Raw genomic sequence first — 72,089 nt, forward strand, 5'->3', positions numbered from 1 at the left:
ATACTGAACCATCATTCAGACCCGCGTCAAAACAGACAGATATAGATAGATAGATGGATAGATAGATAGTATTTTTCCTTGAAATATTTATTATGTGCAGTTGATTTAGTTTACTCTATGTAATGTAATTTAACACTAGAAGACCCCTGTGAGTAAAAAGAAAATTCTATCTTTGCACTTGATCAAATTTCAGGACCCTCCTTTCAGGACTTTTCCTAGATATGTGCGTTCTACCACCCAGTATCCTTACATTTTCAAAATCACATCAGGCTAAGATAGTATAAAGCTGTTTTGCAGTTTTTCTGTGTAGGAGGCAGGCTAAAAAAAGAAGCGCCCTCTAGTGATCTCTGTGTGTAAATAGCAGATTTACATTCTAAAAAGGGGGTCTATTTGACCCCCAAGGCGGCTCTACTAGTAGGTAAAATAGGCACGGCTGTTGTAGTGTTAAATAACCCTCCCATCCATGGCATCAAATAATCTGTAGGGCTGCCTCTGGAATCAGCTTCGAAGCCTTTTCCAAATCCCAGCCTTAACCTGTGGAAAAAAAACACAACATTGACCTATTTCCGACCTTAACCTGGAGATAAACAAGACTGACCTATTCTCAACCTTAACCTGGAGATAAACCACAAGACTGACCTATTCTCAACCTTAACCTGGAGATAAACCACAAGACTGACCTATTCTCAACCTCAACCTGGAGATAAACCACAAGACTGACCTATTCTCAACCTCAACCCGGGGAGATAAACCACAAGCCTGAGCCACCTTCACCTTGCAGGAGACCCCCCCTTCAGAAGGCTGTCCAGACCCTGCGGTGCTGTCTCTGGCAGATCAAGCTCAGCAGATAGAGATTCATACTTCGGGGGCAATGTTCCCATTTGCACTGTTTGCAAACACTGCACGAGTCACACAAACCTAGAAGAGAAAGTACACTCTAGTGAACAAATAGAGAGATCTCACAGCGAATTCTCCTTGGATCAGCTGTGACAATGCTACCGTGGCCCTCGCCAGGGTGTATTCATCTGAGGGGGCGGGGGGGGGGGGGGCTGAGAAAGAGACAGAGAGAGAGAGAGGGACTGAGAGAGAGAGAGGGACTGAGAGAGAGAGAGAGGGGGGGGGGGGACTGAGAAAGAGACAGAGAGAGAGAGAGGGGGACTGAGAGAGAGAGAGGGGGGGGGACTGAGAGAGAGAGAGAGAGGGGGACAGAGAGCGAGAGACTGAAAGAGAGAGACTGAGAGAGAGAGAGCTGAATAACAAAGTACTTGTGCTGCCAAAATAGTGGTCGAGTATCTCAAACGGGATCATTTCTACTTTGTATGTGATAAATACCTGCAAATGTATTCATGAACGGCACCTTTTCATACAAGCTTATATAGCGGCTAAAGAAACGTCCGGCATCAGCAGCCTGGCTCTGCTGTGGTATCAGTGAGTTGGGAATCTCAGCTCCAAACCTTTCAAACGGGGAAGGTGGGTTGCAGAGATAAGCGGGACCCCAAAGTGATTATATTATAAAAGCTCATAGTGTATTCATATTCATTCTCCAACTTATTTTTCCACACTATAAGTGCTCCACTTTCAGGCCCTTTATGGACCTATATGGAGATCAGGGGGAGGCTGGCGGAGGTGTTTGATATACCATTCCTTGTTCCAGTCCATGCATTACAATCTCAGTAGCTGGCGGTCCCCGTCAAAAAGTGAAAATCATATTCAGATCATATTCAGAGGTTGACTGTAAGGGTTTTCTGGTATGGAGGGTTTTCCTATGAGAGGTACAGTACACTATGACAGGTTTGGCAGGGGAGGCTGTGGCTCAGGAGGTAGAGCCGGCGTCTAATGATCGCAATGTCGGCGGTTCAGCGGTTCGATCCCCGTCTGGCCACGTGTCAAGGAAAGGGACAAGACACTGAACAAGACACAGAAAGTAGAGGATTGGAATCAGCCATGTGGCCCAATAGCACCATACTGTGTGCATACAATGGGAATGATAATGGTATTAATGATAATGATAAGTAACTTAAGTAACAAGTCATAAGTAACAAACAGAAGTTTGTGAAGTTTTACCTGGTAACATTTAAAAAATAAATAAAAATAATGTAACTCTCTGCGCTAAAGCTGGCCACCTTATTCTGCAACGTCATGTCAACGTCTCTTTATAAATGGCTAAATGTCTGTTTACATTTTAGCTATTGTATTTTTTATTTTACTTTGCATACATGTAGTATAGATGATGGATTGTATTATATATACAGTATATATTGATATTGTATTTATAATAATTTTTGTTTAGTTTTTTCAATTTCTGCATTATCTATCTACAATGGGACCCTTCCACATAGGAATCCAATCAGTACTACATTGCACACCATTCTGTAGAGAGAGATATCAAAACTGAAACAGCAAGGTGGAAACATAGCCGCCATACAATTGACGCAGGGGAGGCCAGTGGAGGTAGGAATCGGAGGACGGGCTAATTGTAATGCATGGAACAGAATTTGGAATGGTATCTAAAACAAACCCCATTCCTGATTCCATGCCTTACCCATGAGCCTCTCCTCCGACTTCTACCTCCACCAGCCTCCAGTGATGTGATGGAGAACCAGCAGGTGGTCCAATGTCTGCCATATTCACACTGCTCTCTGTCAAGCTGCTTGATAACTGCACGGTTATAATCATATTAGTTACAGCGCCACCAGCTGGCCACTTGGCACTGTGTGTGTTGATTTGATGTGATGTGGCATCAACTGTCGATCCGCCATTGTGTCTAACAATGTTGCATCGTGCAGTTCAGTCAACCACCGTGGCAGCGTTGGCCATTTTGGCACCAGAATTAATGTAGGGATGTGTTGGACCCGGGGTAGATACACTGTATTGCTTAATTTAAGGACGAGGTTTGTCCTTCGCAATCAAGTAAAATGTCCTGTCGAGGATTCAGTGCACCACATTTGAGCCGATGACTACACAACCTGGAAAAAACCCACGACAAACATGTCTGAGTTCTCATTCTAACAAACAATGTTGCAAATGTCAAGCAACATTTATGAATGCCAATACCTCCTCTCCTCTCCTCTCCTCTCCTCTCCTCCTACCATGAGCTCATTTGAAATTCTCCTTTTTTTTTCTATCTGGCTGTCAGACGTTCAGATAAAGCTATTTTAGAAGACGTTTCACAGTGTAGCCTAGCTCTGCAATGCAGTGCAGTGCTGATGATGCTGTTTTTATCTCTATGCGGAGATAGGCTGACTGAATTCCGTATGAATGTTCAAGGTTCAGCTTCTACTCAACTGGGGAGTGGTGTGGAAATACGACAACGCTGTAGCCGGGTAGTTGTAGTTATGGGCAGATGTTTTATGAAACATTTGCATGTCTGAAACTCTTTCTTATTATCTTTTCTCTTGCAAACCAGCAGCAAATTGAACTACTGGCTAAGACCGGGTCAAGGACACTGTTTACAGTACCTATTTCAATGTTTTTTATTATCTTTATTATCTTTATTATTTTTTATTTATATTATATTATTGATATCATTTATATATATACCGTATTTTCCGGACTATAAGTCGCGGTTTTTTTCATACTTTGGCTGGTCCTGCGACTTATAGTCAGGTGCGACTTATATATCAATAATTCATAATCTCTGACTGACATGAACTGACATACGGTAATCTCTGACTGACATGAACCAAGGAGTAAATCCGCTAGCGCCTCATACACGATAGAATAGCCATTATACTTGACAATGTGGACATTAAACACGACAATGTGGACATTAAACATGATGTTATGGACCTTATACACAATGTTATGGACGTTAGAAACGATATTAAAGTCATTTATTCCTTCCAGAGGCTGTTTAACGTTGCAATGTTGTACCCGCGAGTAGCATTTTGCTACTTCCGGTAGCGCTTCATACGCGATAGAATAGCCATTATACTCGACAATGTGGACATTAAACACGACAATGTGGACATTAAACATGATGTTATGGACCTTATACACAATGTTATGGACGTTAGAAACGATATTAAAGTCATTTATTCCTTCCAGAGGCTGTTTAACGTTGCAATGTTGTACCCGCGAGTAGCATTTTGCTACTTCCGGTAGCGCTTCATACGCGATAGAATAGCCATTATACTCGACAATGTGGACATTAAACACGACAATGTGGACATTAAACATGATGTTATGGACCTTATACACAATGTTATGGACGTTAGAAACGATATTAAAGTCATTTATTCCTTCCAGAGGCTGTTTAACGTTGCAATGTTGTACCCGCGAGTAGCATTTTGCTACTTCCGGTAGCGCTTCATACGCGATAGAATAGCCATTATACTCGACAATGTGGACATTAAACACGACAATGTGGACATTAAACATGATGTTATGGACCTTATACACAATGTTATGGACATTAGAAACGATATTAAAGTCATTTATTACCTTTTAGAGGCTGTTCAAAGTTTCATTTTTCCTCCGCGACGCCATGTTGTTAGCCCCGCGCTAGCTAGCGGACTTTACACTCGATAATACAAGTATTCCTTAACCTTTCAGAAGAAGTTTCAACGTGAATTATGTCCTTCCTGGGCTTACAAATCCTCTCATGTCTCTTCACAGTGCCAGACTAGAGTCAAGCTCAACAGGGTCTTCTTTCCCCGCTGATTCCGCCAAGCCCGTTCCCTTGAACCATGCGACTTATAGTCCAGTGCGACTTATATGTGGTTTTTTCCTCTTCATGGCCCATTTTTGGCCTGCTGCGACTTATACTCGGGTGCGACTTATAGTCCGGAAAATACGGTACTCACCGGCCACTTTATTAGGCACACCTTGCTAGTACTGGGTCCCCCTCTTTTGCCTTCAGAACTGCCTTAATTCTTCATGGCGTAGATTCAACAAGGTGCTGGAAACATTGCTCAGAGATTTTGGTCCATATTGACATTACAGCATCACGCAGTTGCTGAAGATTTGTGCCAAGAAAATATCTCCCACACCATTACACCACCGCCACCATTTTCACCCAGAGAACTGCCGCTCACTGGATATCTTCTTTTTCTGACCATTCTCTGTTACCCCTAAGGGTGGTTGTGTGGGAAAATCTGTCTGTCTGGCACCAACACTCATGCCCCGTTCAAAGTCACTTCAATCACCTTTCTTTCCCATTCCCATGCTTGGTTTGAACTTCAGCAGATCGTCTTGACCATGTCTACATGCCTCATTGAGTTGCTGCCACATGATTGGCTGATTAGATATTTACATTGTAGTTTTTCTCTAATGCTTTAACACGTGTTCTGAAAGCATGGCTCATTTTCTCGTAATTCTAAACACAAATCCAAAACCTCACACACAAACCCCTAAAATCCGCAAATCTCTTGCAAAAGCAAACACTGTATTAAAATAATGCTATATCAAATGAATAGACACTTGTAAGAACCAATTGAACACTGATGTGCTCAATGGAAAACAGTACTATGATAACATTAGCAGTAGGCCTTATGCATTTTCAGTGTTACACTACATACGTACACTAGCCTGTAACTGTTTGGTTTCATACTCAAATATAAAACACAGAAATACTTATTCACAATTGTATTTATTCTGAAATACTGTACACATCTCAGCTATGACAGTTGGATTCGTAAAGTGTTCTTCATACAGAAGAAACAATAGAAAAAAGAAAATTAGCCTTCTGCATATACTCTAGTCTACACAAAGGCCACAAGACCTCGTCGACATCACACATAATGTTCTCCCTGGCCAAGCAGAGGGGAAAGTATCGCCTGGCATGACAAATCCAGCCCTGATGTACTTCAGATATAATTTCAACACCGGAGAGCTCACCTTTGGCCCTTTTATTGCTAAAGCTATGACTGCTAATTGAAAAGCAATAGGTGTTTGCCCATATGGGAAGTGTTATTGTGTGATTGGTGGTTTAAGTTTAGCATTCTGAAAGGTAGTGTTTTCCATGTGAACACAAGAGATTCTATCAAGGAAGATTGTGCCAAATGTAGAGAATTGTGTTTGGTGTTTTGTTAACTGTGTGGTTTAGAGTTGCAAAATGAGTGATAAGCAAGAAATGGGTTTGTCATTGAGAAGAATTGGTGTGAGATAAAATACACCAGTTTCAGGTTTTGGTCATTGTGTTTGAGTTTCCGATGTTAGGGTTAAAGCGATAGAGAAAAACTGTAGCGTGGAGTTGAAAAGGTGTACCTAATAAAGTGGCTGGTGAGAGTACAGTACAGGCCAAAAGTTTGGACACACCTTCTCATTCAATGTGTTTCCTTTATTTTCATGACTATTTACATTGTAGATTCTCACTGAAGGCATCAAAACTATGAATGAACACATGTGGAATGATGTACTTTCAAAAAAGTGTGAAATAACTCTAAATATGTCTTATATTTTAGATTCCTCAAAGTAGCCACCCTTTGCTTTTTTGTTGTTAATAAAATAAAAATGTTTTGTTGTTAATAAAATATATAATAATAATATTATATATATATATATATATATATATATAATAGCATATTATTATTAACACATTATATTTAATATTATTATTATAGATTTTATTAACAACAAAAACGCAAAGGGTGGCTACTTTGAGGAATCTAAAATATAAGACATATTTAGAGTTATTTCACACTTTATTGTTAAATACATAATTCCTATGTGTTCATTCATAGTTTTGATGCCTTCAGTGAGAATCTACAATGTACCAAATAGTTATGAAAATAAAGGAAACGCATTGAATGAGAAGGTGTGTCCAAACTTTTGGCCTGTACTGTATATTTGAATGCAGTTTAAAGGTGCACTTTGTTACAAATCTGGACCTAATCTCATTTAAGGTCAGTTAAGAAGACTATGATTTTGAAAAAACTGGAGGTCTGATTCTAACAGAGTTTATGAAACCAGCAACCCAAACGCAGATGGAGCCTCTGACTTATAGCTCCAGAGTTCCCCTGAACAAAGTTATAATTAGGCAACTATGTAACGTAATGAGGCGATAACTCATAATTATGGGGCTTCTAAGCTAATTGCAAGCTCTTCTTTAGCATGTCTCTGCCCTCCCCGATGGGAATGAATACAGTGAGCCCCAGTTCACAGCACCAGGAACAGAAGCACAGCACGGTATGATTGTATTTCCAAAAAACTAAAAGCAAAATACACTCCGTGACGTTAGAATTATACATTTCTATCTCCATTTTTGGTCAACATTTTTTACATAATCTGATCCATTAGGTGTTTATTAATGCCTGTGTGGTGTTATTTTTAAAATGTTGACATTTTTGAGTTAGTAATTCATAAAATACAAAGGTTCCATCTCACAAAACATAATGGAATGTAAAAACTTTGACGCTCAATATCTCTGAACTACCCTAAACGGAGATAGAACCTTATAATTCTAAGCTCACGACTCACTGAAGACTTTATTAGGAAATCCTGTCCACAGCTGGTGGAGGTGGTATAATGGTGTGGGGAATATTTTCTTGCCAAACTTTGGGCCCGTTCATACCAATCAATCATCGCTTGAATGCCACAGCCCATTTGAGTATTGTTGCTGAACATGTACATCCCTTCATGGCCACAATGCACCAGGCCACCATCTTCTAATGGCATACTTCCAGCATGATAATGCACCATGTCACAAAGCAAAAAAGTCATCTCAAACTGGTTTCATGAACATGACAATGAGTTCAGTGTTCTTCAGTGGTCTTCCCAGTCACCGGATCTGAATCTCTTTTAGAACATCTTTGGGATGTGATAGAACGGGAGAGATTCGTAGCTTGAAAGTGCACCTGATTGCATGATGCAATCATGTCATCATGCACCAGAATCACAACCAACATCTTGTGGAATCAACGCCACGAAGAGTTGAGAGCAAAGGAGCTGTTTTGAGAGCAAAGGGAGGCCCTATGCAGTATTAGTATAGTGTTCCTAATAACGTGATGTATTAAGAGAGGTTAACATAGAGCGAGGGGGAGAGAGAGAAAGGAAATCAAAAACCATTCAGCTGTTTGAGGACCTGTCATAGTCCTCAGCTGGCCTTGCGGTAACACATATCTGAGCCTTGTTTTCTCTACAGCCATAAAAACGCCTGTGGATGTTTCTGGAGAGCTTGATATCGGGAGAAAATTTACTGTTATTATTATTTATTATATTTCCCTCTGCCTCTCAGGCACCCCGCTTGCCTGTCTGAAAAGGTCAGCTCTGAAGGGGAAACGAGAGCAAATCTGGCTTTTATTGTGATCAATAACCTTCGTCTGAGTCAACAGGAAGAGGTCTCACAGCACTTCCTGTGGGAGAGGATCACTGTATTTATGACCTCGTCTGCTAATAATACATATTAATTGGCACACCTGTAGGGAAATAATGGTAGGTTGATGAGAGAAGAAGAGTAGAATTGAAGTTGAACTACCACAGCAATAATCAACGAGTCAGCTATTTTATACTGTACCTGTAGGTTGTTTACTGGTTTCATCAAGCCTATTGTGGGTATTTCTAAAAGGTTATCATAAAACAATTACCCCTCTTCAGTTCAGTGGGTTTAATAAAGCCATAGAGAGGAAACACACAGGGGCGCTCCATCTTTCTCTCTACTGACCACTTTCTCTCGGCGCTCATTTTCACTTCTTCCCTTAAAACGTGCACTTCTTTCATTCCCTTCACTTCGCTTTTCCTCCAATCACTTGTTTTCAATCCTCCAACCCCACCTGCCACCTCTACAGGCACAACCACATTGCAGGTTCACTCAAAATGATACACAGCACTTTCACTGGTTGTTAGTCGCAGTGTCAAGCTGTGTTTGCCTTTATCTTCAATCGTTCGCCTTTGTCTGCAATGGATTGAATTGGGGCGACAGTTGGGAGATAATAACTACTGTGACTTCCGAGCGCCAAGCAAGAAGAAAAAAGAAGGGATCTCTACAGTCATGATGTGGTAACAAAAGTCTAGACTTTACTCAGAACACTCTTATTCAACAAACCCCTCGCCCCCCATCCAATCTGAATCACATATCTCTTGCATGTGTCTTTTTCTAAATGCTATTATCTCTGGAGACAGATGTGAAAACACAAAAGAGCAGACAGACTGAAGTTAAGATTTCTCTCTATCTCTCTTTGCATTTTTCCCCAAAGTAAATGAAACAAAGTGGTGGCAGACCAAAAGAGTCATCTTTAAAAGGACAATACAAATTTAATCTCACAATAAATCACACAAAAATCGATAGGATTTGGAAGCTGATTCCAACAAAACTGACGGGGCACCAATAGTCAATAGAATGTCATCAGGGTGTTTGGATATACACGTCATATCATACAAATGTTTCCCCAATATATTTATTTTCAACTCATTGTTTTTCCGGTATCAACATGTACACCGGTTGATGACTCATAACAGGTAAGGTGAGTGATTGCTTAATGGACTATGAGATGCTTTCCTTTACAGGACAATTTACAGTCCATTTGGAGGGTGTCCTTGTGCTTTAAGGAGTCTTTATTGTGAACTGAGAGACACTCAAACTCAACTTGGTGTAGGCGTGGATGATAGAACGGCATCTTCTAGGGATGTGTTAAAGCTTGATGAAAAGCTACTACATGTGTTGAAGCTACAGTAGATAGAAAAGCTATTCAGAGGGGGTTGGACCATTACAGTGGAGTTGACAGAGTGACTGAGAAACAATAATAATATATGAATCCGTCTGTGTTTAGTTTTTTCCAGTGTAAACATATTTAAGTACAGTAATCAGCGTACAGTACATACCAGATGTAGACCTACCAAACCCCAAATCTGTCTTGTCCAGAAACAATCCATAGCCCCTTCCCTACACATAGGGCTTTTAACAGCGTAAAAAAAACTGTCTTAGCACAAATGCAGCCGTTGGCGAGGGGGTACTGGCGGTGGTACTATGGGATGTGTCTGAAATGTTAGTGCTATTTTCAAGGCCCGAATTTCAGCGCACCTGATGGCATGACCTGATGTCATGAACACACCTGTATTACCTCTACTCCACCCAACTAGTGCTCGAGTGCTGCGGTACTTTCACCAGTGACCGCCCCCCACACAAAATGCATTACATGCCTGCATTTGGACTCGTGTCTGTTTTGTGCGCAGGCTACAAAATAGAGCCCTTATACGGTATCTGAAAGCATGAGATGAGTTTAAGCAAGATGGGCGGGAAAATTAAGTAAGATGCGGACATTTCACCAAGCCTATCAGAGGGCGAGGTGGACCTTCTATCATGTTTCTACTGTAATACTTTCAGGCCATCAGAAGTGTCTCCAAGGTACCGTACAGTCGGGGCTAGCTGATGTTTCTGGACAGGACCAGGGTGTACAACGTGGGTGAAGAATGGGAGTAGAAATCGTTTGATTGTTTGTTAGTGTCTTTCGAGGGATCAGTTCAGTATAAGGCAGACGACATACAGTAACTGTTCATGATTGTTATCGTTGACATATCAAAGTAGACAGGACAGAGATGGACTGGCATAGTGCAAGAAGTGTCACTATTTGGGGGGGGGGGCGGGGGTAGTTGGGGGGGGGGGGCTTCTTGTTTTTAAAGATACACAAAAGTACTGTGGAATGCCCCCACCGTCAAAGTTCAAGACAACCTCTTTTATTGCAGCCGAGGAGTTTCAAATGAAACATCTCTCTTTAGAAAAGTGATCTTTTTTTTCATTAGTTTGTCCGTTTTGTCCATTGGATCTTCAGGAGGAGTTGAGAGTGATAGGTCAGTAAAATCCATTTGGCAGTAGTTCAGTTCTGTGTCGGGTGAGGCAGAATGCCGCAGTGCAACATTTTTTTTCAGCCATTTTCTTTCTTTCTCTCTCTCTCTCTCCCTCTCTCTCTCTCCTCTCTTTCTTACTCTCCCACTCTTACTTTTTTCTTTTTCTTTCCTCATTATGGTGGGGTCCTGACAAAGGAAGTGCTGCCCTGTCACATGCCTGTGGTGCTCAGACTCATGCCTGCCGCCTGGCTCATACACGGGAGAGTCTGTGCCCCTTTGGGGTAGTCGTGGGCGACCACACGCCCGTTCTCCCCTCCGCTTCCTGTCCGCGTCATCCTACTGAGGGTGGAGCTTAGCATGGCCGCGTCGATGATTTGCTGGAAAAGACAAGACAAAGAAAGGGGACTTCACTACAACGGTCTGGTCTGTGTGTAACTACAGTACCTAATTGTGGTGTGCATTTTAAGAAGGGGAGGGGCTAGTGGAGGTAAGAGATCAAAAGTAAATCTAAGAAGGTAATCATCAAGTAATCATCACGCATTGAACAATCACACCACAAAATCGCTTGATGTGATAATTGAGGTTCATTTAAGTCAGACATGATCTCCCGATAATGTTTTAATAGAAAGCATAATAAGCCTATAATGTACTTAAATGATCCATTAAGTCACCCTTGTTCTCGTCTCTTCACATTAGGCAGGGATCTGCACTTACAGACAGACACGGCCCCTCTGCCCTCTGAGTCACTGAGATGCTGTCATGCCTCTGTCAGTGGAGTGATCTATGGGACATAGATCTCATTCTCTGTGCTTAGCTATTCCCTGTATATGATGTCTCTGTCTCTCTCTCTCCTCTCCCCTCCGTCTCTCTCTGCATTAGTTTAACATAATGGAAAGCCTGTAGGGCTGAAACAGGAGCTAATGATGTGGATGCTAGTGTGTATATCCTCTATGTATAAATGATTCACATCCAACACACTTCAATGGATCCAGGGGATTACGCCTCTCCTAGGCTGAAACCGCAGGCTAATTGGTCTATTCACCCGGCGCCGCTGCAGCGATTTATGTGGCTGTGATACTTTAAACACAGGCACTTACTGTGAATGTCACCCGGCTGTCCGTCTGTCTGTCTGTCTGTCTGTCTGTCTGTCTACTGTACATGACAAGTTCGCTGCTTCGACAGTATGGCTTGTTTAGTGTAGGTTTCAGGAGTTGCTTGAGAACTTTCGTTGAAAACCATGCAGGCGTGCATCAAACCACACAGTAAACACTCATCATTTAAAGTCTAATTTCTCGGTGCACTTTATTGGGTCGGATATTGTTATTCTGTAACAACTTTCTAAAAATAAGATAAGATTCAACTTTATTGTCATTGGACAGAGCGCAAGTACTGAGAGAAGGACATACACACGTGTCCCCACCAGGGAGAACAGGGCTTGGGGCTCAGTCTGGACACAGGGTCAGCTATCTTTGGTGCCAATTGAGGAGGTAGTTAGAGGTTAAATGCCTTGCTCAAGGGCACAACAGCATTGCTAGGCACCTTGGATATGACGACAGCAGCCCTCCAGCTCACATACGGCTTCCTTGGAGCGACCTACTGATTTCTGGCCCACCTCTCTAACCTCTAGGCTGGTGTTTCTCAACTGGCGGGTCGTGGACTCGTTCTGAATGGGTCACGGAGTGTGTGGTAAAAAAAAAAAAACTTCTATTTTAACACTAGAAAAGCCAAAAATAGTTATAGTGTTTAGCTTTCTGATGACAGACTTTTATTTTGACAGACGTGCGTGAAAGACATGCAGTAGTCTAACTGTTGCCATGTTCACGTCAAAATGTTATTGACTAAGTGAACATAGCCTGTCACCTGTCATTTGAGCAGTAGCTAAATATGGAGAAGCGCAAATATGTCCCAGAGTATGCAAAATATGGATTCATGTACATTGACGATAGAAATGTTGTCATGCTTTTACAAACTTACAACAGAAATCACAGCCTTTCTTTCAGAGAATAACTCCCCTTATACTGAGCTGTTTGACAAACGCAATCTGGCTCGCACGAGTTGCGTATCTTGCTGATGTGTTCGAGCAGCTCAAAAGGTCATGATGACATTTTGTAAGTGTTTACTAGGCCATTTTTTAGAAATACATTTGGTTGGTTTGAATTCTATAAAAGTGGCTACCTGCTGCCCCGAATAAATAAATACTGCACAAAAATACCGTCGTCCCAGTTTTTATATCACTTTCCAAAGGGTAACTCATGCAAGTGGTGTGCCATATTTTCCACCCCTACCGCACGCACGCACGCACACACACACACACGCGCACACGCACTCACACACTCACACACACACTCACACACACACACACACACACACACACACACACACACACAATCCCTTCAGCACCATTACCCCAATGACGGTCATCAGTAGCTGCAGGGTCGCTATGACAGCGTGGCACCCTTCATTAGGGCTGCTCTAAAGCTGACAGGCTAGTGTGCTGAGGTACCATGTCAGGGGGAGTAGGAACACAGCAGTATGGGGAACACTTAGAAGGCGTGGGAGGAATGCATGAGAGGAATGCATGAGAGGAATGCATGTGAGGAATGCATGGATATGGAATGAGGAACGGTATCAAACACGTTCTCTCCTGATTCCACGTTCAGTCCTGATTGCGTTCCATGCATTACAATGAGGCCGTCCTCCCCTTTCTACCACCACCAGCCTCCAGAGATACTGTATAGAACGATCTGGATACAATCTGATTTATCACTATGGTGTGCACTCTTTATCGTTACTCTCACTGTTTATGAGTCATACAGCAGCAAGACAATAAGTGTTACATCCATTCATAACGGCCCCTATTATAAAAATAACTTCCCCTCGTCATAAAAACGGTTGTGACAGCTAGCAAGCCTGGCAGTCCTACACAACACTGACTTTTTTTTCTTCTGTTGCCCCACACTTAGCAAACCCTTTCTGTCTCCCGCAGTGCGACATTTAACACACTGATGACGGACGGTTTCACAGACAAGGCTTAAGCCTAGTCCTAGACTAAATCACATTTTCAATGTAAAAGCTCCATTGAAGACGCTTTTTAGTCTAGGATTAGGCTTAAGCCTTGTCTGTGTAACCGGCCCATTCAGTAAATTTTTTTTTAAAAATCCTTAGGTTTCAAGGATCCTTTGTTGGTCCTCCTCCACCTCACACAGCCCTACAATTAGCATTTTTTCCTCCCTTGCAGCCCTATAGCTTAGCTTCATATTCCTCCGTTTTAAGATTACATTCATTCTCCGCAGCTAGACCCTCCAGCACACTCCGTTTAGATTACTCCTCCTACAGCTCTACACAAAGCTATCTTTCGTCTCCCGGGTAGTCCTATAGCTAAACAGGGGAGGCTGGTGGAGGTAGAAATCGGAGGATGAGCTCATTGTAGTGAATGAGGAAGGGCTTCAAACATGTGTGGCTACTAACCCATATACCTAACCCATATGCCCGTGCAAAGCCTCTATCTTACCTTCATCCGCCGAGACTCGATCCTGGACTTGTAACAGAACTCGACCAGGGCCACCAACATAGCCAGCCCCAGTCCACCAATCAGGATGTAGAACACCCCAGCCACATTACTGAGGCTCAGAGCGCTAGTCTTGTCCTACAGACACAGAGGCACAGATGAGATGTTGCGTATCACTGGACACACACACACACACACACACACACACACACACCCACACACACACACACGCACAACATCTGAATCATCCATAACAACAACTGGTTTCTAGGGCTACACTGTTATAAATAAGACACACTGGCAGATACAGTATACATTCTTGATTACAACTAATTGATAATCATGTCAATCTGTGTTGGCAAATATTACAATTTACTCACGAGACCAACAACTACAGTACAGCACATATATCTGACTAACACTGGCATAGGCATGCAGCAGACTCGTGCACATGTAACAAGCTTGGGTTCTGTCTCTCCAGAGATTATCATTTCCAGTCATTCAAATAATTAAAATTAATTAAAAACACTAACATTAATTCATTTATTTGACTTCCTGTGTAACATCATCAGAATAATACTTGGTGTTGTGTATTTAGATTGAGGATTAAATGTCGTTTAGAAGTGTTCTGAGACGGGATAGGTTAAAACCATGCAAGAGGAAGCAGGTCATCTTTGTCTTAGATAAGCTTTAGGGGAATCGGTATATAGAATCATTTATCATTCGATTTGAAGACAATGCATCAAATAAGGTAGAGGGTGATTGGTTGGACAGGCCATGGTAGTCATGACATCACAAGAGGGGGTTGGGTTGCACATGCATAGTGCATAGTTTGAGTTCCGTGGGCATGTCGTACGTAGGTCTCATCCAATAGCATGCACCCTGTCTAAAGACAGACGGGAGAACAGTACTAAAGGGGAGGAGTCATCTCTGGGAGGGGTTATCCAATCATGAGGCAGGAGTCCTATCAGGGCCTTTCCCTCCACACTGTCATTTACTCCTGTGTCTAAACAATACCATTTTATTTCTAAACTACATTACTAAATACTATATACACAATAAATTGCTGATTTATTTGCCATCGTCCTTCAACATTAAACAGGGTTGAGGTCTGTTTGGTCTTGACAAAAAACGGTCAAAATCCAAACAGGGGGTTAATCAATAGAAACATAGGATGGCGCTACCAATAATATTACACTAGCTTTACACTAGCTTTCTATATATGATATACTATGAGTACTACTAGAGTGCCTGGAACCACTATAGGCCTGACAACGAATTAGTAGTCAACAGACACTTTGATGGCAGGACACGAGGTTGAGTAAATGGCAGATTGGAGACAAAGTGAGAGGTTCTGTTGAGTGCATTAGGATGTGGGGTGGGGGTGTGGGGGGGAGAAGGGGGCGGGGGGAGGGGGTGGGGTGGGGGGGGCAGGACCTTACAGTGCTAATGCTCTATATCTCTGGGTGTCAGAAAGTACAGGACCAACACATGGACTGACCTTTCTCCCGGAGTCCTTGCTGCCACACTCCCCCTTATCGTACCACCATTTGTTTTTCAGTTTGTCTAAGACGGCTTGCTCATTGAGTTTCAACACCGCTAGGTTTACGGGAATTCTTCAACCAGGGAAATAACATAAATAACATTATGTAGCCATGTTATCTTATGTTATTATTCATTCAGTCAGCACATAGTAAACACATACACCCATTAATATTGTATAGAAGATGTTTTGCTATGGTAAAGTATGTAACGTGTCTATAGATAGAACAAAAAGACCAAAAAACAGAACACACACAATCACAACTTGAAACTGTCACTGTCAAAGTGATATGCATTAATACTCCATCTAGCCTTGTTCTGGCTGGCTCCCTACTGCGAGATGTGTATTACTATATCACTTTGGGTAACCGGCAAGATAGAAACACTCGGGTACGCAATCTGTCAAATTGTCTTTTTTTTTTCAATACTCACAATAACACAATTGTTAAGAGAGTAGAACGTCTAGAAACAAATCAATGTTCTGTTTTAATTCAGGAGTTCTAATACAGCAAGGGCCGGTTTCACAGACCAAGGCTTAAGCCTAATCCTAGATGAAAAAGCATCTTCAATGGAAGTTTTATTTACATTGAAAGTGAGATTTAGTCCAGGACTGGACTCAAGCCTGGTCTGTGAAACCGGCCCCTAAAACTGCTTTTTGAAAGTACCACTACAGTGATGTACAGTAAGATTTTTTTTTTTTTTTTTGGGGGGGGGGATTGAATGGTGATGTTTTGAGGAGTTTGCAGCCGATGTGTTTTTCTTAAGGTGTGTTGCTGGTTACCCCCCATCGTCGTGGTTACCCACTAGGTTCTCTGACCTTGGAGTCACCTCCCCCGCTGCCGCACTCGCCCTTGTCGTACCACCACTTGTTTTTCAATTTGTCCAACAGGCCCTGCTCGTTGAGTTTTAACACTGCCAGGTTTACTGGGTTTCTTGAAATGATAATAGAATAATACTGGTCAGCATTTGTTGTAATGATAATAATAATAATAATAATGATAATAATAATAATAATAACGTTTATTTGTATAGCACTTTTCCTGCAAAACGTTCCAGCTCAAAGTGCTTTAATGATAATAATGATATGGTGTGGCAGAGGTGCTTCGGAAATAAGTCTACAAATATATATCTATATATATATTAGTATTTTCTTTTCATAAACAATGAACATAAAATAAGTCTAGGCTAGAAATGTGCCTGACATTGTTAGAAAGAAAAAAACAAAACAAAAAACATGTTTTTTGTGTTGTATGTGTAAATAATATCATATGGCTAAACCATGAAAGGTTTTACCAAGCAAGACAATGATTCTAGATTCTTGGAAAGGGTTGAGTAGTAGATGTCAGGAAGGAGATACCAGTCTCTAAACCAGTAGTGTGGTTCACTGGATAAAGAAGACGCATCAACCTGTTGATTCAGTTGGCTAATGTAGTACGTTAAGTTCTCCTCTCAGCCAAGCTTTTATCATTAGCACCTATAGTCAAGGAGGAGCACCACCCAACACATTACTAACATAATACGTGTTACATAATACATACTCTCCCTGAGAGCATGGAAGAGTTCTATCCTCTTATCTCCACCCTGTGCTAGACTACTGCAGGTCCACGATAATGGACCCAACCTTCCTACTCCCCCCCCGCCACCCCCCCACCCCCCCCGTCAAGCTAATGCTAATGCAATCACAGCGAAGCATCAACCCCTTTGCAAGCTTGTTCCTGATGTTCTAGGAGTCTTTCTCAGTAAAACCTCTGAGTTCTTTCTCATCCAGAGAGGAGTGGACAGAAAGAAGTCAGTGAGACTGTGACCGTGTCTAATGGGTTATGGGTAAACATATCTTGTTATTATGGGGATTAGTAGCAGCATTTGTTCTTTGAGAGCGGCAGTTTACTGGTGATGTCATAATGGACTGAGGTGACATCATCATGGCATGAGGAGGAGGAAGAGGAGGAAGAGAGGGAGGGAGGGAGGGAAGGAGGGAGAGGTAACAGATAAGGCAAGAAGCGATATGATGTAATGATAGGCCACGTCAGATGCATAGTGATTGATCATTCTTGATTGATAATTGAGAATCGGTTTGAGAATTCTTAATCTATATGTGGTGTGTGGTGAGTATTTTGGAGAACAGATAGTTTTGAGTTGGTCTGACTGTGACGACCGCAGGCGGTTCGCGACTGATCTTTAGCCTGATCTTTAGCCTGTTCCTCTTTGTGTATTCGGTTCAGGATTTTCCTAAAGATCCAAAACACAAACAACGACTTCACGTTGTGAAGCTATAGAGTATAAACCGTCTGTGCATCTGACGTGGCCGATTTGTTACATGTGCAGATCATAAAGTCGTTTTCGACATTTTCAACTTTCAAAATACACAAAAACAGATGAAAAAGATCAATCAATCAAAACTATACAGACTTGGTGATTTGAGGGGAAGGACAGAATGGACAAATGCATGAAAAGACATGAAAGGTGAATGAACCAGGGGACCAGGGGACGCTGGCGGAGGTAGAAATCGTAGGACGGGCTCATTGTAATGCATGGGATGGAATAAGGGATGGTATACCATATACAATGAGCCCGTCCTCCGATTTCTACCTCCATCAGCCTCCCCCTAGTGTCGACTGAGGGGGAAAACGCATCATAGACTCCAGATGAGAGTGGTTACACATTTCAGCACACAACCTATACCTTCAGCAGAGAGTAGCTATGGCTGAGTGGACCGATTCAGTACTATTCATTAACATTTAATCACTGAAATAGATAGCTATACTCTATGTTATCTAGGCCAGAGATTGTGAAATGATATGTACCGTACCGTTAGCCCAATTTGATAAAGAGATGATTGGAGCAGCAATGATTATCCATTGTATCTATTCATCGCTCTTACGGAACACGTAATCATATAACAATGGCGCTAACAATAACTCAGTACAATATCCGATTTCAAGTGGAACCACCCTCAACGGTGTCTTTTCATTCACATGTATCCAACAGTAAATAGGCAATACGTGACAGATCATATTCATTGATCACATGATCGGACACGGCGGTGGAGGTGTATTCACCTGAGGGCGGAGCCTTTGGGCGTGGCCACACCGTAGCCCTTGGAGTCGAGGTTCCCGCCCACCTTCATGGTGTCGCAGGGCTTCCTCTGTTCGATGTACTCGTTCATGGTGGACTCCAGCAGGTAGGCGTACTTCCCCTTGGACTTCCTGACCCGGACCACGCCGTCGGCCGTGGTCTTTTCGAACACGGAGGGGTCGGCCGACTTCATGTACGACCACATCTTCTCAAACACTGCGATCTTTGACCTCTGGGGACACGCGGAAGGAGTGGGAGGGGAGTCAGGAGGAGGATTAGTGTGTGTGTGTGTGTGTGTGTGTGTGCATGTGCGTGTGCGTGTGCGTGTGCGCGTGTGTGTGTGCGTGTGCGCGTGTGCGCGTGTGCAGAGCTGCAGAACTGCATCTCACCCTGAAGAATTCTTTGGTAGAGCCTCCGTCCAGCGTCCCGTAGGCGATCTCTGTCTGTTTGGCGAGGTCCTCGGCGCTCTCGATGGGCGACACCATCCTCTCCACCGTCAGGAAGGCCGCCAGGTTGGCCGTGTAGGAGGAGATGATGATGAGGGTGAAGAACCACCACACCCCCCCGACTATACGACCGGACAGAGACCTGAGAGAGGAGAGAATGCAGTTAGACACAAAGTCAGACATACTCATACACACACACACACACACACACACACACACACACACATACGCGCACACACACACACACACGCACACAATTATTGCAATAATTTGGAATAAATTGCAATAAATTGGCCTTTTCTGCACAGTCAGCTGCTAACACCGTCCTCTGCTTCAAGATCACAGCATTTCCATACGGGAAAGAGAGATGATCACGGTTATGAAAAACTGCAACACTTATTGTTGTGTTGTCCTTTCTTGGCCCCCAGCCTGTAAGGTCCCCACCCCATTAGGCATCCAATCCATCACTGTCGACAAACCCCAAAACACAGACCCCACCAGCGCACAGCGTTCCCACCCGACAAGCTAAACCATTTCTACGCTCGCTTCGACCGGGACAACAAAGAAACAGCCACCAAAACCGAGCCCCCCCCCCCCCCCCCCCAAGATGACCAGCCACTCACGCTCTCCGAGGAGGAGGTCTTTCACCAGCTAAGCCACGTGAATGTCCGGAAAGATGCTGGCCCTGACGAGGGCGGGCCCAGGGAGTGGTCCCCAAGTGTTTAAAGGCAAAAACCATCGTGTCTGTGCCCAAGAACTCTGCTGCAGTGAACCTGAAGGACTTCCGCCCTGCTGCACTCACGTCCGGCCCCATGAAGGTCTTCCAGAAGGCGCTCCTGGTGCACGTAAAAACCCAGCTTCCCATTACTACCAATACTACCTTTGTACTACTGTATATTGCACATTGCACATGTCTCCTGACATAGCTTCTTTTTATACTTCTGCACATAAGGTACTGTACATAAACAACCTCACTGTACATAGCTCATAACTGCATATTGCCCATAACTGTATATACCTCTAAATGATTCTGATGTTTACAATACTACCTCTGCACATACTGTATACTACATAGTTACCTATCACTACCTCTTGTTCTATTTACATCATGCCCTTATATCACTATTTGCACTTCTGGTTGGATGCTAAACTGCAAGTCGTTGTATTGTACTTGTACTCTGCGATGACAATAAAGTCGAATCTAATCTAATCTAATCTAATCTAATTAGTATGCACTGTTGCACTGTCTGAAGCCATCTTCCCCATCTCACTCAGAGCAGGCATAAACAAACATGAAAGTTGTTGTGTGAGATGCCGGAGATGTTGGGGGTGGACTGACACATCTGTGGCAAATAGCTTTTAGCATATAAGTGCTCTGAGTATCAACACAGGTTTCTCTCCCCGAAAACGAAGCGACAATCATTTCCTTAGAAGCGGGGAGGAGGAATCGAAGCGAACGTAAAAATAGCAGCGAGGTTGTTTGGTGTTGTCTTATGGAAATGAGAGGATAAGCTGGGTTCCTGTGTTTTCCCATTTCGCTCCAGCTGCCTCCTGAACCCACAGACCTGCTTCCAAATCCAGCCTGCATGGCAGCTCCTCTCCCCTGGAAGATCCACCAAACAAAACCCCCCCTTTTACTGCACTGAATCCTCACCGTACAATGCTGCTCACACAGACACACACACACACATTACACTTACACATCTCTCTCCACTGTGTGTGTGTGTGTGTGTGTGGGTGTGGGTGTGTGTGTGTGTGTGTGTGTGTATGTGTGAGAGTGTGTGTGAGTGTGTGTGTGTGTGTGTGTGTGTGTGTGTGTGTGTGTGTGTGTGTGTGTGTGTGTGTGTGTGTGTGTGTGTGTGTGTGTGCGTGTGTGCGCGCGCGCGCGTGTGTGTGTGAGAGATCAACATTGTGCATGTGTGTGTAGCCTGTGAGTTCACTGATAAACCCAGCGAAACGACAAGCAGCTGAAACAATAAGCCTCATCTTCTGCTGCGGACGTCGATTCATGACAGCTAGCGAGCACAGGTGTCTTTTGAAGCCTCCTCACTCCTCCAGGCAACAAGACTGTTCTCCTGAGGAAACATCAGCCAAGAGCTTAAGCCACTAACAACCGGACACAGAGGAGTGAGGCACCAGATACAGCCTCTCCACCACAGATAGAACAGAATAGGAGCAGCATGCTCAACTCAGAAATGTACAGGTATTTGGCTGCTGGCTTACAAGATTGTGTGTAATAAACAGAAGAATGGATTTTTTTTTTTCTTCACGAAAAATACCTCGGCCATTGCCACCCGGTTACACCTAGAGTGTATTTTCTGATAGATGAATAGAGAAGTGATGCAGTCAGAATCACCCGTGGTAACAGTAACATCGAAATTACAACGCTGAAATATCGTTTCCCTGGAGCTCTCTTTCTTCTCCTCTTTCTCTTTCTTCCTCCACCCCCCCTCCTCTCCCCCCCCCCCCCTCCTCTCTCTCTCTGTCTTTCGACCACCCACAGTGACGCCTCAGCCATGGCCAACTCACCTCTGTGGACATTTAGCTCATCAAGGGGGGGAGAGTGTGTGTTTTGTCGATGGGTCTGTCAGCTAAGTGTATGAGGATAACGAGCCTCACGAGACGAGACAACACCCCCCCAAGAACCAACATTCTGTCACTCTGGATCCTCTGTACAACGGCGCAATGTTTGCAATACACAGTTCTGTGTGTGTGTGTGTGTGTGTGTGTGTGTGTGTGTGGACTATTGCCCTGTCGGACAGTGTTGTGTCTGACAGAACATGTCACAACACCCACAGTGGCTAGGTCACCTTTACACTGGCAAAGGGCTTTGTGGCCTGCAGGGGCCAATTGTTTGTCTCTGTGTGTGTGTGCGTGTGTGTGTGTGTGTGTGTGTAGACATGCAGTGTACTGTACGTACTGTAAGTGAGAGGGAATGTGTGTATGTGTGTTTGGAGAGAATTGAGATAATGTAATAAACAAATGTATGTGTGTGTGTGTGTGTGTGTGTGTGTGTGTGTGTGTGTGTGTGTGTGTGTGAGAAAGAGAGAGAGAGAAAGAGAGAGAGTGAAAGTGTGTTGGCTTATAGGCTGGCAGAGTGTTGAGACCTAAAGTGACAGGCTGGGCCATGGGTTTCGGTGGGGGTTGGGGCAGTCGGTCAGCCACGGGGAGGGGGGGGGGGGGGGGGCAGTTGGTCGGCCAGTCACACACATCTCAATGTGTACAGTGTAGCCGCTTTAATGGGCTCTGCTGCGTTTCAGTAAGGCTACAGTACAGAGATCTTACAGCAGAGTGGATAAGCACACCACACACATACATACACTCACACACACACACACACACACACACACACACACACACACACACACACTGGTTGATGTGAGCAGAGGCAAAGATCCCCTCAGGTTACGTCCAGCAGGAAGCAGATCCAAGCAGACAGCGAGCTGCCGTGGGCCGGCTGAGGAAAGTCAGACGATGTCAGGGAGGAAGTCTGTCTCCTGTTACTGCAGGAAGGGGAGGAGTCTGTCTCATGTTACTGCAGGAAGGGGAGGAGTCTGTCTCCTGTTACTGCAGGAGGGGGAGGAGTCTGTCTCCTGTTACTGCAGGAAGGGGAGGAGTCTGTCTCCTGTTACTGCAGGAAGGGGAGGAGTCTGTCTCCTGTTACTGCAGGAAGGGGAGGAGTCTGTCTCCTGTTACTGCAGGAAGGGGAGGAGTCTGTCTCCTGTTACTGCAGGAAGGGGAGGAGTCTGTCTCCTGTTACTGCAGGAAGGGGAGGAGTCTGTCTCCTGTTACTGCAGGAGGGGGAGGAGTCTGTCTCCTGTTACTGCAGGAAGGGGAGGAGTCTGTCTCCTGTTACTGCAGGAAGGGGCGGGGCATATCAGCGAGGAGTCTGTCTCCTGTTACTGCAGGAAGGGGCGGGGCATGTCAGGGAGGAGTCTGTCTCCCGCTTGGCAGGACTGGCATCGATTTAATGAAGGTTTCCTCGGTGATAAATGATTGTGAACGAATGAACTAATTAATGTATGAATTAATTAATTCACGGATTGACGGGGTCTGCCGGGGCTGAGAGAAACCCTAGGCAGGTTCAGCCTCTCGTAGAATACCTAATCGAATCAGCTGACAAATTAATTTTGCTACAAAGCACATGCATTAAAGACAGGTAGGCGGGTACAGGCACCAGCAGTTTCAACGAAGGCAGGTGCAGGATGGTATCAGGCAGATAACACACAGCAGGCTCGCCTCCCAGGCTCACTTCCACTGACTGACAGCAGTGACATTTACTCAGAACAAACACTGGTTTATGAATAAATAGCTGAGGCCTGTTACTCTATTCATATCGTCACTCACACCCCCACCCACACCCCCCATTCCAGTATGGTAATGATCTTCAAGGTCATGTTTAACCAGCCTTGAGCTATAGCCAATCCATACGACATACGTCGTCGTCATACTTAGCGTAACCGGTGACCTGACAGATGACATAAGAGTTGGCTTTAAAAAGCCGTAATGCAGAACTGGCACCGGGCTAGAGATTATGGACCGGCTGGTTTCCCAGACGCAGATTTAAGCCTAAATCCTAGACTACACGAATCTTCAATGGTGATTTTTTTCCGATTGAAGATGTTATTAAATCCAGGGACTAGGCTTAAATCTTGTTTCTGGGAAACGGGCCCCCATGTAGAGAGCTAATGTGCTGCTGGATGTGCTGCTGTGCCGCCGGGCAGAATTAGAAAAGGTTACCTGGCAAGAAGAGCCTGCGGAAACACATAGACCACCAGAACAGAACCGCCTGGGTCCTTGCGAGGGACGTTTCATGTGGAAACACATCATAGCTCCCAGTCAGCTCCACAATAGATTTGCTAATGTTGCTGCTGACCTTCAATTGTGTCCTTGTAACGGCTCCTCTCCCCACGCCTGAAGGATCGTTCCCCCCCCCCAGGGCCGGCCGCTGGCATAAGCGGACTCTGCGGTTGCTTAGGGCCGCAACCGCTAGAGGGGCGGCCCCACTTTTGCCGTCGATTTAGCGCAAACTACCACCCGTCAATCAATAACTCTGCTACCCCCCCGTCGACGAAACACCCGTCAATGAAAAAGTCTGCTAGCACCTGCCACCTACGGTCGACTCAATACCCGTCGATCCAAAGCTCCGCTTGCACCCCCGCCCTCCCCCGTCGACGAAACGTGACAGTGGGGGGGGGGCCACAATCAAAAGCTTGCTTAGGGCCACCAAAGTGGAATGGCCGAGCTTGACCACCCCTAACTTCATCCTGCGGTCTCACGTCCCGCCACAGCATCCAACTGCATGTGCCCGGGACTAAGCTTCTGCTAAGCTTCTGCAATGCTGCCCCTTGCCTCTGGAACGAGCTTTTTACAGGCTTTGAGATTGTTCTAATGAAAAGCGCTTTACAAATAAAATCCATTATTATTATTATTATTATTATTATTAAATACCTAATACTACTTATTACTGAGTTCTCTGATCGATAACGTTCATACCAAAGGGGTTCTAAGAACAACGGGTTCACCAAAACATCCAGTCGAACTCAGCTGACCTATGACCTACCGTGCCCAGGGCCCGCAGCTGTTGTTGTCTCTGACCTTTGGCTCATGCGGTCTCAGGTCTTTACACCGTCCAGTACAGCCGGTTGACCTTTCCATCCATACCGACCTTATGGTGACCTTTGATAATAACCCACCGCGTCGTCTCCAACCTCTCCTCACACATCTTCCCTCCCTCAGGGCTACACTCACTGCTGCACTCACACACACACACACACACACACACACACACACACACACACGCATACACACACACACACACACACACACACACCCTGTGTTTGTTTCACTCCAGGGAAGGCTGGTGGAGGGAGAAATCAGAGGACGGGGTCAGTGTAATGCATGGAACGGAATGAGCGTTTTGGTACCGTTCCTCATTCCGTTCTATGCATTACAATGAGCGCGTCCTCCGATTTCTACCACCACCAGCCTCCCCCTGGTGTGATACACTGAGTGTGTAACAGTGTCATATATCATTCCTTGTTCCTCATTCCATGCATTACAATGAGCCCGTCCTCCACTGTCTACCTCCATCAGCAGTTTATTATGTACAAGCTTTGCGGGAGACATATCTGATCTACTGTACATGATTGTTACTGATTATAGTGGTGTATTCTCACAGGAAGAGTCGTGAAACAAACAATAAATCAAACAACAGCAAAAGTTGACATAAAAAAATAACGGCTTCACTGCTTTCTACTCCTGAGTCATCAAACATCTCATGTTAGTAAAACCACATATTGTTGGAGTAATAATAATAACAATAATAATAATACATTAAACTTATATAGCGCTTTTCTAGACACTCAAAGACGCTTTACAAACTGAAAAGATCGAGTAGTAATAATAACAAATTAAATAATAATAAAAAAAGTATAGGGGCCTAATTACGGTAGTGCTGGGGACACATGGGAAGGGGAGGGGGAGAGGGCTAACTGGTGAAGGCAAGCTTGAAGAGGTGGGTTTTGAGGGCCTGTTTAAATGTTGGGAGGGTGTTGGCCTGTCTGATGTGGTTGGGGAGGGCGTTCCAGAGGGACGGGGCTGCGGCTGAAAAGGCCCTATCACCCCAGGTCCGGAGCTTGGTCCTGGTGGTCTTGAGGGTGGTTTGGTCGTCAAACCTGAGGCAACGGGAGAGGGGTGTGGAGGGGGACGAGGTATTCCCTTTTCTGATGCATGACTGGTTAAAGGTAGACTCTGGGATATGACGTCATGCTGGGATGTCACAGCGATGTTTTCCAAAGACATTTGGAGTAAAGTAAAGAACCCCGGTAGGCACACCGTTAGACATGTTCTTCTACTTTCTAGAAGCTTCTCGACGAGCCCTACCGGGTTTCTGAACCTCCCCTGCACAATTTGCCTTTCCTTTTCATTCTCCCTTTCATTTGTTATTGTGTGCGCTAAACCCTACATCAAAGAGACCGCTCATCGTGATGTGTACCGCGCCGGAGCCGATCGTCTCCTCTCGTTACTTAATCTGCTTGATCTGTCTTGAAACGATCCCTGGTTGCCATCGCCCTGCTCTTCTCCCATTGATCTCATATATCTCAGAGTAGTCTCCCTTTAAGAGACCCCCCCACTCTGTCATGGAATCTCAACTTCTCACCGCCGCATGGGGCCTTGTGGGTAAAACTCCCTGACAGGGCGGGGAGTTTCTCCGTGTCTCAGTGGCGTGTGGCGACTGTGAGGCGAAGCGCGGTGAAGCGCGACACGGTGTCGCCCCCTGAGGGAACGTAACGAAGAGGTGAATCACCACTCTGTGTCAGTTCCATCCTCCATTGACTCTGACAGCGCAGAGAGACACACAGGGAAAATCACCCACCCGCCCCGGAGGCATAGACCATGAAACCAGAATGATTCACAGAGGGGATGACTGAAGGAGAGGGAGGGGGGGGGGGGAGAGACTGAGAGACAGTGAAAGAGAGAGAGAGAGAGAGAGAGAGAGAGAGAGATAAAGGGGAGAGACTGGGAGAGAGAGAGAGACGAGAGACTGAGAGAGAGAGAGAGAGAGAGAAGAGAAGGGGGAGATAATGGGAGAGAGAGAGATGAGAGACAGAGAGAGAGAGAAGAGAAGGGGGAGATATTGGGAGAGAGAGAGAGAGAGAGAGAGAGAGAAGAGAAGGGGGAGATAATGGGAGAGAGAGAGAGAGAGAAGAGAAGGGGGAGATAATGGGAGAGAGAGAGACGAGAGAATGAGAGAGAGAAGAGAACGGGGAGATAATGGGAGAGAGAGACGCGAGACAGAGAGAGAGAGACGAGAGACAGAGAGAGAGACAGGGAAGAGAGAGAGAGAGAGACAGGGAAGAGAGAGAGAGAGAGAGAGAGACAGGGAAGAGAGAGAGACTGAGCTCCCGAGTCAACTGAGGGGAGAGGAAACTGATGTGTGAGGCAGGATGTCAGATTAGACAAGATCAAAGGTTTTATAATGAGTTCATTTAGAGGCGATGATCATGCATCTCTACGGTGCATACCACGGACTGAGAGAGGACCGAGGGGTAGTAGTGGTGTTCTAGGGTGGCCCAGCGGACAGTGAGTTGGGACTGGTTGATCATCAGAAGGTCATGAGTTCAAATCCCACCTGGACACACCACCCTAGTGGTCCACACTGTGGAGTCTAGAATGGGGGTAGTGGGGGGTACTGTTGCATTCAACAACAGAGGCTAGAATGGGGGTAGTGATGGGGTAGCGGTGGCCTAGTGGATAGAGGACAGTGACTTGGACTGGTGATCAAAAGGTCATGAACACCACCACTAGTGTGCCCTTGAGTAAGGCACCTCGCCCTAAATTACTCTAGGGAGACTGTCCCTGTAATCTCTAATTGTAAGTCGCTTTCGATAAAAGCGTCTGCTAAATGGTTAAATTAAAAGGACCGAGGGGGAGACCGAAATAAGCTCCCGCAAAGACGACCGATGTGTTTGGGATGTCCTTGAATCGTACCGCCAGAGTTCTTTGGAAAGCTTTGACTGTTCAGGCTGAGGCTAAACGGACACATCTTCTAGCACAGGGAAAACAACATCTGTCACAGAGCAGCTCTTTGCAAAATGTAAACTAATTTGAGCGTGTTAGTTCCACCTTAAGCAAAGGATACACATGTCCTGCCTAAATGTCACACGCGGACCTGAGGAGCCGAGGGAGATGACAGACGACAAGAGAGAGAAACAGAGATGAAGAAAGAGAAAGAGGATTAGGACAAAGGGGAGAGAGTGCGTGAGGGGAGAGAGAGAGAGAGAGAGAGAGAGAGAGAGACCGAGAGAAAGAGAGAGAGAGACAGAGAGAGAGAGACAGAGAGAGAGACAGAGAGAGAGAGAGACAGAGAGAGAGAGAGAGAGAGAGAGAGAGACGAGAGAGAGACGAGAGAGAGAGAGACGAGGTCGGAGGCGGAGGCAGCGAAGCTATCAGCCAGAATGTCACCAGCCTGACCTGCTGTAATGGTTCAGTAATGAACCGCTACATGAATTCATAAAGGAATAAATTGATACGAAAAAAAAACAAGCTTTAGGGGGAGCCAAGAGGACAGAAGAACATGCCGGAGAGGGCAAGGGGGGGGGGGGGGGGGCAGGTGGTGGTGGTGGTGGTGGGGTAGGGGGGCTATGGTTAACGGAGGAGAACCAAGAAGCAGCAATGGGGAATTGTGCTAATGAGAACTAGCACTCCTGTTCCTCAGCCTTGAGAGAGCGGAGCGGAGGAGAGGAAGAGAGAGAGAGAGAGAGAGAGAGAGGAGGAGAGGAGACACACAGACACAGATCTACGCCCAGATAGGACACGGAGCAGCTGCAATCCAATCATCTCGTCATGTAATTTCCCCCCCATCATTCCCTGGAGCACAGGAGGAGTCCTAATGTTAACTTCAGTGGAAGGAACATATCATCATCTAACCGAACCGTCACCGAATCAGTCTCATTTCGCCGATTGTTCTCTCGGATTTGACGAGTCTATTCACTGGGAAATCGGCAGGCAGGAGGAGGAAATAAGCCCTCTTTTGTGAGCCAAAAATACCTCCTTCTCCCTCGTATCTTAGAGGAACCTTGAGCTCCCCCCCCCCCCCCCTTTCTCATCTGTCTCTACCCCCCCCCTCTCTCGCTCTCTCCTCTCTCACTCCAACCCCTCTCTCTTTCCTCTCTCTCTCTCTCTCTCTCTTTCCATCCCCCCTCTCTTTCCTCTCTTTCTCTCTATCGCCCCTCTCTCTCTCTCCTCTCTCTCCATCCCCTCTCTCTTTCCTCTCTCTCTATCCCCTCTCTCTCTCCTCTCTCTCTCCATCCCCTCTCTCTTTCCTCTCTTTCTCTCTATTGCCCCTCTCTCATTCTCTATCTCTATCCCTCCTCTCCCTCTCTCGCTTTCCTCTCTCTCTCTCTATCCCCTCTCTCTCTCTCCTCCCACCCCCATCTCCTCTCTCCCCCTTCCTCTCTCTCTCTCTTCCCTGATAACAACACAAGAACAAGCACTTCAGACAACAGCCGGCTGGCTCTCAGCCAAACCCACTCAGTCACCCAGCAGAGACAGCCTACTATACTATTGTCTAACCCCACAACCTGCTGGCTCTCTACTGCTTCTAGGCAAACCAGGTTAGATAGTATACTGTATAGCCTATGGCTTATATATTGACCCTACAGTACAGTATAGCCATCCACAGTCCCCAACAGTCTTCCAAAAAAACTCAGTTCACCCCCAACACCCTATCCTAAACCCTGGACTCAGTTCACCCCAATACCCCCTCCTTAACCCTGGACTCAGTTCACCCCAATACCCCCTCCTTAACCTTGGTGTCAGTTCACCCCCAATACCCCCTCCCAACCCTGGACTCAGTCCACCCCCAACACCCCCTCTTAACCCTGGACTGTGGACCGGGCTCTGGGCCTGATCTGGGCCTGATCTGGCTGGACCCCATCTCCTCTGCTGTTTTGCTCTTTGCTTGTGACTCATCCTCTCTTTCCTGACTGTGAGGGAACCAAGGGAAGGAAAATGTATGGTACTAACCCTGTGCTGTATGATGATATGAAATCATACAGTGAACAGAACCTACTGTACAAACAACAACAACAACAACAACAACGACAACAACCTACTGTACCTCGGCGAGATGTCACACCCCTGCTGCATGAACGCTCCCAGAGAGAACCACAGGCTGTTAAAGATCCCGAACTCGTTGGTGTGTTCCGACTGGCTCTGGCCGCCCTGGTTCTGGTTCTGGCCCTGTTGGCCCTGTTGGTTGTGGGACTGGGAGTGTCCTGGCGACGACTGGCCCTGCTGCTGGCCCTGCTGCTGGCCCTCGTGCTCCTCCTCAGACTCCTCCCCCTGCCACTCGTAGGGGCTGAAGCGGCTGACCAGGAAGAGGACCACGCTGACGCCGATGTAGGCGAACACGATGCACATCCAGATCTCGTAGGCCAAGGGGTCCAGGAAGGAGAAGACCCCCGGCTTGGACTTGGTGGGCTTCTTGATCATGATGGAGATGCCCAGGCTCATGAAGGGCTTGGAGAAGTCGATCACCTCCTCGCGGACCAGGGTGATGGTCAACGGGGCGACGGCCACGTCTGCTTTCTGGGGAGGGGGTGGGTGCGGGGTGAGTACAGAGAAAGTATAGTATATGAGCTGAATTATCAGTATCTGAATAATATTCTAATATATTGTACCATTACTACTTCCTTCCTTCCTTCCTTTCTACCTTCCATTCATACATTCATACTCTCTCTCTCTCTGTCTCTCTCTCTCTCTCTCTCTCTCTCTCTCACACACACACATCTCTCTGCTGCAGGGGGAACAGCTGGGCGTTTTACCACCATATCTCTCCCCTCTCTCTCTCTCTCTCTCTCTCTCTCTCTCTCCCCCTCCTCTCTCTCCTCTTTCCTCTCTCTCCTCTCTCTCCTCTTTCCTCTCTTTCCTCTCTCTCCTCTCTCTCTGTGTGTTCCGGCTTACATAAACAGTCAGTCTCTTCATGATGAATAATAATGAATCAGTTTCAAGAGACATTAGGCTTATAACAACTTAGAGAAAAAAATAGATAAAAACCCTCCGAGCGAGACTTGACTTTAGTCCAGCCAATAAGCACCTCTGTCATTGGAAGGACACAGTACAAGGAGTAGCCTAATCCAAATGTATCAAATCAATCATGTGAGTTTCCAAAGGGCAGAGAAGTCCGTTCTGTGACATTGTGTCCAGGGAAAGCGGAGGGATACAATAAGAGACATTCAATGTCTTTTCTTATAGAGACGCAACAGACATCTCAAAAACACCTTCTGTGCGTGTGCGTGTGTGTGTGTGTGTGTGTGTGTGTGTGTGTGCTCGTGCATGTGTGTGTTTCGTGCATGTTTGTGTGTGTGTGTGTGTGTGTGCGTGTGTGTGTGCGTGCATGTGTGTGTGCGTGTTTCAAGGGGTGAGCGAGGGGTTATGTGTGATAACAATGCAGTAGCTACTAGACATGTCAACTTAAAGTCTAGTGGAGGTTCGAAATCGGAGGACAGCCGGCCGCGCGTCGGACGACACGGACACGTGTTCGATACCGTTCCTCGTTCCATCCCCCACGCATGACAATGAGCCCCATCGTCCTCCGGTTTCTACCTCCGCCAGCCTCCCCCTGCGAGAGAACCCGTCGTCTGATCATGTCTCAGAGGCAAGCTGTGAGTTCCAGAATAGCCCGTTGTCAGACCCCGGCCGCGAGGCAAGGACACACTGGCGTCCTGCCCCGGGCCAAGCTGTGACAGCCTCTCTCCGAAACACATTGTTTTTCCTGTCACAGAACATTTGCGTCAACACTTACGTTGTACCTAGTATCGGAGATAAACAGAACCAATGTTCTGTACTGTACGCCCCGAAGGCTCCCACGGATCTCCCGGTGTGTTAATTAACACGACGAGACAGACTTCGAAACTAAGACACGTTAAAATTCGTTTCATGCGTTAAGCATTGTATAATGAGAATGCGCTGTATGGAATTGACTCGTGAAGTCATCGTCGCACACTATGGAGATTCGAGGGAATGTTAAAAATAGCTTCATCATCATGGGCGGTACGACACGGTTGTTGCGTAACATGGAGACAGAGCTCAGAGCTCGGGTTCAGGTTTAAATACGGGCGAGTGATGAGGGTTTCAAAAAACCCTCATTAAGGTAATGCTCTTCAACATGAGGGCTGACATTGCTGTTTGAAATGACTGGAAAGATAGTCCATAATATCAATCATAGAACACTATAATAATAATATCGGCCCCGGCTGGCCACATGTCGAAGTGTCCTTGGGCTAGACACTGAACCCCAAATTGCTCCCAGTGAGCGGGCCAGCGCCTTGCATGGTAGCTTGCCGCCATTGGTGTGTGAATGTGTGTGTGAATGGGTTAATGACAGGCCGTTGGAAAGCGCTTTGGATAAAGGCACTATATAAGTGCAGTCCATTTACCATTTCCCAATAAACAACAAAAGAAACATAAACAAAAAGACAGCTATTGGGGAGAGTAACCATCGATTGAAAAGTGGACTAACCGCGTAGACCAGCTCCCCCACCATGCCGTTCCACATCTTGGTGTCGGCGTCGCGGGCGCCGTACTTCCCGTCCCCTACGATCTCCAGGCGGTAGGTGTAGCCCACGTGCTTGGCGATCTCGGCCGCCAGCTCCACACAGTAGCCCTCGTACTTATCGTTGCCCACCAGCTGCTCGTGGTTCTTCTTCAGCATCACGTACGGAGACTCCTGCGTGGGGCCGACAGGAGGGACGCGTTGGTGTCTGGTTCACTCATTTACATTTTTACCCCAAAAAGCAGACGCTTTTATCCAAAGCGACTTACAATTAGAGATTACAGGCCAGGGACAGTCTCCCTGGAGTCATTTAGGGGCTAATTGCCTTAATCAAGGGCACACTAGTGGTGGTGTTCCCAGGTGGGATTTGAACTCATGACATTCTGATCACCAGGGCCAACTCTCTATCCACTAGGATAGACTTTTTTTGTTTATTACAACTCTCTGTAATTCACTATGAATCTTGATTTGTCATTCTTCCAGATGAAGGTTCATTGTCATATTAGGATTCTAAGGTCTGTTATCAGCTGAGTTGCATCAACATGGAGTGGTCTTATCATACTTGATACTACCGTGAAAGGCCAGAGACAGTGAAGAGCATATCCAGCACGGGAGAATTCAGTGTATTAGCAGTTTTGCCTCATTTACATCTTTACCGTTTAGCAGACGCTTTCATCCAAAGCGTCTTACAATTAGAGATTACAGGGACAGTGTCTCCCTGGAGTAATTTAGGGCTAAGTGCCTTACTCAAGGGCACACTAGTGGTGGTGTTCAAACTCATGACCTTTGTATCACCAGTCCAAGTCACTGTCCTCTATCCACTACCCCACCGCTACCCCATCACTACCCCATTCTAGCCTCTGTTGTCGAACGCAACAGCACCCCACAACCCCCATTCTAGACTCCACAGTGTCTGAGAGTTTTGCCTCCACATACTGTACCTCATAAACTGCTACAGCAATATATTGCACCATTAGCACAAGAATGTGAGGACAATAATATTCAATCATATTCAGTCTCACAGTTTGTTACTCAGTGTGTCATTCAAGGCAGACACCCAAGGGGACAGGAAAGCCCCCAAAGGGGAACATCCACCGTATTACCTGTACATCTGAATCCTCCTCTGAGATAACACAATCTACAATATGAGATTAGACAATCTTATCCGCTTTTGTATCCCCACGGGGCTATTGAACGTTTTGCATGTACAGTATACTGTTTCGACGTGCATAAACAACGTGGCTCCTATGTACAGTAGAAAACCGATTTCCCTCTACTACTTTGGAGCACAGGCTGCAGTCTTCACTTGGCATTGTTCATAGAGAGAAAATGTTCACACCCAAGGGGGATCATTATGTGTGTGTGTGTGTGTGTGTGTGTGTGTGTGTGTCTGTGTGTGTCTGTGTGTCTGTGTGTGTGTGTGTGTGTGTGTGTGTGTGTGTGTCTGTGTCTGTGTGTCTGTGTGTGTGTGTGTGTATGTGTGTATGTGTGTGTGTGTGGTGAGGGGTGGTGGTGTTCTGTCCTTTTTGGGGACACTCTCACAACTTTTCACAACTGAGGGGTGACTCAGAGCTGTCGGGCGAGCAGGGTGAGCTGCTATTTCTGGCTGGGCAAAGTGACGGGACGTGACGGGGACAGGGACGGGGGGGGGGGGGGGTGCATTGGGGCCACTGAGTTCTGACCTCGAGTGGAAAGCTGCTGTGATTACAAACCTAATGGGCCAGCCACAGGTGAAAGCACACACGCACACACACGCACATGCAGACACACACACGCACACACACGCACACACACGCACATGCAGACACACGCACACACACACACACGCACACTCACTCACACACACACACACACACACACACACACACAGCCACACACACACACACACACACACACACATACACACACACATGCAGACGCACAGCCACACACACACACACACACGCACACATGCACACGCACAGCCATACACACATTCAAACACACACAGCGCAGGGTTATGTTTGCTGGTGAGGCCCAGGCGGTTTCACACTCACGTTCCACAAGGACGGTACTGACAGTTCAGATTAGCCAAGAGGCATTTTGTGACATACAAGGCTCTCTCTCTCTCTCTCGCCCCTATTTCTTTTTACTTGGTTTCTACTCTGTCTACACCCCCCCCCACCCCCCCACCCCATGCTCACACTATTTCCCCAGTGATTGCTTGGCCAGAGACGTTTGAAAGGGAAACTCTGCCGGTGGATACAGAGCGTTAAACAGAACTCTCTCAAGCCTCCATCTGGGATAGCCGCCATATACTTCTACTGCGTCTCCGTGTGAATACGACATAACGATAAAAAAAGAACCCATTAAAATCTTTATGCGCTTAGCCATCTCTGTTTATAATGTCACACAATGGAGATATAGGCAGCTGCGTGTAATAACTGTCCCGTGCACAGATATGAGACGTCACTCCCGTAACAACAATAATACCAACAATAATACCAAGAGCTGAACCTCATCATGGTCCTCCGTGGCTCAGTCAGCATGGCACTAACAACGCTCAGGTTGTGGGTTTGATTCACACTGGGACAGATACTGACAAATGTATGCACTCACAGCAATGTTAGTCACTTTGGATAAAAGTGTCAGCTAAATGGCATATATTATTATTATATTACATTATTATCATCAGTCAGCTACCTCCCAGGCCTCTCTGTCTCTCCCTCTCCCTTTCTCTCTCTCCCTCCCCCTTTCTCTCTCTCCCTCTCTCTCCCCATCCATCCATCCCTCCCTCCCTCTCTCTCTCTTTCTCTCTACTATCTCCGTGTTATTCTGAAGTTGACGTCACTGAGTAGAGGTGACCTAACCCTTTGTGATGTGACGCCATGGGAAGAGCTAAATTAGAAGCTCTGAGACAGTCACTGTAGAAATCTTCCTTCTTCTAGAATTGTGACTGCCAATAGCCCCTGGTCCCAGCATAGATTTATTTTTCTTATAATGACTGATGGATAGATGGCCCACTTACTTAGACAAATGTATTTTCTGTAAGTCGCTTTGGATAAAGGCGTCTGTTGCTATATGTCAAAAATGTCAAATGTCAAAAAATAAATAAATGTTGTTTTGACAAGATCAACAGTTGAACAGCGAGCCGTTCAGGCCAGTGAGACAGACTCACCAGGATAGTGGTCACTATGTAGGTCCGGTTCTGCAGGCCGTAGAACTCCTCCACTGGGTGGGTGTAGACCGCCGTGTTCACATAGTTCTCATGCTCGTTCCAGTAGCCCACCTGCAGTCAACATGGAAGGGGTAACAAGTTCGTTTTTTGTCGACTATTGTTATTGTTTGATTGGTTGATTGACAGTCGGTTGTTTTATGACTCTTATTGTGAGAATACATCACAATATATTCACAGTTTTTTACATTTGAACTTTTAAATTGCTAATATATTGCACTTCTATTGTTGGGTTCTTAATTGATTGAATTTTAATTGCTGATAGTTTAGGCTTGGTTGTTTAAATGTTTTTATTTCAAATTTGAACTTTTTCATTGTTATTATATTACTTACTTTAATGAATGTATTGCTTCTGTAAAGCACTATGAATTTGCATTCAGTTGTATGATTGCTATACAAATGCATTGTCACGTACATGGCTCATTATAACGCATAGAATGGAATGAGGAATTGCTGTAATAATGCTTTATGAAGCACTTATAACACTCTTATGACACTGTCATGAACAACACTTCAAGGGTTCCTGTGAGTACTGAGTAATTGACACACACAGCTGCGGTACAGTTCACAGAGACAGTCTAACAAGTCTATTTATAGAATGATAAATATTTATGTCAAAGGCTTAGGGAGTACAATCACCCACACACACATGTAGTGTGGGCATAAGCACATCTGTTTAACTCAGGAGGATAATCCCCCAGGCTAGCAAGTTCCTAAGCCTTCTCAGAGATAAAACAACCAACACCTTCTCAAGTAGAAACAGCAGCTTTAGCTCCAGGTTGGAGGACTGTCACGTTGGTGACATCATAAAGAGGAATTATGCTGAAATGTTCTGCAAACCAACTGACAGCGAGGAATTTGCTCCAAATGGCACGATACCGTATTTACTAAGCCCTCTGATTATAATAATAATAATAATAATAAACACTTTATTTGTATAGCTTTTCCTGCAAACGTTGCTGCTCAAAGTGCTTTAATCATTATATAATCTTAATTTAATTATTTTGTAATTTAAATGCAATATTAAAAGGATGGGTTTTTATAATCTTAATTTAATTATTTTGTCATTTAAATTATTATACTGTATACTACTGTATATGTTTGGATTTTAAATGTGAAAATGCATATTGTACTGTGTGTGTACCGTGTAGAAGACTCAAACAACTTGATCACTGATGGTGATGGTGGTGATGATGATGATGATGATGATGATGATGACAACGATGATGGTGATGAAAATAAAGATGATGATGGTGATGGTGATGATGATGGCAACAAAAACGATGATTGTGATGATGATGATGATGATGATGATGATGATGATGAAAGTCCAATTCACCTTCATGGGTCCAGTAGGGCTCAGCTCCATCACGTTGACGGTGAAGTTGTTCCGATGGCCTTTGTCGTTAAACTGCACATGCCCAGTCAAGCCCTCGAGACGCACCTGAGAGACAAACCAGAGATAAACAGGTCAATTCCTCACTCCTCATACAATGAGCCCGTCCTCTGATTTCTGCTTCCACCAGCCTCCCCTAAGGTAAAGATTACCAGAGAGAGACCAAGGCTGGCAATGGAGAGCTAGCTGCCAGCTGACAGGATCTCCACTAGGAAACCTATGCCTTCTTATTAACTCAATGCCAATGTTATGATACGCATAACAGCGATTGAGTGTTTCCAATAACAGCAGTTTTTAAGAGCCTGTTATAATTCATGAAGCTAGTTCTTAAGTAGATAATCCTCTGACTGTAAAAGCTGATGGATCATGCCCAGAGTCATACATACAGGTAGATTTCTCTATATACTCTATAGCGCATTGGAGGCAGACATCGGAGGATGGGGCTCATTGTAATGCATGGAACGGAATGAGGAATGGTATCAAACACACGTGTTTGATATCATTCCTGATTCCTCATTTCATTCTATACATTACAACAAGCCTGTCCTCAGATTTCTACCTGCAGCAGCCTCTCCTGACATAGCGTTGACCCGGTCTAGAACCATGCCTACGTCATGTGCTTGCCTCTGGAACAGCCTGCTAGAGCAGCTGAGGGTGTCACAATCTGACAACACCTTTATAAGACATCTTAAAACATACCCTTTTAGCTTAGCATTCTTTTAGTTAATTGTGTTTATGTATTGCTGTATTGTCGTATTTTCATTTTACTGTTAAGCTTCTTGTATGTCGTTTTTTGCACGAAAGGCGCTATATATATATAAATAAAGTCTGGTTTGATCTGATTTGATCTAGGGGCTGGAGAAGCTGTAGGGTGATGGATATATATATATATATGAAGGGCAGAACCTACCTGTTGCAGGGCTCTCTGGATGTCAATGCCCTGGCCCCAGGGTGCCGGTGGGTTGGCTAGACATTCACCAGCGTTGCCACGGCGAGAGATGTCAATACGCTGCTTACGGAGGTTCTGGAAGGCGGTTGCCATGACGGCCACGCCGTCATAGGTCAGAGCTCCTGTGTACTGGGAGAGCCAATCATAGAGGAGTATGACACGTCTGTGATGTGTATGTTTTAAGTCGCCCTCCCCCGCCGCACGCACACACACACACACACACACATACACGCACGCACACACACACACGCACGCACGCACGCACGCACAAACACACACACACACACGCACACACTACTGTCAGCGGTGTTTGTATGAACATGTACTTCTACAGTAGCTGGAGAGCTCTGGAGGAAAATCTCTGGCCAAGTTGAGTGTATACTCCATACCTTGAGTCTCCTCTTGGGCACTTTGAGGTCTTTGCTGTCAAAGTCCAGCCACTCCTGTATGACGGAGTCAACGTAGGGGTCAGTGTAGTTCATCAGCTGGAACCCTGTGATGTTGGCTCCCCCAGCCTGGAACTCTGTGAAGTTCAGGTCCAGAAAACCCTAGGAAAGAAACACACAAGTGTTGGCAGTTTTTATGTAACAACTGAACACTTTTACTCTCTTATAGAACGATTTCAACAATGGCTATTGACAGGCCGTGCTTTTACGCTTCAGGACTTCTGTAAGTATTCATCTAAACACAGGAAGAAAACAACCTTTTCAACAGTACTGAAAAAGCAATTTTTGCAGAATGTCTTGTCAAGATAATCGGTCCTCCTCTGGATTCTATTCATACAAATACTGAGCTAGGGGTCAGGGTGAAATTCTAACACACTCCAAGCATCTATGGTTACTCTAAGAGTGCATGTTCAACTAAACAATACATCATAGTATTATCCACAACAACAACAACAACAACAACAACAAAAAAAGACTGCTTGATTGAATGATCCTGATTGGGACTTTTGGTACTTCTGGTCTTTTTGTTTGACTTAAAGTACAAGGTAGGCATTCAGGGGGAAGAACCTAAGATCACCTTATTTGCATGTAATGACCTGAATCTCCAGAGTGTGAGAGAGCCTATCAGTCTACATTGAAGCTCTCAGCAGGAACCAGGACGATTAGAGGAGTCCTGTAATGCTCCTCTCTGATTGGTGGAGAGCATCCACAGTCACAGATCATACTCTTGTCTGTTCTTCTGGGATTTAGCTAATCAGAACATCACTGACAGATTCTGAGAGAGTCTTATAGGTTTAGAACTGTGATCAGGACTTGGTCAAACAGGCCATGGTTAATCAATGCGGAGGTGTGTGTGTGTGTGTGTGTGTGTGTGTGTGTGTGTGTGTGTGTGTGTGTGTGTGTGTGTGTGTGTGTGTGTGTGTGAGTGTGTGTGTGTGTGTGTGTGTGTGTGTGTGTGTGTGCATGTGTGTAGGGGTACGCCCCACAGGCAAGTGGCTCATATGTTAATGAACCCTAGGTATCCTACTCACATAGAGTGTTGCATCTCACAGCATTTAGCAGGGTATTTGTATGTGAGCGTTTAATGTGCGAGAGTGTGTGTGTGTGTGTGTGTGTATGTGTATGTGTGTGGTTGCTTATGTGTGTGTGTGTGTGTGTGTGTGTGTCTTACAGCCTTTATGATCATCATTATTTATGAGTTGACAGTCCTCTTTCCTCGCCCTCCTTTATTACAGGATCCAATTATACGCTGAGAAGTCCTAATTGTACAACTGCAGTTTAAATGTTTCTGTCCTATAGCACAATCCAATTATGAATTAAACAACCCTTCTGGTGAAGTCACACTTTGGGGGGTTAACTTTATTTCCCTCCTTTGTTCCACAGTCTAATTACGAGGTTTAGAAACTCTCTGCCACTGTACACACACAGTTACAGTTGGAACAGATTGAATGTTTAAAACATAGCTGTGACTCTGAGCCTCCAGAGAAACACACAGCACACTCAGATCCTGTATAAGGACTGAAGAAGCCAAACTCATTTAGAGGTCCCGAAACCCCAGTCATCTGCATGTCTCAAGACTGTGTTAGCCCGCTGAGAAAAAGCCTAGGATGATAACGCCTTGTCTACGACGCACACCTAATTCCCAAGAGGCTACTTGTACTGTATGTGACTGACTGGATTCGAACCCAGGACGTCTGGCCATTACAAGACTGTGTTAATCCGCTAAATCAAAAGTCTTAGACTGGTCAAATACATTACATTACATTTTTTGGGCATTTAGCAGACGCCTTTATCCAAAGCGACTTACTTATCCAAACGTATTTTGTGGTAAGTGAGAGGAAGAGACATAGAAGGGAACACAAGAAAAAGTGCAGCGCGACAGGACGTGGGATGTGAGAACAACCAGTCATAGCAGGAGAAAGTAATTCATGCTTGGGCTCGGGGCCATTGGCAGTCGTTGTGCTAGACACTGGAGAAACTGTACAGGGGGGGTAGAGGGTAAGTAGATGTCTCAGGAGGGACAGTTAAGGTGTAGCCTGAAGATATGGGTCTTCAGTCTACGGCGGAAGATAGGGAGTCATTAGTCTGAGTAGTCTACTGTATTGCACTCCTCGTTCAGAGGCAAAATGTGACAGCAGCTGGTGAAAGTGAAAATACGTTTCAACGTTGAGGGAAATCAATGGGCACACTCTCTAGTCAAGCCAAAACTAACTACTACCTAGTTAGTGTAGAGTAGTGGGGATTACTCACAGATTCCATAGCATTGCAATGTTTTGGCTTGTCTAGCGAGTGTGTCTGTTATTTGAATTTTTCTGAATAAAAGTCGGAACATTTTGATTGGTTGCCGACTTGTTCCCACTTTCACCAGCTGCTGTCACAAATGTACGGAAACTCACTAGGTTATCTGCCCTGCCACAGTGTCATTGAAAATAATGGTTCCTGGTGACTTGAGCATAGTTCATAGAGCCACTGGACACACTGCACCAAATACAATGACCACATCACTCCATTCTCTTGCAACTACACTGGTTACCGGTCCAATACCTCATTGACTTCAAGATCCTCCTCCTCACATACAAAGCCCTTCACTCCCTTGTACCTCCCATACCTTTCACCAGCAGCTGTGCCATTGATTTTCAACGTTGTTGACATTTATTAACATTTTTCAAAAGTAGTCCGAACATTTGGTCGGTTGCCGACTCCTCCCATTTCACCAGCTGCTGTCACAAATACACCCCTAACCGCACTCTTCACCCCTCCTCAGCCGGCCGTCTCTCCCTACCTTTCAACAAGACTCAGCACAATGCCTTCAGCTCTGCCGCCCCCAGAACTCTCCCCCCTCGCCACCCAGGACTCTCTCCCCCAGCACATCAAACATGCAGACACATTGCATTCATTAAAAAAGAAATTGCTCAAAACACTGTGTTCACCATGGCCTACAACTGACACTTCTCCCTTACTGTAAACTGCCACTCACTATTCCCTGTTTATATGCTGTGCATGTGCTATTATTGTATGTCTCCTACTGTGTCGTACCCTGTCTTGCTGTTTGATACCCTGTATTTTTACGCTGTCCAGCAAAATGTCTTGTTGCTGCTGTTTTGTCCAATGTTTGATCATGTTTCCTGTCTTTTTTATCTCCTTGATTTAAATTGTACTTGTATTAATGTAAGGTGACCTTGGGTGTCCAGAAATGCACCACGGAGAGAGCGTGGAGAGAGTCTCAACCCTCCGATTCCTGGGGATGCACATGCGGGATGACCTGACCTGGAAGGACAACACAAAAGCCACCATCAAGAAGGCACAACAGCGGCTATACATCCTGAGAGTCCTCAGGAAGGAACACAGCAAGCAGGAGATACTGGTGACCTTCTACCGCGGCGCAGTGGAGAGCATCCTCACCTACGGCATCTGCAACTGGTTCTCCAGCTGCACAACCGCGGAGAGAAATGCGCTACAGAGAGTCGTGAGAACAGCCCAGAAGATCACCGGCGCCCCCCTCCCCTCTCTGGAAGAGCTGTACAACACACGCTGTCTCAGGAAGGCCTCCAAGATCTCCAGGGACCCAACCCACCCTGGGTACGAACACTTTACCCGGCTGCCCTCGAAAAGGCGGTTCAGGACCATGGCCGCAAGGACAAACAGACTGAAGAACAGCTTCTACCACAGGGCCGTCCAGGCCCTGAACACAGCAAAGACCTAGGTTCTGGGCCCTGGACAGTCTGGACGGATTGATGGCAGCTGCTGGACTGAAAAAATCAGGTGTAGTGCTGAGGCACAAATATGTACATTTCAAGCCTGCAAACTGCGACACTTTAAATAAATGTGCAATAACACTATTGTGCAATATGACAACCCTAGTCGTCTATCTGTACAGTATAGTATAGTGGATAGTGTACATAGCCTTTATTTATGTAAACCAGCTCCTTCCCTTCTTGTGTTTTTTTAAAAGTTTTTTTTCTTTTTTCTTTCCTAACACCAGGGGAGCCACCCCTCCTAAATTTCGTTGTTTGGTACCTGTACTGTAGCAATGACAATAAAGACCATTCATTCATTCATTCATTCAATAACATGTATTATTATTATTATTATTATTATTATTATTATTATTACTACTGCACGTGTGTTTGATACCATTCCTCATTCCCTTCCATAGAATGAGCCCGTCCTCCCATGTCTACCTCCAGACACTGCATTGGAGTGGGAGGCTAACACTACAACATTAACCTCGTTCCAGAGACGCTCGTTAACCTGAGGTTTCAGAGATTCCCTTCAGCCTACATTTGCTCGCGTTTCATAATCATGAGATTGTGTGGTCCCAATTGATCTTGACTAAGCATCTCTGCACTTACCAGTTCAGTTTCAATTAAGGAACCTAAGAGAAACACTGCAGCTGTAATGGTGGCTAATGAATAAAAACATGAAGCAATGGGATGAATAATACAGGAGGAGCAACTCATGTTTAACTACGCAAAGACAAAAAGCCACCCACCCACACACACACACACGCACACACGCACACACACACACACACACACACACACACACACACACACACACACACACACACACACACACACACAGTATAAAAGAAAAGTAAGACTGTGAGTCTTGCAGGAGAAAGGAGAGGTAGGGAGAGATAATTCCCTTGCACAGCAGGTAATCAGCTATCTGTTTACATTGTGTTTTGTCCTGCACAGACAAGCAGAAGAACTCCAGTCAGATACACAGAGGAAAAGGACATGGAACAATGCCACCATTGATGAGGAACACTCAGCGTCTGTCAATTCTGCATGAGACGGGTCAATTGAGCTAAGGTGGTTTCAGATAGAGTGATAATTGTTAGTCGTACCTCTCACTTGGGATGCTGTCATGTCGTAAACAAAACACAACTCTAACATCTCTTTAAACATGGATTTTCCTGTCACTGTGGCATTTCCTGTAACATCTCAACTATGTGATGTCATTCCAAATAGACAGTGAGTGAAAGGGTAGGCCTTCCGATCTTGAGAATTGCTGAGTTGCGGCCCAAATCACCAGACCGTGTCACATTATGCAATAACACAGCTTCTATAGGTCCATCGTAAAGACGGCACACACACTTACCAGATTGGCCAAGACGTAGTGATAATTCTTGAGGTTCTTCTTTTGAGCTGCGATCTGAAAAGAAAAAAAAGAGGGGAAGAGATGAAGCAGTGATTGTGTGTGAATGAATCATTTGGCCTGTAATGAAGACAGAGCTGATCCATTACAGATGTCAACTCAAGCTGCTCCGTTAATCCTGGTCCTCCCAAACAGGCCTAATTGGCTCCATCTTTGAGGAACTAATTGCTGCTCTTCCTCTTCCGTCTCTTCTCTGCCTGTAAAATATCTACACTCAGCAGAACGAGGGGCAGCTGGAGCGACTCCACGCTGCTGTGGAGTGTGCGTGTGTGTGTGTGTGTGTGTGTGTGTGTGTGTGTGTGTGTGTGTGCGTGCGTGTGTCTGTTTGTGATTGCTGGGGAGGATCTGGCATCTGTCACTGTGGGAGGCCTAATTAGAGAAGTAATGACCACATGAGCTGTAATGACTCAATCTGCAGCAACATCACTAACACACCTGTGCGATAGGCAGTCCAACGCTCACCACTCGCTGTGGTAACTCTTGTCAAGGTTGACTGAACCTGGCTCTGGCTTCTGTATTCTTGTCAATAAACCACATGGTTGTATACACATGAATGTGGTTTCTGACAGCTCGTCATGGACACCATCCACGAGTGCTTCCTAAATTTCGTTGTTTGGTACCTGTACTGTAGAAATGACAAATAAAGTCCATTCCATTCCATTCAGTCAACGCAGAGGAACGTATGAGTACTGTATGTTCTGTTTGCTGGATGGACCTAGTAGGCCAACCCCCTGCAAGTGAAATAAACCAGCATAGTGCCTCTGCTCTGTCCATGTTTGAGAAGAAGAAGAAGAAGAAGAAGAAGAAGAAGAAGTAGAAGAAGAAGATAATACGACTGAAGAGATTTCAAATAATAGTTCCCAATAATTTGAGAAGAAGAAGATGAAGAAGACCGAGAAGAAGAAGAAGAAGAAGAAGAAGAAGAAGAAGAAGAAGATAATACGACTGAAGGGATTTCAAATAATAGTTCCCTAATTTCCTCAAAACAACTTACACAACAGCACAAGATAACTGAGGTTTGCTTTGCTCTGTAAATAATCGGTTGGAAGAAAGTTTGTCGTTGTTTTTCTCAAGCTGTTCCCTCTGTGCTGGTGACATTTATAGTGTAAGACTTGTATCATGAAGGGAGTGATGTTTTCTCTGGGGACGGGAGTAATGTTGTGATCCCTCACTAGTAGTATGAGATCTATCATCACAGACCTCCCTCTGCTGCTCTCTGTACACAAAATAGCACAGAACACATAGTCGTATCCTCTCTCCCTCCCCTCTCTCTCTCTCTCTTCTCTCCATCTTTGAACAGTTGAACAGTTAGATGAGCTCCCTCCTCGCCTCTCTCATTCTCTCCCTCACTGCCATCCCTTCCTCCCTCCCTGCCTCCATTCCTCCCTCCCTCCCTCCCTCCCTCAGTCTTTACCAGATTGAGTATTGCGTTGAGTCTCTGCAGTTCACAGTCCATGATGATGTTGTACTCCTTCTTTTTCTCCAGTTCCTGGATCACCTTGAGGAAGGCGGGCTCCGTCAGACTGTCCAGGTTCACTGATGTCACCTGCCACGTCTTCTCTGCCGCCATGTCCAGGATCTTCTGCAGCACTGTCAGACCTACGAGACACACAAACAGGCCTTAAGGTCAGCTGGCTGACACAGTCAGACCTGGAGGACAAACGCACATGCACGCACACACACAAACACACACACACACGCACACAAAACACACACACACACGCACACAAAACACACACACGCACACACGCACATGCGCACTCTCACACACACACACACACACACACACACACACACACACACACACACACAGAATACTCAATGTCTAGGGTTTGGTAAATAGGTTACTTACTTCTTCCTTACTGTTTTGCAACCATCATTTACTTTCATGCTTTGAGGAAATGCTAAAATGCTCAATGCTCTTTTATTCATCATATGCATAGGATACAGCTGTAAACGCACAATGAAATGCTTATTGCAAGCGACATATAAACAGTGCAGTGAAATGAAAGGATAGAAAAACAAATAAAATACAATATAATACACAAAATAAATAAATAAACATAGGATGAGACCACACAAGGGGAGGCTGGCGGAGGCAGAAAATGGAAAAGAATGCATTACAATGATCCCGTCCTCCGATTTCTACCTCTACCAGCCTCCCGTGGACCACACTGGACCCCTCCTATCGATATCGGGCACATAGGATATCACTCCTACCTCTCTCACTAAATAAGACCTAGCTATCCCCAGCACAGCTTTGAAAAAAAAATAAGTAGTCGTACATTCTCATCAGAGCTGAATTGCTTTGCACATAAAGACAACAGCTGATATCACAGAAGTAGTTTGTGAGCGGGTTGTTTTTACACTAGTCACCTGCCATCACTGTCACCACCACTACAGCTGTGACAGCCAGCCAAGCGCCACACAAGCCTCAGCTCCAGGCCTGTGTGTGTGTGTGTGTGTGTGTGTGTGTGTGTGTGATGTGTGTGATGTGTGTGTGTGTGTGTGTGGGGGGGGGGGGGGGGGTGTGGTGTGTGGTGTGTGTGTGTGTGTGTGTGTGTGGTGTGTGTGTGTGTGTGTGTGTGTGTGTGTGGTGTGTGTGTGTGGTTATGTGTGTGGTTATGTGTGTGTGTGGTTATGTGTGTGTGTGTGTGTGTGTGTGTGTGTGTGTTTGTGTGTGTGTCATATCGACTCTCCCAAGGGGCACCGAGTTTCAAAACCACAAAAAAAGGATTTTGCATTTCAAATGGATCCCAAGTGTCCCCTTTCAGTACTGTATGGAGATGCTGGCAATGCAGGGAATTATAATTCCTTCAAAAAGAACAGCATTTGACATCTGAAGGGAGAGAATATTGTGATCTGTGTCTGGCTAGTGAGAGGGACAAATATAAATATAGACACTAATCTTTCTTCCCCTGCATCCGATTTGCATGAACATTAACAACGCATATCATTTGCTAAAAATACGAAGGCATCCTCGAAACTTGGGGAGAGAAACAGAGCAATCTGCTACCTCCTTCTACGATGCTGGAAAACACTTTATTGGAGGCATGCTATGCAGGTTATGTGATGTCATGTGACTTCTAGGTCACTGTATCATCAGTACAGTGTCGGGGTAGCAGAGGTGATATCATAATGTCTGTATTATGTATTATGATGTCATAATGCCCTGTCTGAGACATGTTTAACTCAAGTGTCTCGTCAAATCTTGAGGGTGTCTTCTTGGCCTAATTAATGATAGAGGCTTGGGTCCTCCAAGCACGAGACCTGGGTTGGAACCTCAACTATGACACATAGGCTACTACTGGGGAATATGTGACACAGTCTGGTGAAAACGTCCGCATGTAGGCAATTCTCAAGTTGCGCAAATGACCAAAAGGCGTGTTAAAGAGCCCACTCAATATAACAGTTTTAGGATCACTAAATAATATAATTTGTGAATTGGATTCACTGTATCGTCTGGGTAAGTGATACATGGCTTGTAAACAAACTTTACGTTTTTTGCGTGTTCAAAAGCAAGGACTGTGTGACCATCTAATTATGTGTAGTTATGTGTTTTTTTATGTCTTTTAAGTTGATGTTCTATCAGCATGTTGTGATGTGCTAACATGTTAGTTGTTCATAGCGATATTCCTTCTTAGCCGCTAGCTACTAGCAGCTGTTTTGCACGTGTTTTGATTCGGAGCAGATTAGAAGAGGAACAGCTTAGAAGAGGAACTGCACATTTTACTGGCTGCTCGAATTTTGCAACAGATGACAAAACAAGGTTTGTTCGAAATAACAGCATGGTGGCAACATTTATTTAATGTTAATTAAAAACGCTGTGTCGGATCCAATTCTGGGATGCTTCTGTTGCCCTGGCGATACACTGCCCCCGCCTTCCTCAGCGCAGGCACTTCGGCGTTCTTGTCTCAGCAGCTGTGAAAGCGCCTCGCATCGGAGAGAGGATCCGCTGTATTGCCCTGCAAGCTAACCTGCAGATTAACCAGACAGAGACAAAAGCAGGCCTCTATCTGTCTAGTGCTAGCGACACATGGCTCTATCGGTTAGCGCCATCAATGAAGGGCTCTATCTGTCTAGCACTAGCAATGAAGAGCTCTTCTGTTAGCACTAGTGACACAGGGCTCTATCTGTTAGCACTAGCAACACAGGGCTCTATCTGTTAGCACTGGCAATGAAGAACTCTTCTCTGTCTAGCACTAGCAATGAAGGGCTCTATCTGTTAGCGCTAGGAATGAAGGACTGTATCTGTTAGCGCTATAGCAATGAAGGGCTCTATCTCTCTAGCACTAGCAACACAGGGCTCTATCTGTTAGCACTAGCGACACTGGGCTCTATCTGTTAGCGCTAGCAACACATGTCTCTATCACTCAAGTGCTCACAACTCAGGGCTCTATTTCTCAAGTGCTAGCAACAAAGGACTCTATCTGTGGAGGCTAGCGACTCAGGGCTCTATCAGGATTAGCGATTCAGCATTCTATCTGTCTAGCACTAGCAACACATGTCTCTGTCTGTCCAGTGTTAGCAACTCAGGGCTCTATCTCTGGAGTGCTAACAACGCAGAGCTCTATCTGTTGGTTCTAGCGACTCAGGACTCGATTCTGTCTCGTGCTAGAAATGCATGACAGCACCGCTGCAGCGGCACAGATAAGAAGGAGATGAGTGTTGGGATCAGCAAGGAGGAGAAAGATTCCAGGGCTCCTACCGTTGTCTCTCTCTCTCTCGCTCTCTCGCTCTCTCTCTCGCTCTCTCGCTCTCTCTGTCTCACCTGCCTGTCACAGCTGCTCTAGAGATTGCCTCACAGGCGTAATAATTCAATTTCCGACCACCTCTGTGTGTGTGTGTGTGTGTGTGTGCAGTTTACAATTTCACCCCGCTTAGCTGTGTTTGTTCATTGTTAAAGAGTTCATTGTTGGCCTTAAAATACCTACTAGACAGGTTTTTAACAGCCTTTGTTGAGAGCAGAGTCATCATCTTCTCTATCAGAGCAGATGTGAGCGCCGGGGCCAGGACCCTAGTCTCTCACATGGAAGACCTAGACAACATCCTCAGGGTTCCAGGGCATTAACACTTGAACAGAGTTCAGTACAGGGGCGTGCGGCTGTGGCGTAGGAGGTAGAGTCGCCGCTGAATGATCACAAGGTTGGCAGATCGGCGGTTCGAGCCCCGGGTGGCCACATGTCAAAGTGTCCTCGGGCAAGACACTGAACCCCAAAATTGCTCCCAGTGAGCGGGCCAGCACCTTGCATGGCAGCTTGCCGCCATTGGTGTGTGAATGGGTGTGTGAATGGGTGAATGAGAGGCCGTTGTAAAGTGCTTTGGAGCAGCAAAAAAGGCGCTATATACTGTAAGTGCAGTCCATTTACCATTTTACATCTCAGGCACGGCTACTCATCACAAAAAGAGCAATTTCCAAATCACCTCTGTTACACTCTGTGAATTAGGGTAATCAGGGACAATAGGTCTTGTGGGACACACGTCTGTGACATCACCCCCATGAAGTGGGGTGATTTCAATCGCAAGACATCCATGCTAAACCTATAGGAAAAGTCTTGTTGACTAGACTTTTGTTAGAACAGAAAATAAACACAGGTGACCCACTTTACCCAATGTCTCAGATTACCCAGATTCACCCTGCATACAAGGCAGTCAAACACGGGTTAATCTAATCCTACTTCCTCCAACTCTACCTACCTACTGCTTCACCTTGGGAACATTCTGCAGAACTGGTGGGGAAAAAATAACAACCAGGGAGTTGTAGGCTATTGGAAGAGAGATACAGATAACACATATGGAAAAACTGATAACATGAAAAAGCTTCCACATCACTCCACAGCCCTCCTGAGAGAGAGAGGGGGAGAGAGGAGGAGAAAGAGAGAGAGAGAGAGATATAGAGAGAGAGAGCAAGAGAGAGTGAGGGAGGGAGAGAGAGAGATAGCGAGAGTGAGGGAGGGGGAGAGAGAGAGAGAGCGAGAGTGAGGGAGGGAGAGAGAGCGAGAGTGAGGGAGGGAGAGAGAGAGAGAGCAAGAGTGAGGGAGGGAGGGAGAGAGAGAAAGAAAGTGTTCGATCACAGTACTTCAGAGGAACAACCTCAAAACCGATGGGACTCCAGGGGTTCCGTCTCGCTCGAATTTCTAAGACTTATATACGAATGAAATGATCAATGCAGCTGCCTGGTTGAGATGGGTAGTGCACCATGGGATCAAGACCAACCTCAGAAAACAGAAATGGAATAGAACGGTCCCCCTGTATCTATGGTCGCCTGCAAGTCAGGAAGCCAAATTGTGTGCCCTTCATGCAGTTCCACACATTCGAGACGCAGCAGTAAACCACAACTTTGTGAAGTTCACTAGCGGTTACTGTTTAAAAGATGGGACAGGATCAAGAGGAGAGAGAGAATCATAAAAGGAGGAGCAAGGAATTTATTATATTTGATTAGAATCACAGGAGTTACTTGGGGACACTTAGCTATGGGACACTGCGCCTATGGCTGTGAGTCATGTCTAGTCACATCCTCGAGAGTGCACATTGTATTTATGCCCCCGAGCAAACACACGCACACACACGCACACACACGCACACACACAGACACACAAGCATGTACTCTCACAGGAACATACTCACACACACACACACACAAGCATGTACTCTCACACGAACATACTCACACATGCACACAAGCACAAACGCATGCTCGCACGCATTCACACAATCACACTCACACACCCACAAACTCATGCACACATGCACAAACTCATGCTCACACGCACTCACACAATCACACTCACACACACACACACACACACACACACACACACACACAAATGCATGCTTGCACGCACACACAAACTCACTCACCCACACACACACACACATACATACACAATAGTGACATTTCCTGTGAGGTTTAGGGTAAAACACTATAGACTATGTGCAGTGCTGTATCCAGGCAACAAGATTGAATCAATGGGTGGGGGGTGGTAGTCAGATGTGTCATGGTGCAGTCAATGACCTTGAAATCCTGGTCCAAGACTGGAGCATACACACACATACACACACACACACACACACACACACACACACACACACACACACACTCAGACACACAAACAAATCAATGGAACATTTGTCCGACTGTGTGAACAACTCACCGGGAAACAACTAAATTCACCCAGTAGAACTAACCACGGTCAAGAGCACATTTTTGCCAGTAAGTGTAACACGTCGCTCTATTTGCTCACCTTGGACTCGTTAAGCAGTTTAACATCTTACAGTATAGAACACACACACACACACACACACACACACACACACGTATACTGGCACACCCACACATACACACACTCACACACTGCACTGAGAGGAGAGGAGAGGAGAGGAGAGGAGTGGGAGAGGAGAGGGAGAGGATATGAGAGGAGAGGAGAGGAGAGGAGAGAGCTTCGTTAAGCACTTAAGATGTTCCACTAGCCTCATCTGTCTGCGAGGGCAATACAGTATAAGCCCAGGTCACAGTCGAGCAGTTACAGATTGAACAGTAGCCTCACGCACCAGGGCCTCCTCTCCCATCGGGGAGCACTCTAGCGATATCTACTCATCCAAGCACAAAATGGCCATTGAGGAGTTTACACAGTTGAGTTTACAGATCCGAAGGAGCCTGGGGAGCAAGATCAACTGCTCCTCCAACCGCTATATGAATACGAAATAACAACACATACGTACAACAACTGTTTACAGTATATATATATATATATATATATATATATATACAAATAAGAGGAAAAAAACATCTTAGTTGACCAAATCTGCACTTTCCATTCTAATCACTATTTCAGTCACTTCCTCCTCAGTCTAAAATGATCAATTGAATATCAACAAGGTATGTATAGATAATATCACTGTCTACGTAATCATGTCTTTTGCACTATGCCACTAGTTGCATATCTCGTTAGATGCCAAACTATGTTTCGTTGTCTCAGTACTTGTACTCTGTCAATGAAAATAAAGTTTAATCTGATCTAATCTAATCTAATAGTAGGCTACTTCAAAAGATGTTGGCCAAGATGCCTACAATCTTTCAATTTTAGTCTATTATAAGTCTACAGGCATCCTTCTTTGCTGTACATCAGCAATGTTGTAGGGCATACATGCAGATGATATACTTATTTGTTATGTATTTATTTATTTTTAAATCTGGCATCTTCCCACCTTTACCACGACACTACAGGACCCTGGGACAGACGCCGCGGCTGCTACGCCAATGCAGCAGCCACACAAGCCAAGACATACTGTACGTACGTGCAGATTGCTAGAATGAAATTCTTTCTACGGCATCTGTTTAAACTTGCACTTTGTATACAAAATCTGTCTGGCCTTCTTTGTATGTAAGGAGGCGTACCCACTGGCTGAGTTTTATCTATAAAACTCTCCTTGGGATGGTCCCAACGTACCTATGTACATATCTATCTAGTAGCAAAAATCATTATAACTTGCGCTCCCAAGCTCACAGAGCTGGGGAAAAAAAGCCTTCAAATACACTGCCCCCTCTGCTTGGAACACCCTCCAGAATTATATTAGATTTAAACCTGGTCTCGTACGATGCCTTTAGTGGACTCTTGAAAGACCTTGAATGGTAAAGTACTAGAGAGTGTCTCTGTACTTAACGCAGCCACCTATGCATTCCTGATACTGCCTTATGTTCAATGTTTTATGTCTGAAACTTAAATGTATCTGTTTTTTATATGCTGCTCTCTTGGCCAGGTCTCTCTTGGAATCTCTCTTGGCCAGGTCTCTCTTTAAATCTCAATTCACCTGGTAAAATAAAGGTATACCGGTAATCAACATTTAAACATTTTTAAAAATTAAAAATGTTATTTTAAAAAGAATCCTGTTTATCTTAACTGACTTGGTTCCGAAGGAAGGTGAGAAGGATACTAGACTTCTTGGCACCAGGCCAAAACCAAAACCCTTGCATGCCAGTGGTTTTATGACCAACTTGTTTTCCTGCAGACTATAAGATTACCATTCATTCCTTTTGTTCCTTCTCCATTGCTGGATGACCACAAAATGTGTGAACAGTCAGTTATGTGGGCCCAGATCGAGCTGAATAAATTCTCTTAATCCAACTTTCCTTTGAGCATCAACTTTTGGATTTTTATACTTCAATATCAGAATTCATCATTACACAGACGGTCAGAATGCTGGTCCGTACCTGAGTCTGAGCTGTACATGTAGACGAACCTGGTCCACTCGTAGTGTTGGATCAGGGCGATGAGAGGGTCCTGGAGCTCAGGCCTCAGTTGGATGACAAACTGGTTGTTGGTTTCGATGGGGAACGAGGGCGTGACGAAGCAGACATGCAGCGCCCCGCAGAACGACATCAGCATGTTCATGGTCTTCCTGTCATACAGGCCGATGATGGCGTAGACTCCCTTAGAGAACTGGGAGCAGACTGTGGAGAGAGGAGAGGAGAGCAGAGGGGAAGAGAAGAGAAGAGAAGAGAAGAGAAGAGAAGAGAAGAGAAGAGAAGAGAAGAGAAGAGAAGAGAAGAGAAGAGAAGAGAAGAGAAGAGAAGAGAAGAGAAGAGAAGAGAAGAGGAGAGGAGAGGAGAGGAGAGGAGAGGAGAGGAGAGGACAGATTCATAAATACAGTAGATCAGGATTATTGGAGCTCTTGGGACTAATGTACAGTATTCATAAAACTAAAATGGCTGATGAAGTTTAACGTTGACCTTTCAATATCTGAATGTCAAATTAGTTGAGTTATGTTATGATGGATCGAAGAGAGTATTCTCCGAAACTCCAAGGTGATTAAAAAATGTGTGTACTCTGCACACGATTGTATTTGTATGAGAACAGAACACACAATAATGGGGGGGTAATGACGTTATTCATCAGGACAAAAACTGCAGTTTCTACAGTATGTCGCTAGCAGTGCAGACGCTCCTCCATTGACGTTTCCATAGGATGTTCTTTTTAGTCTCTGTATCTGCGTATACTTTCATCCTATCTGTTTTTTTTTCTCCTTCTGTCGTATGGCTCCATCATTTGTGCACTCACTGTTGCCTCTCTCTGCAGGTCTTGTATATGTTTGCATTGTATTCAATATGAGAGGAGAGGGAGGTCGCTGCCATAAAATGCTATGATGATAAAGCACTGAGGTAAGAGTGTTGTAAGGGCTACGTAGACACTGCCTGTAGAGGAACCGCTTTGATGTATATCCGATAACACCGCTAGCGACTACGAGGCCTATATCTGATTAAAGTAGACGTGACAGTTAAATGGAGAGAATGAGGAAACAATGCGAAAACAAATCTATTTTGATTTGGTTGATTTTCATTTTGTGATGGTGTTGTTTTTTTATCATATTGTTGTTGTTATCACGATTTTTTGAGCTGATAAAGTGTCTTTGTTGTACATCGTCTTCTTATTGATTAAAATGACAACGAGAGGTTCATTTATCCTCGGAACAAGCAAGCGCCATTTTCTTCCAGTGGCATAGATAAGCGCAACCTGACAAAGTCTTGTTTTATTACTTTTAGATACACATCTCTTCAACGGGAGATACAAGGACAATACCATACCATACACATACAATTCTCTCCTGTTATCTCCTGTTTACCGTAAGTTATAATACAAAGTCCAAAGCACCTGTAATCTTTCCATCTTGTACCCTCCATTTTGGAGTTATTTGATCCAAACTAATGTTAGAACAAACTCTCCTTTCTGGTACTGGACCTTGGGCTGGTACTTGGCTGAGGTCATTGGTGTTGTCACAGTCTGTTTTCAATGCAGGCTTGGTGACTCAGGTGTGTTTGGGAGGTGCAGACTCTCGTATCCTAGCTTTACATCTGTATGTGCAGACTCGTATCCTAGCTTTCGATCTGTTTTGGCCAACTCATATCATTATCATTCAAGCCTGATCAGACACTGGATGTACACCAACTCCTATGATTGTTGTTGTCAAGCTAATGCCGGGTACACACATAAGGATTTTTGGGCCGGTTTTGGCCCGATTTTCGGATGTCTGAAAACAACAGAAAACGCCCGGTTATCAGATGGCTCTTAACATTTTCCTATAACAAAATCCTGTGGTGTGAGGTGTGTTAAGAGCAGTGTTGCCACAGTTACTTTGAAAAAGTATTCTGATTACTGATTACTGATTACTCCTTTAAAAAGTAATCTAGTTACTTTACTGATTACTTGATTTTAAAAGTAACTAAGTTAGATTACTAGTTACTTTTTTAGTTACTATTGGCAGCTGCCTAGGCAAGCGACCCCCCCTCCCCCCCCCCCACCCGCAACATAAAAATGAAAACTGGTTTTGCCAAAACTCACTTTATTTTAACAGTAACTTAAATTACATAATTAAACTTTAAACAATAACTTAAAACAACAAAATAAAGAGTCTTTCTTTGCCTCACCCAACATAAATACTTGTTTTTAAACAATAAAATAAATATAATCTTTATTTAAGTGGGGCTACCCCCCTCAAAACGCAATTTCCCATTTTTCCCCGATTTTGAGATGAGTTGCTCTTTTGCCTCCTAAACATGTTTTCTTTCATATTAGTGACAATACAACGTCGACAAAAACACATTTGGATCACTTCCTATGTAGCCAGGGGAACAGAAAAAGGGGAACAGAAAAAGACACACACCATCAGTGGGATGCCAGCTTTCAGACAAAAGTGATTTCAAGTCTCTAGCCCAATGTATCACCAAACAGCGCTCAATTTAGTCAATCACTGTGACCCACCGTTTAACATTGGCGACCTCCTGAACTTTAGGCTCACTTTTGGGACACTTCCTATGTAGCCAGGGGAACAGAAAAAGACACACACCATCAGTGGGATGCCAGCTTTCAGCCAAAAGTGATTTCAGATCTCTAGCCCAATGTATCACCAAACAGCACTCAATTTAGTCACTCACTACCCCTCCCCACTCAGCCGTTTAACATTGGCGACCTCCTGAACTTTAGGCTCACCTTTGGGACACTTCCTATGTAGCCAGGGGAACAGAAAAAGACACACACCATCAGTGGGATGCCAGCTTTCAGACAAAAGTGATTTCAAGTCTCTAGCCCATTGTATGGCCTCCTGTGGCCAGAATTCATAACTCCCCTCCTGAGTGAGCTAGAGGTCTGGTTTTCACAAATGTCGAACATCTTCGGTCGCGCCTAGCAGAAAAAACTCGACAGAGTACGGGTGCCAAGCCCCTTACGAATGACCTCGTCGAAAACGGTGCGTCTCTGCGCCTCGGAACGGCCGCGCTGACCGAAAAGCATTTAAAAATAACTCAAATTCAGGCTTCTCGGCCTAGGCACTTCAGGTCAAAGTACCGCTGCGTCGCAACCGTACGAGCCACAGACGCCGTTCTAATATTTCCTGAATCGGCTCGGGCCCGCCGAACACATATCCGAGCCCCGACTCGGTTGCGGCGCCAGTACCAGGTTCTGTCCCTCTCTCACACACAGGAGAGGCAGATGTGCTCACACACCAGTACCAGGTTCTGTAACTAGGCTTGACACAAGTGTGTGTGTGTGTGTGTGTGTGTGTGTGTGTGTGTGTGTGTGTGTGTGTGTGTGTGTGTGTGTGTGTGTGTGTGTGTGTGTGTGTGTGTGTGTGTGTGTGTGTGTGTGTGTCTGGCTGGCTGGCTGTAGTTCTGTGTGCTGATTACATGGTGGTGCCAGAGGTTTGTGAGAGAGGGAGACACTTTCTATTCCATAACAGCCACTATTTGTAGCCTGTGTGCATTTCTGTTCAGTTTATGTTATTCAGTTATCAGTCAGGTGTTTAGGATGTTTATTGCTAATGGTTTGATTAGGTTTTGTGTTTGTGAATAGCAGTTTCAAATAAAAATGTTTCATATTTCACAATACAAAACTTTGAGTCTGTTTTCCCGAAAATTTGTTTTTATGTGTTTGTCCACACACTTGTCCACACACAAGGATTTTCCTTGCACCAAAACAGACCAAACTTTCCACATTTCTTCCTATCCATATTCTGCTTCTCTGCACACAAGAGTTTGATGATATATCATTCATAGCCCTGTTTATAGTACATTTTATACCAAAACCATGGCGAAAATAGATTTTTTTATGACTATGGACAGTATTTCCTGATGTATGGGCTGATACGAGGACATAGACACAATCTGCTGTGTGCAAAGTTTGTTTTCTTATGTGTCAACATAAATAAAATAAAAAAATAAAAAAATTGACAAATATGATGGTGTGAGTGATCCTGGAGATTTGGGTCCAATTAGCATCTAATTTGCATAATAAACATAAACAATAATAAATTCAGAAAACTTGCAATACATTTTTTCATAGTTTTTATGTACATAACAAACTGGGAATGTGTTCATAGTGATATCTATTTTCTTTCTTTTTTTGCCTATTGGCAAAGTCTAGGGGGGGTAGCCTCCCCTTAACAGTAACTAGCAAGGAGGGGTTTCACAAAACCTAAAACCTACCCTGACCATTCAGGCTTTTACCACAGGACAATATTTTCTTGCCAGCACAGAGTGTACAACGAACATTTATGTTCTTGTCATCCTTTGCTGACACAAACTCAAAATAATCCCTATATTTCCAGCTATTTAACGCATATCTCTGTTCTCGCTCCATTATACGCTTCTGTTTACACTGTGCAATCAGCGTGGTGATACACGTGAGCGATTCTGCTGCACCTCGTGTTGAAAACGTGATCACTGACGTCACTCCCCAAGACGCGAGAAAAGCAATAAATGTTTGTTTACTATCGAACATTACAAAGAAATACTGCATTTAGCCTAAGTTATGAGGTAGTAACGCAATAGTAACGCACAGTCACTCGAATAAGTAACTTTAATCAGATTACTGATTTGGAAATAGTATCGCGATAGAATAGTCGTTACTGGGAAAAGTAATCAGATTAGAGTATCGCGATACTTAGTATCGCGTTACCGGCATCACTGGTTAAGAGTCAATTCTCTTCAATTGTGCATTCAACTCTCCCGGCAACCTGCTCGGAAAATGGGCGTGGCCGGCAATCGTAAATGTGAAATGCGTTCAATACTTCCGACCAGAAACCATAGGGTTGCCAGATTGTTTGGTGAAATTAGCGGTTTTAGACTGTGGTTAGGGTGGAAAATGTCATTCCCATCTGGCAACCCTGCTCGCCAATCAAGAAGCGTGGGGAACGAGACTAGAGAGTTTGGAGTCTGTCGTAACGAAAATCTTTATGTCTGTGGGGTGCTGAAATGGGGAAATTCGCGCACACCACACACAACACGATCAAGGCTGTTCAAATCCAAGATTTTGTTTCTTCATGTGTGGGGTCTGTCTCAGATAAGATTTCTGTTAAGATTTTGAAATTCCTTATGTGTGTACCCCGCTTAAACATATAATGTATGGAGATGTATTCACGGCATGACACATGTAGTCATAAGAGTTGGCTAATGAGGGGCTTTGTGCAAAACAAATATGGCTTCAATTGGATCATCTAAAAATGCTGGCTAAGCCCACCCGTAGTTAGTTTCCTAAAAGACATTGATGTTGATCGGACCAGTGATTTTCGAGCCAATCTTACTATCCAATTCAAGTCAAGGAAACAAAGCTGAATTCAGTCAGGTTCCAAGCTAACTGTTGGCATCTGTGTCTCTATCCTGGCAGGCTGCTGTCTGGCTGCAGAGATTTGCTTTGGCTACAGACGCAGAAAAGGATGAAATAAGGACTGCCTTACAAAAACCATATCACTGCAGTAGAACAGCAATAAGGCATATTGACTTTTACAAGCATGAGACGCCCTACTTCTTCTCCATGGCGGCACTACGGTCAGGCTGCATTGTCATTCCCAGCCAAGGCTCATTTCCTGGGTCTGGGTCTTTACCCTGGATGTCAACATCACCAACTCACTTAATGGAAGCAAACCAAAACAGACTTAGGAAGACCAATTCAATTCCCCTTCCCCAATTCCCCTTCCCCAATTCCCCTTCCTCTTGGAATTCTTTACAGCAGAGTCTGAAACTGTCTCATCTGATCCCTCTTTCCAGTTTCAAGCTCTTGCTGAGAGACGTACAGTGCGAGTCTATGATTTGTTCTTGCAATTGAGTTGACCCTCCCTTTTGCCCATTGCTGACCCCTGCCTGTCTCTTTAGCTGTCTAGTTTTAGGTTTTGTACTTTTAGTTTAGTTTTAGATTATCTTAGACTGTTTTAGACTCGTTTTAGTTTTAGACTATGTAGTTTTAGTTTAGTTTTAGACTATGTAGGCCAGGTTTTGTATTGTATTTGTTTGTGGTGGATGTGGTTGTTGTATGCCTGTGAACAGGTCACACTTGAAAATGAGCCCTTGGGGCTCAATGTGTATGTAAATAAAGGTTAAATAAAAAATGTAAAATTCAATCAATCGCAGGTAAAGAAAACCTGTATTGTAGGTTCACTCAGAATGAACAGTACTGTATTGTATTGTATTGTATTGTATTGTATTGTATTGTGCACTGTTTTGTAATTCTTCTGTATTTCTTCTAAATATGTGCCATATTTTGGGCCCTTCCCAGTCAGCCGATAATTGTGGGCCAGATCTGGTCTTCTGGTGCCACATGGCTTAGTGCCGGAAATGCACTAAAGTGTTATATGAGCCAGACGTGGTCCGAATGTAGGAGGCCAGCACTAGGTGACATTTGGCTGTGGGGCATCTCTTGTAAGAGGAATGTGGCCCTGATATGTTCCTGTAGTAACTGAGCCATCTTTGGTCTGAGTCTGGGGAACAAAGTCGTACCTGGGCCACATCCACATGCTGGCCAAGGTCTGGCCTTTTCATAGCAAAGATATGGCTCAGGAATGGAAGCCAGAGCCGGCCCACTTCTGACCCGGAGGAACAACATTGTACCTAGGTCACATCCGGCTGCCAGTAGAAAACAGACGTGGTTCCAGATCTGAGCCATCATTCCTCTGCTGACAGGGTTACGTCCTTTGTTTTGTGAATATTTATCCCAAAACAAATCCAATCAAATCAAATCCTGCAAACCACACACCCATTCACACGCCGATGGCGGCAAGCTACCATCGGGCAAGGCAGCTGCCCGTGTCACTTCAAGTGGACCTACTGTACCTACTGTAGCAGTTGTTGTAACAGAAGCTATTCTTCCCCTCTAGCCCACAGGGTCATAATGGAGGCCACTAGCGACACACCAATTACACTACAACATTTGTAGAGGTCGGATATCAATTGAACCGTGTGCAGATCCCCTATCACTCAGAGTGATAAACACAGGCTAGTCTATCAGATCCCAGCTCTCAGGGAGACCAGCTGTCCTCTCTGTGTCCTTCTGGCCTGGGCTCTGTTCCTCTTGGCTAATTCTATCAAGCTAATGAGATATCTGTCACGTACGATCAACACTGAAGGCCCCAAACGCAGCCTGTTTCCACAATGGAGGGGTCAGACACTCAGCCACTGTTTGACAGCACTTTATTTTTATAAGAACCCAGAGCTGCTAACTATGACCACAGGGCCTGCAGCTGGTCTCATCCTTACAGACTGCCTCACAGACCTTTAACACACACACACACACACACACACACACACACACGCACGCACACGCACACACACGCACACAGGCATGCCTGCGTATGTGCACCCGCATACTAACACACACACGCACGCACACACACACACACACACACACACACACACACACACACACGCACACACGCACGCACACACACACACACACACACACACACACACACACACGCATCACACACAGTTGAGTGTTACAGTGAAGGTACTGTATGTGACTCAGAGCCTAGAGCTGTAGTGTGATGAGATGAGAGAGACAATTGGGAGGGACTGCTTCCAGAATAGACTTCCTGTTCTGCTTGATACAATACCAATTAATCTCCTAACCCGAACCTTAACTGTAACCTTAACTGTAACCCTAACACTAACCCTAACCCTAACCCTAACTCTTACCCTAACGCTATGGACCACTCCCTACCCCCGATGCACTGCACTATCCCCTAAACAGCACAGAGGTGTATATTTACGTCTGGGTGTACATGAATGTTCCACATTAATTAACTCTGGATTTCTTTCTTTTTGAAAAATTATTATATTATTATAATAAAGATCACAAAGGTCGTTCTTCAAGAAAACAAGTCAGGAAAATTCAGGAGGAATTTGGACCCAGGAAGTACGTGAGCTCCTGGGTCCTCTAGCCCCTGTGTACACCTGAGGGGACTGGGCAGGTGGAAGCAAGATAGTGCTTTTAACCTGACCTATCAGACGATAAGGTGGAGCCATCACCATAATACATCCTCTTAGATGTCTACAAGTGCCTGTGGGCAGGTGTGGGGGGCTAGGGGATAGGGGCTAGTGCATAGGGGATAGGGGGCAAGGTGTGTAGTGTACAGGGAGTAGGGGTAGGCGTTTATTTGGAATAAGGCCCATGTTTCATGACAATCCTTTGAGCAGACTAGGCCTACACGCTGCTGTGGGCAGTGGTTGAATGACATGATGGGGACATCTGGCCTGGCTGTGTGACACTGTCCAGGGCTGGCAGGGTTGTGAGGACATTTAATTGACTGACTGAATGACTGACTGACTGACTGACTGGCTGACTGACTGGCTGACTGACTGACTGACTGGCTGACTGACCGACTGACTGATATAATAACCTAACACATGACGTTGGGTATGGTTGTGGTTGTGTCCTAGCATCAGGGGAGTCTTGTCTCTCTCTCTCTCAGTGTTGGAACCCCCAATAGAAAATAAGTTCCTGGCGTATGTTTTGTTGTTTCAAATATATATTAAATTCAAATTAGCAATTTAATCAATAAATCAATCAATGACATTGACACAGTACATATTGCATGTAGAGGTTGGAAACGCCTTGACTGACTGAACATCAAATACCTTGAGAACAGACTGTTCTCCTCACCCTGAGGAATACACAGCCAGATTGCTGTTTTCTACATTGTCTGTAAACACAGATACACAGATACACACACACACACGCACACGCACACACACAGACACACACACACGCACACACACACACACACACACACACACACACACACACACACACACACACACTCGTCGCTCTCCCAGCCAGCCATATTGTATGACTAGTCCCTTTGGGCTCTGAGAGATACTGTACCCATAATCAAGAGAAGCTGTCATCCTTTTGTGAGCTACAGTCACAGGCATAGACAATGGGACGGCTTTGTTCCAAATCAATGTAAAATAATGCTGCTTCAGACAATAACTGAGAGATTGAAGACGTTACTCATTTTCTCATTATTCCACTAAGACCCTTTTACTCCACAATCCCCACTGGGCAGTAGACAAACAATGCCCTTGTAAAGTACAGATGGAAGAAACATGCAGGCACACACACACACACACACACACACACACACACACATGCGCGCACACACACACACACACACACACACTCCTCTATACATATACACGCACGCACACATTCACACACACAAACACAATGGGTTCAGGCAGGCGAGAGAGAAGAGAGGAGGGGAGCGGAGAGGAGAGAAGAGGAGAGGAGAGGAGAGGAGAGGACAGATTCATAAATACAGTAGACTAGGATTATCGGAGCTCTTGAGTCTAATATGCAGTATTAATTAAAAAAAATCTGAAAAAACACACACACACACACACACTCCTCACACACACACACACACTCCTCACACGCACACACTCACACACAAACACAAAGGGTTCAAGCAGGCAAGCTACTGTCTCTTCGCCTCAAGTGAAGCCTAACTACACTCTGGGCTGGAAAGAACATACACCAAGCCTCCAGTACAATATGGTACAATATAAACAACTTTAACCTGAGGGCAATTCGTTTAAGGGACACGGTGTTGCCTCTGACATCGAGATAACCACCTTACAGATACATAAGAAAAACACATAGGCAAAAGTAGGTCAAGAAATAAGTGTAAATGTTTGTTTGGTGAGGTGCAAAGCAAGAAAGAGAGCGACACACTCTTGTTCAGCTGCTAATTATTTATTTTGGTAAACCAGTGTTTCTTCCCGGTTTCCTTGAAGAAGGCAGCTTGATGCTGACATGTTGGTCTACCAAATAAAACATTTGTAAAACAGTCAGTGACCGGTACTCCTTCTTTCTTTCAAGAAACTAGAGTAGCCATGAAACGTGACAGATTCATTCAGAATGCAAAACTGATGGCTAAGATAAGTGTAGACCTCAAGTGGAGGCTGCTAGGAGGTAGAAATCAGAGGACGGGGCTAACGGTAATGCGACTGTACCAACCATACAGCTCCTTCCTGTAACGGGCATCCCGTTTGTCATCTCTACAAACAGACAAAGTCTTTCTACCGCCAATCACAACTCTCTCTATCATCATCTTGTCTACCTGGCGCGGCCCTTGATATGCTAATCAACAGTATTACTCTACGTAACCCTCCAGGGAGCTCTCCTGCGATGCTTGAGCTAAACACTGTCAATCCCCCCAGACTTGGAATGTTTTTCTAACAGCCGAGCACTCCCCCTTTACCGCCTCAGCCCACAGATAATACCACCTTCTCCTACAACTCATAACCAACAGAAAATCATCGGTTTAGTAATGACACGATGAATAATAGATTGAGGCAGTGCCCCCCCCCCCCCCCCCCCGGTAAATGATTCTCATAACTGACACAAGCTCCGCAGAGAAACACACCGACGTCATTTACCAAGCAACCGTTTCAAAGCTAGCTACCAGAGTCATCACTGACGCTTAATATCGTTTGGTATTTCACACTCACTTAATAATAATAGTAATATTATGCCATTTCGCTTCTATCCAAAGCGACTTACATTGCAGTGAGTGCATATATGTTTCTGTATATATGGTCCCAGCGGGAATCAAACCCACAACCATAGCATTGTTAACGGCATGCTTTACCAACACAGCTTTGCTATAGGTTATTTTCAACTTCACCTGTATATGTATAATTGGTATATATTATTATGTACAATAACACACAGTATATCGCATTATTGTTATTATAATTATTATTATTATGTATTAACAGTACAGTACGTGACTTCTCTGGATTTGTCCCTTTGTCCCAAAGATGGATTCATGTGTAAATAAAATCAATGAAAAATGTAAATCAATTGAAAATGTTATTCCCGGTCATAAGGGAGACACCCACTGCAAAAAAAAACAAGACTTTGTATGGCTTTACATTGTGTTACATGATGTACCATTATGCCAATACTGAGGCAATTTACTGTCATTCTTCTCTCCTCCGATCTGTGTAGTGCTGATAAGGAGTGTTTTGGCACCAACATAGTTAGTCCTATTGAATTCTCTATGTTGGAGTCTAAACGAACATGCCCATGCTCTGAACATCCCATTGAAAATGTATGAGTTTGTTGCTTTTATTTTAATCGTCCTCAATGGCAGATTATGGTAATGTATTTTATGTGCACTGGAGGGCACAGTGACTAATACAGTAATTTGCATAAGGACTCCAACAGCCTGTCTATGTGGTGTTTAATCCAATGCTGGGGGGTGGAGAAGTGATACCAAACACCAAGTGATGCACAAACTGGCACAGGCACAGATCTATGTCTTCAAAATCTAATCACACCGTGGGTGGGTGAGTCTTAAGAGTCTCTTCCCATCATTCAACTGCTTTTCCTTCAATTGAGTAGATGTGTAGGACTTGGCAGGTGAAAGTAAAAAAAAAGAAGAAGTCTAGATCCTCCATATTACTTCTGCCCATCACCTGTTTTAAAGGAGAGGATTAAAGGAGAGGGGATGAGGAGAGGATGCCACTGTAAACTATATATAATGCATCACATTCGAATAATACCATGGTGATGAAAATATCTTGAGACAAACTTGTATAGAAAGCCCCATAGGACACTGTAAATGTAGCTATTTAAGATAGCTGCGAAGATTTAAGATGTAAATTAAGATTTAAGAAGATTGTTGAAGGTGATCAATCAGTCAGCAATCCAGCATTTTCTCGCATATTACGAAAGTTGAAGTGTTGAAGAGCTCACACAATATAACAAACAGTTTTAGGATCACTAAATACTTTTATATATGTATTACTTTTCTTACTGTCTTCTGCCGTAGGGACTGTGTGATCATCTAATTGTATGTAGTTATGTGTTTTTAGCATGTTGATGTTCTGACAGCATGTTGTGATGTGCTAAACATGCAGTTAGATGTTCATAGTGAAGTTCCTTTTTAGTGATAGCTATTAGCAGCAGTTTTGCCTGTGTTTTGGATTCAGAACGGGTCTACCTCCACCAGCCTCCCCTGATATAGATAGATGCCTTGGACAGCTATGTAACACATTTTATGTTGCTGTTCGGACAAAGGAAAACCAATGCAATTCTACTAGTCTCTCAGCATGCTCTCTCTCTCTCTCTGTCTCTCTCTCTCTCTCTCTCTCTCTCTCTCTCTCTCTCTCTCTCTCTCTCTCTCTCATAACTCAACATCGCTTTGTCTCCCTGTCTCTGTCTCATTCACTCTCTCTCTGTCTCTCTCTCTTATAATTCAACATCTCTCTGTCTCCCTGTCTCTGTCTCACTCTCTCTCTCTCTCTCTCTCTCTCTCTCACTCACTCTCTCTCTGTCTCTCAAACAGTACTCTGTCCCTCTAATCCCCAACATACATACTGTATATAACTCAATGTCTCACTGTCTTCCTGTCCCTGTCTCTCTCTCTCTCTCTCCCTCACTCTCTCTATGTCTCTCATACTGTACTCTGTCCCTCTAATCCCCAACATACATACTGTACATAACTCAATGTCTCACTGTCTTCCTGTCCCTGTCTCTCTCTCTCTCTCTCTCTCTCTCTCTCTCTCTCTCTCTCTCTCTCTGAGTGGACTCAGCTGAGCCGCATCAGGTGGAGAGGGCACAATTGGCGGTGGCTGGGCCCAGCCTAGGTCAGAGGGCTATGGGTGAGGGACGGGTGGCTGAGCCACCTGTTACCGAGAGACAGGAAAACAAGGACATGGATTATGATTCCGAATCAGATGATGTGTCTGTGACAGATTCACAGCTAAGTGGAGATGTGTACACGTTAGAAGAAATTAACATGTTCCTTGATGAGACTTTTGGAAGAAAATCGGTCAGAGTAAAGGACTATTTTCCTGATAGCGATGAATTTATAAAGACTGTTTCAGCTCTGCAAAAACTGGTTGGGTTAGATGTCCTAGATGAAAAGAAGTGCTACAGATGAAGAAAACATGTCACTGCTTTGAGGAAATTTTTTGAGCCAAGGAACGGAAAAAATGAAAAAGCAGAAAAATAAATGATGATGATGATGATGATGGTGTTTCACGAGGTGTTGTCTCTCTTCAATCTGTTTTTTTCTATTTGTGTCACGTTCTAATGCTTTGGTCCGCATATCGAGATCTGATGTAATGATCAGACTTTTCTTTCGAAACATGTGAATACATTTCCACGTTGTTGAAAATCATTCACACATCACTAGTCAACTAACGCAGCTTGTTTTGTGAGCCTGTTAACAATGTAAAGTAGTGTTATAGTTAACTAGGTAGCAGTGGGGATTACTCACCAAATCCATTGCGTTGCAGTATTTTGGCTTGACTAGCGAGTTTGTGTTGTGATTCTCAACAACGTTGAAACGTAGATCCGTGTTTCAAAAGAAAAGTCTGAACATTTTGATTGGTTGCCAATATGCGGACCAAAAGACTAGAACGTTTCACAGTTGTTTTTCTCTTTCCAATCTCTAATTTCTCCATGCAGAGTTTAAGGGTTGGGATTTTAAATATTAATGGCGGGAGTGATAGACAAAAGAGAGCTTTAGTTTCTGAATTGTGTCAACACAAAAGATTAGATGTAATTTTCCTACAAGAAACATGCAGTGATATAACGAATGAAGTAGATTGGGGTTTATGGTGGAGGGGTCAGTATTTTCTCACCGATGGGACTAATACTAGCGCAGGGACAGCTATTCTCTTTTCACTTAGTGTGGCTGTAAAAGTCATATCCACTACTAAGATAGTGAAGGGCAGGGCTCAGATGGTCAGGGCTGGGATTGGTGATGTCATTTTCTGCTTTATTATGTCTATGCACTGAATCAAGGTTCGGGGCGGCCGGACATTTTTACATGGGTAAAGATAATCAATAGCAGGGTAAGTGCAGCCAGATTAGATAGGGTCTACATATCACAAGTATTTAGCTCTAAAGAGTTTCATTCACCCTGTTGGTTTCACTGATCATCACCTTGTCACAGTACATTTTCACCTCTCACCTAACAAAAAGACCAGCATATATTGGCATTTCAATGTTAAATGATTACGAGACACATTTTTTGGTGAAAAGGTTTTTTGGGGGGGAGGTCTGGAGAAACAGGAAAGGGGAGTTTGATTCTCTGAGCCAATGGTGGGAGGTGGGAAAGACGCATATCCGTCTCTTCTGTCAGCAGTACACTGCTCATTCCACCAGCAGGGTCAAGACAGCCATGCGGACTCTACAGCAGGAGATTAGGGACATTGATAGCACACAATAGCCTAGCCTTTTTGTTTGTTTTGTTTTTGTCTTGTGTGTTTGTATGTGCTATCCTACCTTTCTGCCCGATGGATATGATTTTGTTTGTGGTTTCTTTTCTCCTATTGACGTGCAGTAAGTGTCCCTTGATTTTTATTTGAAACAATGATATTGACGTGGAGTGGAACTCTGTACAAGCCTTCTGGGATTCGTTCCCTCCTTGCACAATTTCTTGTGTGCTAAATAAATAAACTAAACTAAACTAAACTAAACTAGCCTTGCTGGGGATACTTTACAGAGGGGAAGACAGAAGCTTAGCATGTTTTTACATGAGAGGGTAAAGGGGGCTATGGTTAGGGCACATTTTATTAGTATTAGGGATACGGATGCACCTTGCTCCTTTTTCTTTAACTTAGAGAAGTCTGTGTCCAACACTAAGCAGGTGGCATGTCTTCAGCTCGCAGATGGAAGGGTGACCACCAACCCAGCTGAGACGAGGAGGCATGCTGTAGCTTTTTATACTGCCCTCTACGGGGCGGAGTACTCTGATGCGGAGTGTGCTGCTGAGCTTCTTCAGGGGTTGGCCCATCTGGGGACGGTGGAGCGCGCTGCCTTGGACACTGACGTCAGCCTGGATGAGCTTACTGCTGCAGTAGGACAGTTGGCATCTGGTTGCGCTCCAGGCATAGATGGGCTGCCTACAGATGTTTATAAACATTTCTGGAGCTGCTTGAGGACTGACTTACTGGAAGTGCTACAGGAGTGTGCTAGGGGGACCTCCTGCCGGCGTGCAACTCTCTCTCTTCTTCCCAAAAAAAAGGAGACCTAGCCTTGATTAAGAACTGGCGACCTGTATACAGACTACAAGCTGCTTTCCAAGGTCCTGGCTAATAGACTGAAATATTATCTGGAAATCCTGGTTCAAAAAGACCAGTCGTACTGTATCCCGGACAGGTCTATGATGGACAATCTTTTTTTAATGAGAGATGTGTTTGACGTGCGCAAAATGTACAACCTTGATGTCACTGTTTTATCAGTGATCTCGTCGTCTCCAAACAGCAACAGTGACCATGTCTTTTTATTTTCTACTCTGAGGGCTTTTGGTTTTGGGGAGGGCTTTATGGCATGGTTAGGGCTGTTGTACAGTGGGGCTGGGCTGAAAGTGTCCAATTCCTGTTGAGAGGGGGATCAGACAGGCCTGCCCTATCTCTGGAATGGTGTACTCTCTTGCAATCAAACCCCTTTTAAATAGCCTCAGAAATGGGCTCACAGGACTCTCCCTACCGGGGCTACCACAGAGCCCACCTTTGGTGATGTCGGTTTTTGGTTGAGAGTTTAGGTCTTTATGAAAAGGCCTCCTCTACAAGGGTGAACTTACAGGTAGGACAGTGGCGGGAGAGGGCAGCTCCCAGTTTGCCAGGGGGTCTCAGGTGTGGAAGGGCAGGAATGAAATTCTTGGAAATGTCGTTTTAGGGATGGATTTTCAGTTGCAGAACTGGGAGGGTATCGTGGAGAAGGTGTGTGCCAGACTGTCTAGGTGGAAGTGGCTGCTACCCCAGCTGTCATATAGGGGGAGAGTTCTGGTTATCAATAACTTGGTGGCTGCAACCTTATGGCACAGACTGATCGTATTAACTCCACCAAGGGGCCGAGGAGTCGAGGAGGTACAGAGGACTATTGTGAACTTTTTCTGGTCCGGCCAGCATTGGATACGGGCATCTGCACTGTTCCTTCCAGTTGAGGAGGGGGGGCAAGGCCTCAAGGCCCTTGAGGATAAGGGCTTTCAGGCTGCAGGCAGTGCAAAGGGTGCTTTACAACTTTGGTCTGAGCTGGCAGGATACGGCTCGACTGTTGAGGAGGGCTGGTCACCTCGGCTACGACAAGCAGCTGTTCCTGCTCCAGCCTGAGTTGGTGGACCTCACTGGGTTGACAGCTTTCTACCTGTCAGTCCTGCAGCTGTGGCAGGTCTTCAAGGTCCACTGGGACTCAGCAATGACACCAGGGATATGGGTGTTTGAGGAGCCACTGTTCTATACTGCCCTCATAAAAACTCCCATCTTGTCCTCTGCCTGCCTGCGGTCCAGCCTAGGAGAGGCTGGTTGTGTCAAGCTGGGTCATTTGATGAAGATATCTGTGGAATGACTTGCAGAGAAAACAAGCATCAGATCCTCTAGTCTAGACTGCTGGAGATGTTGGTGGAAGAGGTCTGTGCATCCCTGCCAGGGCCCCTAAGAGCAGTTGTTGAAAACCGTACTCTGTCTGACCAATGGGATGATGAGTGTGAGTATATTTGACTGTCTCTCCTGCTGTTGGGGAGTGGCAGGAAGGAGGGGGGCGTTTTCTGTCTTTTACAACCCCAGAGATGGGGGATTTTGAGACTTAAAGCAAGAAAGCGGTTTATTTGATCCAGGCTCTTCCCCGAAAGGCTGCTGGCGGTCCTTGTACAAGCCTACCATTGATAAATGGACAGGTGACCTCCAGTGGAGGATTGTGCATGGAGCATGTGGTGCACCTGGATCCCAGTATAAGGAAGGGCTGCCCTTTTTGTTCAGGGCGGGAATCCTTACAACACCTTTTTTATTCTGTGTCCCAGACTTAAGGGATTATTTAGACAGCTAGAGGAGTGGTTTCAGGGTTTGGGGACAGTTTTTTTTCTTTTAAGCTCTTTATTTATGGTCCACGGTACTCAGCTGCTAAAAGGTCTGTACTTCAACTTTTTTATCAGGAGTGGCCAAACTGTCTATCTGGAAGACGAGGAAAAACTGCATCCAAGGTCAGGGGTCAGTGGACCCAGTCCTGATGATGCGTGGACTGCTGGCAGCACATCTCAGGCAGGAATTTGTGTACTACAAACTGACAGATAATATAGATGCTTGGGGGGGTTTGTGTTCGTTTCAAGAAGATTTGCTTTTTTATTTTTATTTGTTGTTGTTTGCGTTTTTCTTACGAAAGAAGTGAATTAGTTTGTATATGAATATATCTTGTATATCTCTCTCTCTCTCTCACTCACTCACTCACTCCTCTCATACAGTACACACAGTACATCGTTCATCTAAGCCCCACCATTACCCTGTTTGTCTGAAGTCAACACACAGGGCAAATCATCTGGCCAAGAGCTACAGTATTACTGTAAGGGAGGGGAGAACTGAAAGTAACATCTTTTGTTTGTTTACTTTTGACTCTGTGATGGATAGAGTAAGAGTCACCATATCATATGACATACAATATATATATATACTGTATATATATATACAGTGGGGAGAACAAGTATTTGATACACTGCTGATTTTGCACGTTTTCCCACTTAGAAAGAATGTAGAGGTCTGTAATTTTTTATCATGGGTACACTTCAACTGTGAGACAGAATCTAAAAAAAAAATCCAGAAAATCAAATTGTATGATTTTAAAGTAATTAATTTACATTTTATTGCATGAAATAAGTATTTGATACATCAGAAAAACAGAACTTAATATTTGGTAAAGAAACCTTTGTTTGCAATTACAGAGATCAGACGTTTCCTGTAGTTCTTGACCAGGTTTGCACACACTGCAGCAGGGATTTGGGCCCACTCCTCCATACAGATCTTCTCCAGATCCTTCAGGTTTCGGGGCTGTCGCTGGGCAACACGGACTTTCAGCTCCCTCCAAAGATTTTCTATTGGGTTCAGGTCTGGAGACTGGCTAGGCCACTCCAGGACCTTGAGATGCTTCTTACGGAGCCACTCCTTAGTTGCCCTGGCTGTGTGTTTCGGGTCGTTGTCATGCTGGAAGACCCAGCCACGACCCATCTTCAATGCTCTTACTGAGGGAAGGAGGTTATTGGCCAAGATCTCGCGATACTTGGCCCCATCCATCCTCCCCTCAATACGGTGCATTCGTCCTGTCCCCTTTGCAGAAAAGCATCCCCAAAGAATTATGTTTCCACCTCCATGCTTCACGGTTGGGATTGTGTTCTTGGGGTTGTACTCATCCTTCTTCTTCCTCCAAACACGGCGAGTGGAGTTTATGCCAAAAAGCTCTATTTTGGTCTCATCAGACCACATGACCTTCTCCCATTCCTCCTCTGGATCATCCAGATGATCATTGGCAAACCTCAGACGGGCCTGGACATGCGCTGGCTTGAGCAGGGGGACCTTGCGTGCGCTACAGGATTTTAAATACTTATTTCATACAATAAAATGCAAATTAATTATTTAAAAGTCATACAATGTGATTTTCTGGATTTTTGTTTTAGATTCCGTCTCTCACAGTTGAAGTGTACCTATGATAAAAATTACAGACCTCTACATTCTTTCTAAGTGGGAAAACCTGCAAAATCAGCAGTGTATCAAATACTTGTTCTCCCCACTGTATATATATTGTTAAGTATATATAAGTCCTCTACTATAAGCTCCTGTCATTAATTTCTACGCTGCTCACCTCTCCAGTTAGGGTGTTGGAATTCACATCACAAAGTCGGTACTTTAATGCTGAGATTGAATTGGAGAATCTCAATCTTCGTGTGTGTGCTCCTGTCTACTGTCCTTTCCTTTAGTCTTGATTGTCCCATAGCTGATAGACTCCCTGAACTCTCCAAATGGCAGAATAGATTACTCTGTAGACATGAGTTATGTTAGATTTGAGTTGTTTTTGTAGCAAAACAGCCTATCCACTCAGTGACTCCTGTCTTTCGCCTGTCGTGTTGTGTGTGTCACAGCTCTCTGCACCTGACGAGTGAAGTTGCTCTGGCTGGCAGAAGCAGGAAGCTGTGTCTGCACTTCCTGGGACCATGTACAAAAGTGTGACTGTGTTTGTGATGCAGACAGACACGCATGCACAAACACGTGTGTATGTGAGTGTGTGTGTGTGTGTGTGTGTGTGTGTGTGTGTGTGTGTGTGTGTGTGTCTGTGCCGTGTTCATGTATGTGTGTTTGTGATGCAGACAGACACGCATGCACAAACACGCGTGTCGGTGAGTGTGTGTGTGTGTGTGTGTGTGTGTGTGTGTGTGTGTGTGTGTGTGTGCCGTGTTCATGTATTACCAACAGGATGTGCCTCTCCTCAAAACAATGAATGAAACACAGATTCTGATGGACTAAA

General features: G+C 44.8%; 1 protein-coding gene across 1 annotated transcript; it reads right to left on the reverse strand.

The window, feature by feature from the left end:
- Positions 1-10,931: 10,931 nt before the first annotated feature.
- Positions 10,932-52,922, reverse strand: gria1b (glutamate receptor, ionotropic, AMPA 1b; the record flags this gene model as incomplete). Its single annotated transcript, XM_080549662.1, has 14 exons — positions 52,733-52,922; positions 44,936-45,120; positions 43,465-43,518; positions 38,302-38,460; positions 37,874-38,041; positions 36,907-37,011; positions 35,511-35,621; positions 32,321-32,527; positions 29,918-30,387; positions 19,237-19,435; positions 18,832-19,079; positions 16,590-16,704; positions 14,234-14,368; positions 10,932-11,099 (listed from the first exon to the last, which is right to left on the reverse strand). Exons 1-14 carry the CDS (start codon positions 52,911-52,913, stop codon positions 10,932-10,934), a joined length of 2,505 nt encoding a protein of 834 aa, XP_080405788.1. The 5' UTR covers positions 52,914-52,922.
- Between the last annotated feature and the right edge of the window lie 19,167 nt (positions 52,923-72,089).

This window comes from Nansenia antarctica (assembly GCF_963989245.1).
Source record: "Nansenia antarctica genome assembly, chromosome: 20".
NCBI classification, from domain to species: domain Eukaryota; kingdom Metazoa; phylum Chordata; class Actinopteri; order Argentiniformes; family Microstomatidae; genus Nansenia; species Nansenia antarctica.